Genomic DNA, 68285 nt, shown 5'->3' on the forward strand with positions numbered 1-68285 from the left:
TTCAGCTCCATGGTGCACTGTCATTCATGATGCTTTTCCCCTCAATTTTGCCAATTCTATCCAAAATCTGCTCCAGGAAGGGTGATGCTCTCATTACCAAGTCCTCAATGTTCTCCTTCCCTTGCTGCTGCTTTCCTGCAGGTCTCTTAAAACTTTTAAACGAGCTGGATTAATAAAACATGCTCCATCTCTCTCGTGCACACATTTTAAATTAATAATGGCAATGCTGCTGTCAATTCACACAGGAACAAACCAGTACAGCACAGCCAGTCCTGCTGTCCCCAGCCCTGTGTCCCTGTCCTGCGTGTCCCTGTCCCACCCGTCCCTGTCCCGTGTGTCCTCATCCCGGCTGTCCCGTCCCGTGTGTTCCTGTCTGGTGTGTCCTCGTCCTTTCCTGTCCTCATGTCCCGCCTGTGTCCCCATGTCCCTGTCCCCATGTCCCTATCCCGTCTGTCCCGTGTGTCCTCATCCCGGCTGTCCCTGTCCCGTGTGTTCCTGTCCCCGTCCCGCCTGTGTCCCCATGTCCCTGTCCCCATGTCCTCGCCTGTCCCCATGTCCCTGTCCCGCCTGTCCCATGTCCCCGATGTCCCTGTCCCCGTGTCCCTGCCTGTCCCTACCCCTCCTGTCCTCGATGTCCCTGTCCCTGTCCCCTTGTCCCTGTCCTCATGTCCCTGCCCCCATGTCCCTGTCCCGTCTGTCCCTGTCCCCATGTCCCTGTCCCCATGTCCATGTCCCTGTCCTCATGTCCCTGTCCCTGTCCCCATGTCCCTGTCCCCATGTCCTTGTCCCCATGTCCCTGTCCCTGTCCCCATGTCCCTGTCCCCATGTCCCTATCCCTCCTGTCCCCATGTCCCTGTCCCCATGTCCCTGTCCCCATGTCCCTGTCCCTCCTGTCCCCTTGTCCCTGTCCCCATGTCCCTGTCCCTGTCCCTGTCCCCATGTCCCTGTCCCCTTGTCCCTGTCCCTGTCCCCATGTCCCTGTCCTGTCCCCATGTCCCTGTCCCCATGTCCCCGTCCCCATGTCCCCGTCCCCATGTCCCTGTCCCCATGTCCCTGTCCCTGTCCCCATGTCCCTGTCCCCATGTCCCTGTCCCCATGTCCCTGTCCCTGTCCCCTTGTCCCTCCTGTCCCAGTCCGTGTCCCGGTCCCGCAGTCCCTTGGGGGGCCGGCAGGGGGCGCGCGCGGGCCGCGCAGCCGGGGGCTGCGGGAGAGGGGGGACAAGAGGGGACACCGAGGGGACACAGGGGGGACAAGGAGGGGACACCGAGGGGACACGGGACGGGACGAAATAGAAATAGAAATAGAAATAGAAATAGAAATAGAAATAGAAATAGAAATAGAAATAGAAATAGAAATAGAAATAGAAATAAGAATAGAATAGAATAGAATAGAATAGAATAGAATAGAATAGAATAGAATAGAATAGAATAGAATAGAAATATCCTAAGTGGGAGGGGAACACAAGGATCGTTCAAGTCCAACACGGATCCCCCAACAATCCCACCCTGGCAGTGCTGTCCAAAGTGTCCTGGAGCTCTGTGGGGCTGTGCCCATTCCCTGGGGAGCCTGGGCAGTGCCCAGCACCCTCTGGGGGAGGAACCTTTCCTGATATCCAGCCTGACCCTCCCTGGCACAGCCTGAGGCTGCCACTGGCTCAGTGTGACAGAAAACCCGGGGCAGGGAGCCTGGGCAGTCACACAAGCTGCACCCAACCTCTTCCTTCCTCCCCTCTGCAGCGCTGGGGCTGTGCTGGTGGCACCAGGGCACAGCCCAGCCCCTGGCCTGCATGTCCTGTGCCATGCTGTGAGGAGCACAGCTCAGAGCAGCCACTCCCAAGGCTGCTCAGGGTGTCCTGCAGCAGAGCAGGACCAGCAGGATGCTCTGGGCAGGTTTTTGGCCTTTTTCCTCATGCCTGGCTGGATGTGTGCTTGTCCCACACCTTTGGGCACTGGGAGCCCCTGCTGGTGTCACCTGTGCCTGGGAGCCACCCCTCCCACCTGAGCCTGGATCTCACCCCCATCAGCCAGCCCTGGTCTCTGCCTTCTCTGCACTGCAGGATGCATTTCACAACCTCTGCCTGCCTTTGTGTCGTTTGTGTCCCTGTTGCTGTAGATACCACCAGCTTCTGCCTCTGTGTGTTTGCTTGTTTTTCTCATCTTCCTACGGCCTTACAGACACTAAAACTGTAGAAACACATAAGTTCAGGGTTTCCAAAGGAAGCTGTGGTCTGAGACATGCAAAGAAATGTCAGTGGTAGAGAGTTACACTTGTGGTTAGTGACTGTTTATTTGTTTGCTAAGTAGAAGCAGGTGTTACAGAGGGTATCTGGGGAAAGAGGAGAAGGGTTGTGTTGCTCAGAGGTTTGAAAACTTCTCACCAGTGTTAACTGTTGTGTTCAGACACAAGGAGTAGGATGCAGGTGAGAGAGGAGAAGGATTTTGCTTCGGTCTTTCAAGCATGAAGATTAAAATCTTTCAGCTTTCCCCTTTCATTTTCATTTTGTGTGTTACAACTTGAAAACCTTATTATCAAGGACTGCACAGAGATGATAGAGAAGCAGAGGCAGGAGCCCCAAATGTGTTCACCCAAACCCCTACAAGTGTTCCAGGAGAACCATGAGAAGTTATTAAAATGCCTCAGGTGCTGCTGGGATTGAGTATAACACACATAGAAAACTTTGTGTATTTAAAGGGTTACTCTCTGCCATTCACTATGCACTATTTTAAAATTTACTGTCTGACAAGGAACTACCAGTGCACTAAAAATTCTTCTCTGGAAAGCTCATGTTTGTATGTCTTGGCTGACAGCGGTTGCTAGCATGATGCTCAGTGTTTGGTCTGTGCTGAGGCTGCCTCCTGCATCCAGGAATGTTTGTGTTCATCACTCCTGAACGCTCCTAAATCCAGCCTGGGGTGTGCTGTGCTGTGGGATCTGCCCACAGCATCCAGGGAGGGCAGACAAATCTGGTTGCATTCATGTTCAGGAGAAAATACCTTGAATTTAATTCAGCTTATTTACAAAGTTCTCTATCTCTCTCTCTTTTTTTTTTTTTTATTTTTTTAATCATGTTCACGTTTTTAACGGGTGCTTTGTGTGAGAAGTTTAATTTCCTGTGTCAGGATGTTATTTGTAATTACTGTAACCAGGATTTGGGCAGGTTTCCGTTCTTTACCTCTCCCAGGTAGGAAACTTCCTGCTCTGTGCTGGCAAATTGGCTCCCCTGCTACCTGGGCCCCAGATCAGGCTGATGGGGCACACTTCCCACTGTGCACAATTTTCAGGGCTAATTTTTCCTCTCAGCTTTACAGATCTGCTTTTGTTCTCCCTTCCTGCCCTCACATACTGTGAGCAATTAACTCCTGTAAAACATGTGAATTTTGCTTTTAAAAGTCCACACCAGAGTGCATCTATATGCATTTTAAAAATCACTCTTTTGGAAATGGAACCACTTATGCATTTTAATATTTACTGCTCCTGTTTTCTTGGTCGACAAAATAGAATTTGACATGGATACAAGGTTTATATCCAGTTCCACTTTGCACACTGAGCAGTTTGGCCTCTCTGCTGTGCTCAAGGGGCTTTTATCCAAGGAGAACTCCACAGGTAGGTCAGGCTGCAGGGTCAGTGTCTTGTCCTTGAAGACAAACACTGAGGTTGGAATTCTTGGAATTCTTGGAATTCACTCAAAGCTGTGCAAAGGAGGCTGAATAAAAACCTTTGGGATTGGGGAGAACTGGGGCTGTCTCCATGAAAACACTTCATGAACTGAAGCTTGAAGGGTTTAATTTGTGTTTAATTATTTAGGTGATCTGTTTGCTGCTGGGGATGTGGGTTCACCTGCTGGGTTTTGTGATATTTGCCAAAGCTGGGACAGGCTCTGACCTCTGTCAGTGGAGACAGCAGGAGAAGGGCAGCAAATGGGAGGAGAACCAGAGAAATTCCCTTTGTGCCTGCAGACCCTTTGTTTAATACATTTTTCCCACCTGGGTGGGGAATTGCTGAGTGCTGAGCAGGGGGAGCTGTGCAGGGCCAGTCTCTGTGGGTGCAGGTGGGAGCTCCTGTGTGGGCACAGCAAAGCCCTGGCTGGGCTGTGAGCTGCTGGTGCTGGCCAGAACAGGGTTTGTCCCGGTCCAGCAGGGTCTGTGAGCCCTGATAGCCCCAGCACAGGGCAGGGCTGTGCCTGCCCGAGGCCTGATAAGGCTGTGGCAGCTGCTCTGGGGGTGAGGATGAGGCTGACACAGGGAGTTCTTGGGGCTGTGATGGGTGCAGGGATGGGGAGCTCGGGGCTGGCAGCACGAGGGAGGGGAAGGGAGTGATTTCAGGGCAGCCTGTGGGAAGGACAGGGCTCTGCTGGGGCTCCTCTCCAAGCTGTGGCTCCCTGTTCCCAGTTCCCCAGCGCTGCAGTGCTTGGCAAAGGCTGCCTTGTCCCCCTGCACTGCTTTTGTAGGAGCAGCAGAAGCACAGCACATCCTGCATCCATAGGGATTCACCCTGTCCTGCAGCCACAGGGATTCACCCTGTCCTGCATCCACAGGGATTTATCCCATCCTGCATCCACAGGGATTTATCCTGTCCTGCATCCACAGGGATTCATCCCTGTCCTGCATCCACAGGGATTCATCCCATCCTGCATCCACAGGGATTCATCCCATCCTGCAGCCACAGGGATTTATCCTGTTCTGCATCCACAGGGATTTATCCCATCCTGCACCCACAGGGATTTATCCCATCCTGAAGCCCACAGGGATTATCCATCCTGCATCCACAGGGATTCACCCTCCTGCATCCACAGGGATTTATCCTGTCCTGCATCCCAGGGATTTATCCTGTCCTGCACCCTCAGGGATTCACCCTGTCCTGCACCCACAGGGATTTATCCTGTCCTGCATCCACAGGGGTTCACCCTGTCCTACATCCACAGGGATTTATCCCATCCTGAAGGCACAGGGGTTCATCCCATCCTGCACCCACTGGGATTCATTTCATCCTGCATCCACAGGGATTCACCCTGTCCTGCATCCACAAGGATTTATCCTGTCCTGCATCCACAGGGATTCACCCTGTCCTGCATCCACAGGGATTCACCCTGTCCTGCATCCACAAGGATTTATCCTGTCCTGCATCCACAGGGATTCACCCTGTCCTGCATCCACGGGGATTCATTTCATCCTGCACCCCCAGGACTGCATCCCATCCTGCACCCACAGGGGTTCATCCTGTCCCCCATCCACAGGGATTCACCCTGTCCTGCATCCACAGGGGTTTATCCGATCCGGTAGCCACAAGAATTCATCCCATCCTGCATCCACAGGGATTTATCCCATCCTGCATCCACAGGGGATTCACACCATCCTGCAGCCACAGGCATTTATCTCACCCTGCATCCACAGAGATTCATCCTGTCCACAGCGAGCCTGGCTCACGTGGAACAGGAGTTCCCATGTGTGTCACAGTGTGTGTGTGTGTGTGTGTCACACTGTGTGTGTGTGTCACACTGTGTGTGTGTGTCACCGTGTCCTCACTGTCCCCTCAGTGCTGCAGGTGCTGCCAGGGGCCAGCTCTGGCCGGGACAGAGCCCTGGGATGGTCACTGGCTGCAGGGTGAGAGGGACAGGAGCTGTGAGGGGGCTTGGACAGCCAGAGGGCTGGTGAGTGATAAAGGCTCCAGGAGCAGGTTTGTCCCAGTGGCAGTGTCAGAATTGCATCTTTCTGTGAATCCCCATCCATTACTGCATTATTTGATCATTAATTTCCAGTGGGTATACATTAAGTGGTATTATGTGAATATATATTAAAATATATTAATTATACCTACTGAGGGAAACCTCCCCTGCCATCAGCACAGAGGTGGGTGAGGGGGTGAGGGCACAGTGAGGGGAGCTGGGCTGTTCCCTCCATCCCAGGACAGTGGCTGGGAGGGTGCTCAGCAGGATTTAGGAGCAGGAGAATCCCCCTGAGCCATCCCCAAAACCACCCAGGTATAACTTCACAAACAGCCTTGGCTGCTCAGTGTGCAATTCAATGTGAAAAATAAAAACACCTGTCACATCACAGCAAAAAGCAAAAGCCCAGAGGTGCTTGAAATCCCTAGGTGTGATAATTTAATATGCCAAGCCCAGACTGGTGGGGTTGAAGGGAAGCAGTGGAGCAGAGTGGGAGAGCAGTGCTGAAGCAGGAGCACAGGGGGATGCTCAGCACAGGGGGATGTCAGCAGGGGATGCTCAGCACAGGGGGATGCTCAGCACCCTGCTCTGCCCTCACCTCTCTGCTCCCAGGCTCTTTGGGGCTGCTCTGGGCTGCCCATGGCCAGCACCCAGCAGTGGATGGAGCAGAAAAAAGCACTCACAACATTAATGAAAGCTCTGACAAAGGGAAGTGAGGGGAACTATTGTCTGCTTGGCTTCTCCTCAGAGTGTCTGCGTGTAATGAGACTTTTGGTTATGCTTGTGGCTTCTGTGACAAAGCTGTGATTTAAGGGCTGTCTGTTCCGAGGCAGGGCTGCTCACACGGGCCAAAGTGCTGGTGTGTAATATTTTACCACAAATTGTTGTAACTGGAGCTCGACGACTGCAGCAGGAGGAGGGGGGGGATTGCAGTTGATTTATTAGATGACTTAGTGCAATTTGCAGAGTGAGCTTTGTGCTAGTGGATTTGCAAATCCAGCAAGTAAAAGTGCATGGGAATGGGAGTGGGGAGGGGAAAGCTCCGTGGTTTGCTGCCAGGATGTGCAGAGAGTAGGGCTGGGATGTGTGGCTGCCAGCCCTGGGACCAGCAGCAGCTGGGGATGCCCTGTGTGTGTGTCCAGTGCCCATGGAACCAGGGAATGGAATCATTTAGGCTGGAAAAATGTCCAAAATCGAGTCCAACCAACCTCTGATCAAACACCACCTTACCAACCAAACCAGAGCTCTGAGTGTCAGAGTTCCTCAGGCTCCAGACAGCCCCTTCCCACCCCTGACCACCCCTTCCATGCAGAAATTCTCCCTGAATTTCCTCCTGCAGAGTCCTGCCAGGACCTCTGGACAAGCAGTGCTTGCTCCCTCAACCTCCAAACCGAGGCAGAAATTCAAGGAATGCTTTCCTAAAGCCCAGGCTTTTCCCAAACCCGACCTGTGACGCATCTTTAGGCTGAGTTTGGGGAGGAAGGAGCTGGGAGGGCAGGCTGCTGCTGGGCTTGCATCACTGTGAGAATTCAGGTCATGTTTACTACAGGCAGCTGGAACACGATGATCTCAGATGGTAACAAGTAACATCTGAGGGGACAGCACTAAAACATCCGAGCTGTTTTGTAAGCACCTACTTTGCTTTCTTTCCAAGCCCAGTTTGGCTATCTGCAAGGGCTCATTTGTCCCCTTTGAGAACCTGGTGTCATCTTGTTGAAATAAGTGGAAAAGAACAAGAGGTTCCCTTTCCTTTTAATTTCAAGTGGAAAAAATGGTTTTGTCTTTTTGCTTGGTCGGTTTGTGTGGATTTTTTTATTTTTTTTTTTTAAAGTCCCCAAACCAACAAACAAAGCCCCACAGCCCAGCTTCTTTTCTGCTTCAGCAGGGACAGATATCTTCAGTCTGAGGGTTCCTGGCCTCTTGCAAGCTGACCTTGTGTAATTTCCTCTATTTACATTTGGCCAGCACTGGCCTCATTGACTACAAGAGTTTATTCAAGCCCTTTTGAGAGGAATACCGAGGATTGCTGAGGCACGTCCTGCCCCACACTCTCCTGTTTACTGTGCTGCTAAACAGATGCACAGAGCCTACTGAATAAATGTGTCCTTTTGCCATTTTGTTCTGGCTTTAATGCCTTTGTACCGGGATAACAGAGAAGGTCACAGGCAATTAATTTAAACCAGGTGGGAAAAATGACTCTTAAAATCTCCTGTGCAGGGAGACATCTGATAGTGCTGCAGTAAAATGTGCTTTTATTTACATGAGCTGTGTGCAGGCTTTGTAATGCCTTTTTTTGGGGGTGTTTTTTTGAGGAAGCTGTTGCAAATAATGTTTGTTCACTGCTGTAAACCAGCCAGGGTGGAATTTGGAGGCAGGTTATCTTCCCTGGACTTTGGTGCTGGCGTTCGAGCTCTGCTCACCTCTGCTCCAGGACTTTTGCAAGCAGGAATGGAAACAGCTTGTACTCAATACACAAATCAGGGTGTGATGATTCCCTCAGCAAGCAGAGCATTTGCAATCCTAATGCATGCATGATTTGGGACGTGGCAGCACTGCTCCTCGCAGGGTTTGGGTTTGAGGGAGAGAAAATTGCTCTTTAGCACGACTAATCTGCTATTTAGTGACTTTTTTTTTTTTTTTAAAGTAGATTTTTCTGATACACAAGTTGCTCAGCCTGGCACAGAGAAAGTATTCAGCAATTCAGTGATGATAAAATAATTCCATGAGGAAGGCACGAGGGGAAAGGCTCCAAGTGCCACCAGCTCAGGCACCACTCAGGAGGAGAAAAGGCTCCCTGTAATCAGGGCTCCCGGGGTGAGGGTTTAGAGAGCACCCCTGAGGTCAGCACTAATCCAGGCAGCTCAGTTCAAGAGCTGGGATTGCCCAACTTGCAGGGAAAGGCACTTCAGGCTGGAGGAGTGGCATGTGACAGCTTCCCACAATAAACCCAGGGATGGAGAAGAGGGAGAGGAGAAGTTTCTTCACTGTGTTTATTATTAATTAAAAAAAAAAGAAGAAGGGGGAAAAAAGAGAGGAGAAAAAAAAACCAAAAAAAAAAGAAAAAGTTTATTGCAAATCTCAGTGTTTAAGAGTATTTCCAGAGTCCATTCAGTTACAAACAAATCAGTAAATCCTGCTTGTGCTGTGCCCTCACACACACACACTCACCACTCGCTCCCCTGCCACGCAGACAGGAACAGAAACGGACTGTGAGGTCAGTGACAAACGGAGTATTTGATCTGCACGGGAACCTTGGCTAAAAAAGAACAAAAACCCAAACTGAATACAGTAGAACCTCGCGAATCTGCAGAACAGGGAGCTTCCACACACACTCAAAACCTGGAGGCCTTATTCCACTTCCAAGCAGTTGTAATAGCAAAGTGCTGTAGTGAGGTCTCGTATCACAAAGACTTCAATAACCTTACAAGGATAGGCTACAGAACATTTACCAAAAAAACGCTTGAAGTATCATAAATTAACAATAAATTAAAAGTACATCGTAATGCAACGTGGTTATTTGTTCACTGATCACTGATTGACACAACTCGAGTTCTCTGTCAGGGATCTTCCAGTCCTGGGTGCAACGCAGCAAGGTTCTGCTGGCCGTGATAAAGTGCTGAGGCAGAGGAAGGACACGAGACCGCAGGTCCCGGGCAGTGAGGATGAATTGCTCCAGCCACTTGGTTGCAAGAGTGCCTGTTTCTTTTTTCTTTTTTTTCTTCTTTTTTTTTAAATTTTTTTCTTTTTTTTTTTTTTATTTTGGACATCTAAGACAGAAAAAAACAAATCAAGCACCTTCCCAAAAAAGAGGTTGTTCTTTTTTTTCTTTTGCAGATTGTCCCACGTTTCTATGGCTGGTAAAACACAGACAGGTCAGCGTAGCAGTTAATGGATGATGCCACTTCTACTTAAGTACACAGAAATGGTGGTTTGGGGTTTTTTTTTCCCCCCAAACCAGAACAGACTTGTTTGATTTGTCCCCCTGAGTTGCCTAGAGGCGAGAAGATGCATATAGGTGGGGTAAGCAAGCTCGTGCCACTGCGAGCAGGAATCTCTCCTGTTAAGACTGAATGAACAGCTCAAATGTTGTCTCTCATCCTTCCCTCCGTGCACAGGCTCCACTTCATTTCTCACTGAAGTCAGCAGCAAAAAAATAAAAAGCCCCTTGCTGACTTGAGGGGAGAGCTGGGGAAGGGGGTGCAGCCCAGCCCCAGCACCCTGTGGCTGGCAGGGGTGGGGAGCAGAGGGAGAGGGGAAGGTCCTGGGGGGGCCACAGGCAGCTGGGGCTGCAGCAGAGATTTCCCTGTGCACCTGAGCCAAGGTTTCGGGTACATTAAGACATCCTGGGCCAAATCCTCCCTGCGGGCTGGGCTGGTTCTGGCAGCTGTGCCAGGTCCGTGGGCACCAGCTGAGCCTTTTTCCATGGAAAGAGATGCTGGATCTGTAGTTATTTGTTTTGTTTTTTTAAATAACTGGGTTACTTAAGACTTACCTATTAAAAACAGCTACACTTTATGCTGTAAGAGTAATTTTCCCAACAATTTCACAAGCAATACAAGATAGGCATTGAAGAGATTGATGTAAAGACAGCTTTCCATTATGCAGAAGATCATTTTTCCTCTCCAGTTATTTAAGCTAACCTCCTTTAACAATCTCAGAATAAATTAATAAATACTAGTTAAATTAGAAACAGTACATCAGGTCTGACTATTGACAGAAAACAGTTCTAAGGATCCCAGTTGGGAGAAGAAAAATGATCTTATGAAACGTGTGCAGTAATAACTGGCCATAAAGACACACGGAGCCTTTGATTTCCCAGCATTTGTGACATTCAAGTTAAGATCATTAGCAATGGTTTCTAATTGTCAGCTACCTAGCCTAGCCTCCTCCTCCTCCTCCAAGCTAAAAGGTGAGTCTGTATCCCTCCAGAAGAAGATTCAGTTGGCTACTGGTGGTGTATGAAATGCTCCAGTTCGTATCATTGGGTCTGTGTGGAATTTGTGGTAGAGGGTGGGTGACAGTCAGAGGCTGAGCTGCTTCTGCTGTGGCTGTTGTCAGTATTGATGGGATCAGTTGGACCTTTACCTATGCTTGTTATCAGGAAAGCAAGTGTGCATCACATCTTCATGCTAGACAGAAGTTGTTCTTACGTGACTATCCGTATTTTCTATGGAGCTTTCCATTGTTGGTTAAAAAAGTTCTCTAATATTTTGTTTTTTAAAAATGTTGGTAGCAACTGTTCACATTTAAAATTTCACATTCCCTTTAGAATGGAGTTTTAAAACGTGGAGCAGAGCTGACATTTCCCCCAGCCTTACACTGAGTACATTAGATGGAGAAGGAACAGGGTTTTTTATACCACGCTGTCGGAGCCTTTTCCTGAATTTTCTGCTTTTCCAATATCCATGTCTATAAAGTCATCTGGCAGTTCTGGAGGTGGCCCCGCCGTGCTCTCCTCCACCTGCTGCTGCTGCTGCTGCTGCTGGTGGCACAGCCCAGTCTTGCATGGCCTCACCAGGGCCAGAAACACGGCCCCCAGGACCATGCCAGCAGCACAGGAGTAGAAGGCTGAGCTGTAGTTCTTTGTTGTATCCACTAAGACACCTAGAAAAAAACATTTACAGCAGTTAGCCACAGCCCACTCCCCCCCTGCCCTGCCCTGCCCTCCTCTAGGGTTTTAATCTGCATTTATCTGCAGCCAAACTCGGTGACAATCGGATGCCATGTTAGAAAATAAACTCATTGTATTCTGGGGTACACAGGGTCATCTTCTGACAAGGCAGAAGTCCCTGGGCACTGCAGGGATGCTGAGCCTGAGATGCAGCAGGCGTCTGTTTGTTGTGCCAGACTTCACCTTTCTGCAGTGCGTGGCACAGGCACAGCGACGGGGATTCGCCTCTGCTTGTGCCTGAAGTGATGCCAGCTTTGGGTTTCTAACAGGAGCAGGGTAGCACTGCAGCATTTCCCTTCCCTCTGAGGTTCCTCAGTGCCTCATCCGTGGGACTCTGCAGAGCTGCATTGCAGTCTTCTGGCTCTGGGAGACTCCCAGTAGTGTTTGCAGGGATTTTAGGGGAGTGCTGTGATTAGCGCTGCCAGAATCCCTTCTAGACAGGGATCAGCACCAACAGCTGCCAAACATCCCAACAAAACCAAAACCCAAGTTTGTGTTACCTGCAAGGGGTGGTCCAGCCAACCCAGCTAAGCTCTGAATGAAGACGTAGACTCCAGCTGCAGAGGACATCCTCTCGATGCCAACCACGTCGTCTTCAGCCAGGAGGGGGATATGCGTGCCCGCCACGGTGCCGAGCATGAACCCAAAATAAACGCTACATATCATCAAGCCCCAGAATCCAGAGGCAAAAGGGAAGGCAACCAACGCTACCGACAGCAGGACGACGCAGATGAGCTCGATGTAGATCTTGCGGATCGGCTTCTTGTTGAGAACCCAGCCTGCAAAAATCCTGCCGAAGACCTCGGCGATGGCCATGGCCGACAGGATGTAGGCAGAGTGGTCCTTGCCGATGCCCAGGCTGCGGCTCAGGGGGATGATGTAGAGGGAGGGAGCGAAGAAGCCCAGGGTTGCAAACAGGCCAAAGAATGCATAACAGATAAAGCTATAGTCTCTCATCACAGAGAAGTCCAGTAGTTTGGTTTTTGGTTCTGGAGGGGTGCCGTTATTTTCAACGGGATTCTGTCCGTGTTGCTTTGGTTCTTCACTTTTCGGCTCTGCTTTGGTTTTTCCAGGCACATTGCTGGGTGAGGTAGTTATATCGACTCCTGAGTCTATGGACTCTATTGAGGTGCATGTTTGCTCGTTTTCAAGCATGTACTTTGTCTCCGTGGACTCCTCTGGAGGCTGTGCTTTCACTTCTTGCTGCTCTCTGATGACGATGGGGCGCAGCAGCGATCCGCAGGCGGTGATGCCGAGCTGCAGCACCCCGACAGAAAGCATGCTGTACCTCCAGCCAATCTGCTCCTTCAGGGCCGTGATTGCTGAGGGGAGAGGGAAAGTGTAACTGGGAAAGCCTGTAGTTACACCAAGGAGTTGAATTTACAGCCAGGGAAGGGGCTGGAGATTCGCCACTGGGTGGGTTCCAGCGCCTCTCAGAGAGGCTGACCAGGGGTCCCTCCTGCCCAGGGGTCTGGTACCCACCTTCCTCCCCTCTGCTGCAGCAGACAGAAGCTAAAAGTTGTGTTTACCACCTGGCTAGCAGATGTCACCCTCTAGGTAGCCTCTTTTTGAGGTCTCAGCAAGTTTGGGGACAAAAGAGGTGTTGTTTTTAGTCAAGGAGAACAAACTGAATGCTTGAGTTTCCTTTCTGAGCTGCCCCCACCCTGAAACCAGCTAGAAGAGGAAGTCTCTTAGTTCTGCTCAAAGGTGCACGTCACTGCTTAATTACCAGCCTTCATTTGCACCCAAAGCAGCTTTGCAGTGGGTATTAGCCCAGAGCACAGCAGATCACATCAACCTCCAAGGACAGGCGGTGACAGGGCTGTGACACCCAGGGACAGGTCCCCAAAAGGCTGGAGCCCTTTGCAGCCCGTGCTGAGCAGTAACCTTTAGGAGCAGTTCTGTGCACTGTGTGTTTTAAATAGCTGGAGTTTCTCGGGCTTATTTTTAGCCTGCCAGATCTATATAGGGAGCCTGGCGAGCTGCGTATCAGCCAGGCATGTCCTGCGCTGGCACAGGGCACCGGGGCAGCTCGAGCAGTGTCACAGCCGTCCCCAGCCACTCTGCTGGGTGCCACGGGCATGTGAGCCACCACTTGTGGCCACCAGCTTGGCCTCTTGGCCTGGGGAAGGGATGGCAGCAGCGTTGTGCCTTTGTGTCCCAGCATGTGGCACTGTACCTGGTGCGAAGGAGAAGACAGCGAAACATTCCCCTGTCGATGCCACCGCTGTGACCAGCGAGCGCCTTTTGTCAAAATACTGTGATAAAATGGTGACAGTCGGCAGGAAGGAGAGGCAGTATCCCAGGCCTGTGAATAAATGCCAAAAATTGCCATAACAACAAGTAAAGGAGGGGGAAACACCGATGCAAGAACACGTTAAGTCGGCTTTCCCGGCGGTCATTACAGAATCATTTCGGCCAACTCAGCAAGTCACCCTGGAAGAAAATCATTGGGGAAACCAGAATGTTATTTTTTTGTAATTTAGAGGGGGGAAAGAAAAAAAAAAAAAAAAAAAAGGAAAGTAAAAATCCAAACCAAGAGACCCAGCCTCCCAAAGCTACTAGATAATGCCTTCTGCTCCCAAACAGCCAGCAGGGTCCACTTTGAGGACCTCACCTGCTTAAAATATTTGAGCCTTTAGCAACTCTTCCCCTAAGCAAGGCAAGCTCCTGGCCATAGACATGAACAGAGCACCCAGGCTGGAGAGGGGGGGAAAAGTAGCAGGAGAAGAAACAGAGACAGAGGGAGCATTAGAGGATTTGATCCCGGGCACAGCTTTGCTCTCCCCAGCGATCCCAGTCCGTCAGACACGACCGCTGTGAGCGCAGCGCTGAGTCCTGGGTGGTGCCCGGGCTGGGACGGGGCAGAAAGCCAAGCCTGGAGCCCATCCCTGCCGCAGGACCAGCTCAGGAGGGGCAGCAGCACCGAGCACAGCCCGTGTGTGGGGAGCCAAAGCCTGGCACTCACCGGAGACGATGCCGATGGTGACGTACATGTCCAGCACGCCGCGCGCGAAGGACGCGATGACCATGCCGGCGCTGACCAGCAGCCCCCCGGCCATCACCACCAAGCGGTGGCCGAAGCGGTTGCTGAGGACCGTCGACAGAGGAGCTGGAGAAGGGAGAGAGCCGTGGTCAACACCCACCTCAGCAGCTTCACAGCCACCACCTCCTGCAGAGAGTCTGGTCGTGCTCCTGCCCAGCTCCCCACGAGGTGCCACCTCCCTGCACAGCACAGCATCACCCTGGAGCCACCCTCGCAGCACTGCTCAGCTCATGGCATTTAGGACATGCTAAAAAAATCACCAGAACTGACTTTCAGACAAGCACTGGAAGCCTGGGACAAATCTCCAGCCATATGCTCAGATAGCAAGGCTCAAGTTATTTCTAATCCTTTTCACGGCAGAGTTTGGTTTGAAAACTCGGTTTTTGGTTTGAAAACTCTGGTTTTTTGGTTTGAAAACTCTGGTTTTTTTGGTTTGAAAACTCTGGTTTTTTTGGTTTGAAAAACTCTGGTTTTTAGCCCCTTGCTGGTGAGACCTGAACAACTGGGTCATGCTCAGTGACATGGACCATGTCTCTGCACCACCCACGGACACGAGTTGGGACTGCCAGGCTGAGACAGACATTTCTTGGCGTTTGAGGAGCAGCCTCTGAGCTTTATGGCTGTGATTTAATTTACAATGGAGCCATTAGAGGCACAAAAGTCACAGGTGCCAGGTCCTCGCATGCTGAGTCAGCAACAGCACTGCCCCTTGCACCTGCACCGAGCGCCTGCTCCTCTTACCTGTGAAGGTCTGTACAAACACACATATGGATATTATCCAGGATATCCTGCTGTTGGTTTCGTCAAAGCTTTCCATCAGGTCGTTAAAGAAGACTCCAAAGGATTTTATGATGCCGTATGTCAGGGCTTCCACAACAAAGAACGCAAAAGCGACTGTCCAGCCCCATCCTCCGTCAGGCACTTTAGTATAAACGTTTGCAGAGGTGCACGGCATCTTTACAGCTTTGACCGTCATTTTGGATCTGGGAAAAGAGGGGAGAGCGAGCCAGGCATTATTATTTGAAGCTGAATTTTGCTGGAGGAGGCACAGCCTGGGAGCTGTAGCACCCCTAAGGCACCGTGAGCCGGACCCTGTGCTGCTGAGAGGGGTTAAGTGTGAGAGTTGCTCTGATGTTTCTGCCTCTGTCCCTCCGTGGGCTCCTTCCTGAGCCCAGCACCAGAAAGTCTCAGCTCAGCACCGGGGTGAGCTGTTCCCAGCAGCCAAGCCCGGGAGCTGGGAGCTGTCATCTGCGTGTCGGTGCGTGGGGGCGGACGGATGCAGTTCGTGAAAGATCCACCGCGGAACCCAGCGCGGGCTGGGCTGCTGGAGCCGCAGGAACCCCCGGGGCACACATCCCTCCCCAGCCTGCCTGTCCCCAGAATGGCAGCTCAGGGCTCAGAACAGGGGGTGGGGACACCCCTGCTGCCCTTGGCACCCCCCAGGGCAGGGGAGGCTGGATGGGATCACCCCGTAAGGCACAGGGTGGCCTCAGCCCTGCCCCGTGTCACCCAGGGGCTCTGGGGGTGGCTTTGGTCCCACATGGAGCTTCCAGCACTGCCACCCCTGCACAGGGGACACAGTGCAGGTGTCACAGTCAGGGGGAGGACACTGTGCTGGGGTCGCTGCCACACCAGCACAGGGGGGACAATGTCAGGGTAACAGTGATGGGCTCACTGCCACACCTGTGTGGGAGTCTGCAGTGCCAGGGTCACTGTCACACCTGTGCTGGGGGACAATGACAGGGTCACTGTCACACCTGCACAGGGAGAACACTGAGCCGAGGCCACTGCGCCACCACAGCTGTGCAGGGGGACAGTGACAGGATCACCTGCACTGGGGGTCTGTCCTGGGGGGGTCTGCGGTGCCATGGTCACTGCCACACCTGTGCAGGGGGACAGTGCTGGAGTCACTGCCACACCTGCATGGGGGGACAGTGCTGGGGACACTGCCACACCTGCATGGGGGGGACAGTGCTGGGGTCACCGCCACACCTGCATGGGGGGGACAGTGCTGGGGTCACCGCCACACCTGCATGGGGGGGACAGTGCTGGGGTCACTGCCACACCGGCATGGGTGGGGGACAGTGCTGGGGTCACCACCGCGGGGTCAGCCCCGGGTGGCGCTGGGTCCCCTCCGAGCGGTGACCGCGGGTGACTGCGCCTTGTGCCGCCCCGTCCCGCCCGGACCTGCGGCTCCCCCCGCGCCGCCGTCCCCGGCAGCCACCACCGAGGCATTTCCCTCCTCCATTTTAGACTCGGCTCCTCGGCAGCACCGCGGTCCCGGCGCGGGGAGCCCCGGCCGAGCCTCCCCAGCGCGCCCGGGGAACTTCGCACGGCGGAGCAGGCGAGTGCGCGGCACCGGCCCCGCGGCTCGGCCGGGCTGCCAGCCCAGCACAGGGGTCCCCGGGCGGGGCAGGGGGGGGGTCCCCGGGCCCCGCAGCCCCTCCTGCGGTGCCGCATGGCGAGTGCGCGGCTCCCCGGGGATCCTCTCCGGCAGGGATGGAGCGAGGCGTGGGCTCCTGCATCCCTGCGGCGCTGCCGCTGCTGCAGCCGGGCAGGGCGAGGGGCACGGGCGGGACCCCCGAAGTTTGTGGGAAGTGCCTGGAGACCCCTCCCAGAGAGAGAGGGGACGGGGCTGCTGCGAATTCCTGTGTCACTGCACGGGGAGTAGGGGGGGAAAGCAGATCAGGAGGAAGCACGCTTAGGGAACAGTGAAAAAAAAAAAAAAAAAAAAAAAAAAAAAGGAAAGGAAAAACAACCCAGCGAAACGGCAAACCTGGGCGTGTGTTTTGTGCATTTAAAGATTAAAAGAAATAATGATGGCGGGGGGAAAAATTGGAAATGAAGAAGCCGGAGCGCAGGGGCCCGGCGTGGCCCCCCCTTCCCTGCATCACTTTCCCAACATTTCAGCCCTGATTCCTGCATCGCCGGGGCCGCGGGCTAAAAATACAGGGATGCAGGCGAGGGGAGGTGCGCAAGGAAAACGCTGGAAAAATGAAAAAATACTGTTAAAAAGCGCCTTAAAAGATGAGGGAAAAACACAAAAAAAAAAAAAAAAAAAGGGGAAACAAAGCCCTCCCCCACCCAGCTCCCCCGGAATCCGAGCGGGAGCCCCACTCACCCGGTGCTGCGGCGGGGTCAGGGGCTGCCCATGGCCCGCAGGGCGAGCGGGCGACCCTCGGCGAGGAGGCGGCCCCGCTGCCCGCCGGCCTCCGGCCGCTGCTGCTCCCGCTGCCCGCGGCGGCGGCTGCTGCTGCTCGGTGCTCGCTCGCAGCCCTTTTATACCGGCTGGAGCCGGTCTCCGCCGGCGGCTCCGCAGCGCCCATGTGCGCGGCGCCGGGCCCGGCTCGCCCAGCGGCGGCACCGCGTGTGCGGGAGGGGCGGTGCAGCGGCCGCAGCGGGGCGGCCCCGCGGGGTCCCGCAGCCCCCCCCGAACCGCACCTGCCCCGCACGGGGAGCTCCGGCAGGTGCTGAGCCAGCCCCGCCCGAGAGGGGTCCCGAGCATCCCCGGGATGCGGTGCCCGGGGGGATGCGGTGCGTGGAGCATCCCCCGGGATGCGGTGCCTGGAGAATCCCCCGGGATGCGGTGCCTGGAAATTCCCGGGATGCGGTGCCTGGAACACCCCCGGGGATGCGGTGCCTGGAGGGATATGGTGCCTGGAACATCCCCGGGATGCGGTGCCCAGGGGGATGCGGTGCCCGGAGCATCTCCCGGGATGCGGTGCCTGGAAAATCCCTGGGATGCGGTGCTTGGAGCATCCTCCGGGATGCGGTGCCTGGAGCATCCCCGGGATGCGGTGCTGGAGAATCCCTGGGATGCGGTGCCCGGGGGGATGCGGTGCCTGGAGCATCCCCCGGGATGCGGTGCCTGGAACATCCCCGGGATGCGGTGCCTGGAACATCCCCGGGATGCGGTGCCCAGGGGGATGCGGTGCCTGGAGCATCCCCCGGGCTGGGCTCGCAGGGGATGCAGGAGGGATGCAGGAGGGATGCAGGAAGGATTCAGGAGGGATTCAGGAGGGATGTCAGGAGCCCCCCACTCACGGGGCTCCTTCTGGGGGTGGCACAGAGTGTTTGTCCCCTCCGAGCTTTGGGTGCTGCACATGATGCGGTGTTAGGGAAAACATGTCCCTTGTTTTTTTCAGAGCAAAACCTCTCCTTTAGTTGCATTTCTAGAGAAAAAGCATCACTCTTGGTTGTATTTTTAGGGGGAACCACCTCCTTTAGTTGTATCTTTAGGGAAAACCACGTCCTTTTGTTGCAGTTTTAGGGGGAAACATCTCCCTTGGTTGCATTTTTAGGACAAGCGTTTTCCTTGCTTAAATTTTTAGGGAGAACCATCTCTCTTGGTTGTATTTTTAGGGGAAAACACCTCCCTTAGTTGCTTTTTTTTTTTTAAGGGAAAATCCTGTCCCTTAGTTGTACATTCACGGAGAACATCTCATTTAGTTGCATCTCCTTCAGTTAGATTTTTAGGGGGAACTGTCTCTGTCAGCTGCATTTTTGGGGCAGTACATTTTTGGGGAAATAATCTCCTTTAGCTGGACTTTTAGGGAAAGTCGTGCCCTTTTGTTGCATTTTTAGGCAGAAACATCTCACATAGTTGCAGTATTTTAGGGAAAAATCTGTTTTTTGGATGAATTCTAAGGGGAAAACATTTCCATTGGTTGCATTTCTAGGGGAAACCAACTCCCTTCGTTGCATTTTTCATGGAAAACATGTCCTTTATGTAGGAAGCTTAAAAATTAGGGATTTGTGAGTCAAGCAAAGCAGGAGAGACCAACTCACCACCTACAGAAACAGGGAGGGAGAAGGGGTTCAGTCATCCTAAAATCACAGAACATCCTGAGCTGGAAGGGATCATTGAGTCCAACTTTTGGCCCTGCACAGACACCCCAAAAATCCCACAGAGTCCTTGAGAGCCTTGTCCAAGCTTTCTGGGAGCTCTGGCAGCCTCAGCTCTCTGCTGCATCCTGCTCCTGTTCTGGGTGTGCTGGGCACAGATGGATACTGCCAGGGGGATTTGGAATCTTGCACCATTCTTTGTGACTTGTGGGCCAGTGAATTCTGCCTGCAGGGGAGAGCAGAGGGGTCAGGGTGGGTGGGTGGGCACACCTCTCCTCACCTGCCCTGCTGGGATCTCTGTGCTGGCCCAGGACCCCAGCACAGTGTGCTGGGTTAATGTGGAACCTGCTGGTCCCGGTTCATACCCCTGGAAAAAGCACCCGGGTTAAAATGTTCCTGCACTGCAAGGGCTGCTGGCTTTGGTTTGGCCAGAGTCCTTCCTGCTGCTTTTCCCTTTCTTTTCCCCAGTGGGGTTGCTGGTGGGACAGGTAGTTGGGGCAAAATTCTCCAGATTCCCCAAAATGAGGCAAATTGTTGCTTTTGCTCAGGAACTTTGGGAAAGCTGCTGCTGGTTTCTCTTGGCAATGCTGTCCCAACAGTGCTGCTTCCAACAAGTGCTGGTGCTCTCAGGGAAGTTTCAGCAGCTTCAGTCCCCTCCTGAAAAGCTGAAATCCTTCTGAAATCCATCAGGAATCTGGGTACTCAGCCATGGGAGTGCACCCTGTGTGTCCTTGAGAGCCTCCTGTCTCCCTGCCCCACAGGAAAACCCCTTCCTCTGAGGAAACCATGGAATGGGGGTGTCCTCTATCCATGGCCTGCCTTTCTGGGGTGCAGATAAAGGGTGACCACCCCTCTGGCCTTGCAGAGCCAATGTCCCGTTATACAAACCTTTCCTTGGGAATGGGTCACCCTCCCCGTGCTGAAATTCTCCCTGGGAGCCACAGTGCAAGTGGTTGTGGGATAACAAAAGAGGTTTGTGCCTCCAGGGGAGAAATAAGAATGCAAATATCTTTGGTATGAAAAAACCCAAAGCGATTTGCTCCTTGGTATTTCTTGTCAGGACTTTGCATCTGTCTCTGCCTCACCTTGCCATTCCTTTCCTTTGGGCTTTCCAAGAGCAATAAAGCTTTGGGGAGCCATGGGGGCTGTGGGGGGACAGGCATGGTGGCTGCAGCCTCTCCAACCCAGAAAAACCCTTTTTCCCCATGTTGTTTGCCCACTTTGGGGTGATTTCCCTGCTGCCTGGCTTGGCTGTGCCTCGCTGGGATCCTTTTCCCATCGCGTGCCTGGCAGCGCTCACACCAGGACGTGCCTCTTCATCATCCCAGCAGCTCCAGCAGCATGGCTGGTGTTTGAGGGCTCTGTAATCCACAGGGAAGCAGAGCAGTCCTGTCTGTGGGCATAAATCAGGCAGGAGCTGGAAAACAGGGCGGGCTGGGCAGAGCAGGGGAGCGCGGGCCCCTGCGCCGAGCCGCCGGATGGCTCAGGGACTTCCAGTTCATTTATTCTGCTGGGGTTTGCCCAGCCTGCTCGGCATGTGAAATGTTTTCTCTGAAAGACCCAGCAGTGAGATGGGTGAAAAACATTCTCCTGTCCCAGGAGCTGGCAGAAATCCTGGTAAATCTGCAGAAGTATGTTTTTGTCGGTGCTGCTTATTCTGTGAGGAGAACTAGTGTAAACTATTCCAGTAGAAAACCTTTTTCCTGGAATAAAGTCCTGAGTGTGTTCAGAGCATTGTCAGGATGGTTGTGCTGGGAATGGAGCTTTGCTGGTAAATGTCAGCACTGGGGAGGCCCAAAGGGGCAGACAGAGCTCCTGCCCTCTGCCCCACAGGCAGATTCCTCACCAGTACCTGCTCAAATCCAAATCTCTGTAATCTTAAATTGCAAACAAAACATGGATTTATTTTCCTGCCCCCTGAAATCCTGTCTGCCCTGCCATGCATCCCCTCCAGGCTGTGGCTGCACATTCCCCAGTGGGGTCAGCACCAAGAGCCTCCCCATGGGGATGTGTCCCCATCCCGTGTCACCCAGCAGCTGTGGGGCCAGCACAGCCTGAGCCATCACTTCTGCTTGCCTGCCTCAGTTTCCCTGACCCCAACAGGCACATGGAGCTCCTGGAGTGATCCTGGATAACAGCAGGTACCCACTCAGGTCTGAATTTCTCACCCCTTGCTGTGTCCTTTTCTCCCTGCTCCTCGTGGCCAGGATGGGGATCCTGCTGGGACTTTCACTGGGTGGGTTTGGGCTGGAGATCAGAGCAGGGACAGCCTGGGTGGGTTGTGAGCCCCAGGAGCTGGCTCCCCACAGCTGGGTGTGCTTCAAAGGACAGCAGGTTTTTCTGGGCTCCAGCCTCTGCTTTGCTCTCCAGGCAGGCGTGAAAATGCGAAAGAATGTGAAAAATGTGAAAATGATCATGCTGGCCCCAAGATTTGTAAACTTTCTGGTTAATGTGTAATAAATACATGACAGATACTGGCAGTGCTGTGAGGGTGACCCCTCTGTGGTGGCACTGCCAGCAGTGACATCCCAGAGAGGCATCTCCCCTCCTCTGCACGGGGCCAGCCCGGGGCTGCCCTGCTTGGAGAGGCTTTGGGGCTTTTCTAAACTGGTTTATCTGGTTTGGACGTCTCCAGGTTCCTGTGAACTGCTTTGCCTAGCTTGCAAAAGGCAGGTTATTTGTTTGTTCAGTCCTCCCCTGGTGCAAGGTGCGTGCTGCCTGGCCCAGGTGTGCCGTGTCCAGCTGAGCAGCGCCGGTTATCCGCAGCCCTTGGATGCTGGGAGCGATTCCTCCCAGCTAACTCATCCAGCTGGAGCCACCTGTGCAGCATTTCCTGCTTGGCACAAGGTGAGCTGCAATGTTCCTGCCACAGCCAGCCTGGGGAATCTCTCCTGAGTCATTTTTAATTTTGCAAAAATAGCTAAAAGTTGGTTGTCGGCTGCAGCAAAGCTGGAGGGAAGCAGAGGTGCTGCAAATCCTGGTGCCATGAGCAGGGACTGGGGTTTATCGTCCCACCTCCTCCAGGGGGATGTGCAGAGCCTGGACTCACCCAGGAATTCGAGCTGAAAAGGGTCAGAGAGGGCTCAGAGTGCAGAGGAGTTGGTTCCAAGGGGTGGATGTGGTCTGGATGTGGACATTGCACGGGCCATGCTCCTCCTCACCTTCAAACGTCCTCTGAGCATCAGGGATCAGGAATTTGTCTGATGCTAATGCATGAATTTCAGCCTCAGATGACTTTCCCTGTAATTTAGGGGAGGAGAGAGTGTCCTTTGAAAATGGTTTGGGTTGTTTTTGTTAGCTGTGTCATCCTGGCATCCCTCCCCGGAGCAAATGGAAGGGACAGAGGTTTGTGGCTTCGGCTGCTTTGAGGTGAGCTGGGTTTCTCTGGGTGGCTGCAGGTGCAGCTGGGGGGTCCCTGGGGCAGAGCCAGCCCCCAGGAGCAGGACTGGGTCTGGGCTGGCGCTGCTGGGAGGATGTTTGGAGAGGCTGGGATTTGGCACAGACAGCACGCTCAGCCTGGGAGGGGCTGGGAGCTGCTGGGTGCCAGAGGGCAGGATTAGGTGGTGTGTCTTCCCAGAAAGAGAGAACACCAACTGCCTGAGGAGCTGTTGGAGCTTTGTTTCTGCCCAAACCCCAGGTGATATCCTGCTCCACTGTGGAGATTCCCAGATAGGGATTGGGATGGGCTGAGCTCTCCCTGACCTCTGTGAAGTTGGTGGCTCAGTTCTGTGCTGTCCTTGGCCCAGCTGGGCTCAGCCCCTGAGCAGGATGTGTTGGACCCAAGCAGAACTGCTCCTTTCGAGTCCCCATCCATAAAGAAATCCAAGGAAATTGCAAAGGAATTTTTGTTTTGAAAGTAAAGGCAACTTAGCTGCCATCAAACATGTCCAGAGACCCAATGTCGATTGTTGGAGCTGTGGGGATGCAGGAGGGTGCAGAACAGGACCTGAGCTCATGGGCTTTGTTGGGACAGGGCTGAGCAGCCTCTCCCACAGCTGAGCCCCCTCCTGCAGCTCAGCCCCACCACCCAGCACATCCCACCCCCACGAGCTGATGTACCGAGAGCCTCCAGGCTTTATAAATTAACACTCTGGGCTATGAATTATGAATGGAGCCACATCTCTGATCACTGCAATGCTCTGCTGACAGCCCAGGAGCTGCTGATCCAAGTGACAGCCCAAAGCTTTTAAAGATGTGAACAGCAAAACCTGGAAATAATTTACTTTGCAAGCTGCAAACCGCTTGGCCTACAGATGGGGCTCATTGTATTCCCTCTCCTGCCTGCTCCTGCCCTGTTTTCTCTTTTGTTTCCCAGTATTGCCTTCTCTACTCTCCCTTTCTGTGCTAATGGATGTTGTCCTGCTTGGCTGTGTTGACCATCCCTTGGGAGCTGCATCCCTCACGCCACGTTCCTGCCCCAAGGTTGTTGGTACCAGCTGGGGACAGCTGGGGACAGCTGGGGACAGCTGGGTCCTGGCCATCCCCAACCCAGCACAGATCCCCACAGCATCCCCACAGCCAGTGCAGAGCTCCTGGTGCAGCACCCAGCGGGATTTTGGCAGATCTCTGCAGCTTCATCCCCCTTTGGCCATAACTTTGTGTTCAAGACATTGTATTTATTCCCCAGCTCCATCTGCTCCGTGGAGCTCTGCCACAGCTCCAGCCCTGCCATCGCTCTTTGGAGGGTTTGTCCTTGAACCTTTCCATCTCTGGAGGCCAAATCCTGCCCTAAGCAGCTGGATGTGCTCAATGCTGGCTGTTCCTGGGGTTTTTTGGGTTTGTATGGATTCCTGCCTCCTCACCTCTGGGAGCTCCCTCCACAGCCAGGCTCTGCTCCCTGCTCTGGCAGCAGTGGGGCAGAGGGAGCAGAAATAAATTTAGATAACGAGCTTCAGACACTTGTCAGGTGTCACAAATGAAGGCAGAGCCCTGCATGTCCCCCTGGTGGGGCTGTGCCCCCTGCAGCTCTCCAGAGAAAGCCCTTGGCAAGCAAAGGGAGTATGGCATGGCAGGAGCACAGAAACCATCCCAGCTGAGCAGTGGGTGCAGGAAAGGGACCCCTGTTATTCCCAGCCCTTTCCAGTTCAACCATTGTGAGCCAGGCAGCAGAACAACTTCAAAGTCAAAGTGTCTGGAGTGTTTTTCCTGGTGTCTGGATGTGTTTTGCCCCAGGCTGGGTGCAGGAGCACTCCCCCTGTCCTGACTGTTTTGTTTCCCTTGCACAGGGGATGCTGTGACGGGGTGAAGGATGGACTGACCGAGCCCCAGCAGTTCCTTCTCCACCCGGAGGGGCTCAGCCTGCAGGGAAGGAGCCGTTTTTGGACACAAACATCCCTGTGGCTGCGGCGAGGGGAGAGGAGCTGCGGATCGAACCCGCTCCTGGAGGAGAAAAAACCGCTTCGGTTTGGTGTCTAATTAGATATTTACCAGGAAGGAAGGAAAGATATAAATAGGGTGACAGTGACTTCAAAGGGTGTTTTTTGACTTCTAAGAATAACACCTTTGCTGGCGCGGATTTCGGGAATATCGGCTGCGCCTGGGTGTGAAAGGCGGAGGAGGTGTCGCAGCTCGGTCGGCAGCCAAGGGAGCAAACCCAGACCCCAGCCCCTGTCCAGGACCAGCTGAGGAGGGGACAGAGCCCTGGAAAGCTCAGCTGCATCCTCAGGGGCACAGCAGGGGGAGTTTGGTGCTGCAGCGATGTGTGGCACCATGGGGACCCCATCCCTGTCCCCAGGGGCTGGGCTGGTGCTCAGCCTGGTGCTGGTGGCACTCTGGGCTCCCTGTGTGCTGGGCAGGCAGCCCAACTTCATCGTCATCCTGGCTGACGATGTGGGCTGGGGGGATCTGGGGGCCAACTGGGCAGAGACGAAGGAGACCCCGCATTTGGATCAGTTGGCTGCTGAAGGAACAAGGTAAAGTCTGTCCCCTCTCCCTGCCCTCACCTGGTTACTCTGTCCTGCAGCACAGGGGAGTTCAGCCCTGTGGGGCTGGCAGGGGAAGGGGTTTCATTGGTGTGAGTTTGGGTGCATGGGGTGCAGGCCCATCCATCCCTGCTGGCACCTTCACCTCCCACTCCCCACCCTCATCCCCTGACAAAAGGGGAGCAGGGAGGGACAGGGCAGTGTGGGAGCACACTCTGGTGAGCTGAAGGATCCTTTCCTTTCGCAGGTTCGTGGATTTCCACTCGGCTGCCTCCACGTGCTCCCCATCCCGCGCCTCGCTGCTCACGGGGCGCCTGGGGCTGCGCAATGGGGTCACCCACAACTTCGCCATCAGCTCCCTCGGGGGGCTCCCCCTCAACGAGACCACCCTGGCCGAGCTCCTCAGGGAGGCTGGCTACACCACAGGGGCTGTAGGTAATGCCCACAGTGCCAGGTGAAATGCTGGAAGTGAAAGGGAAGTCTAAAGGAGATAATTCACACGTCCCTCTTGGATTTTGCAATGCCAGGCTTAAAATCTTCCTCCTCAATGGTGCTGCCGGAAATCCAGAGCTCTCCATTTAATCTCCCATTGCTTTTCCTCCCCAGGAATGTGCTGGGTGTTCCTCAGCCCGCCCTGATTGGCAGCTCTGCCATCCTATATCCCTCACCACGGGCGGTGCCACCATCCCCGTGGCTTTGGGCACCCTCCTGTCACTGTGGGTCCCCCTCTGCCAGCACAAACCCTTTGCACCTGCAGCTCCTGCTGTCGTGCACGTTGTGCTGGCAGAAAATCCCTCTGTTTCTCCATCCCCCCCCGTTTCTGCAGTTCTCCCTGTTGGGTTGGTGTGTTTGGTGGGAGCAGGTTGCTGGAGGTCAGGGGGTGAAGCTGGCTGGTGGGGAGGGGTGAGGAAGCTGTCTGCTCAGAACACCAGCACATGAAAGAGCCTTTTAAGGCTGGAAACAGGCGCTTTGCACAGGCATGAGATACCTTATGCATTTTGTCTGGGTTTTCTGCAAAAATAGACGGCATTCTGGAACTGCAGCCAGCACAAACAAGGAGCCTTTCTTGTAGCTTGATGAAAGCCCCCAGCGCTGCAGGCACCTCGTGGGTGAGGGCTGTGCTGCCCAGAGCTGTGTCACCTCTGAAATGATGTTCTGTGCCCTCCACACAGGCAAGTGGCACCTGGGACACCACGGCCACCATCACCCCATCTCCCGCGGTAAGGGCTGTGCCAGGGGGGTGGGCTGGGGGCCCTGGGACCCCACTGACCCCTCTCTTGCCTCTCAGGCTTCGACTACTACTTTGGGATTCCCTACAGCCACGACATGGGCTGCACAGACAGCCCTGGCTACAACCTGCCTCCCTGCCCGCCCTGCCCGGGGCACGGCACTGCTGCCAGGTATGGCACAGCACTGCTGCCAGGTATGGCACGGGGTTCCAGTGCTGCCAGGTATGGCACAGGGTTCCAGTGCTGCCAGGTATGGCACAGGGTTCCAATGCTGCCAGGTATGGCACGGGGGTTCCAGTGCTGCCAGGTATGGCATGGCACTGCTGCCAGGTATGGCACAGGGTTCCAGTGCTGCCAGGTATGGCACAGGGTTCCAGCGCTGCCAGGTATGGCATGGCACTGCTGCCAGGTATGGCACAGGGTTCCAGTGCTGCCAGGTATGGCATGGCACTGCTGCCAGGTATGGCACAGGGTTCCAGTGCTGCCAGGTATGGCACGGCACTGCTGCCAGGTATGGCACAGGGTTCCAGTGCTGCCAGGTATGGCACAGGGTTCCAGTGCTGCCAGGTATGGCATGGCACTGCTGCCAGGTATGGCACAGGGGTTCCAGTGCTGCCAGGTATGGCACAGGGTTCCAGTGCTGCCAGGTATGGCACGGGGGTTCCAGTGCTGCCAGGGTGAGCTGGGTGTTTGCAGCACTGTCCCCCAGCCCCGAGGGCTGCCCTTGGCCGTGTCACCTCCCCTCACTCTCTGTGCTCAGTTTTCCCTTGCGGGGTGTGCGCTGGGAGCCCCCCGTGCCATGGGGACATTGGCACTGCTCTCTTGTTCTCCCTTCCTGGGAGCCAGGAGAGCAGCCAGGCTCCATCCCTGCTCTGGTGACAAGCCTGGGGTGGCTCTTTCAGCAGGGTGGCGAGGAAGGACTGCTACACAGAGGTTGCCCTGCCTCTCTACGAGAACCTCACCATCGTCCAGCAGCCCGTGGAGCTGGGCAGCCTGGCCAGGCGCTATGCAGAGGAGGCTGCACGCTTCATCCAGAGGGCCAGGTGAGGGCCACCACTGTCCCCTGGCTGTCCCCTTAGCTAGGAGAGCTCCTGGGTCACTGCAGCACTGCTTTGCGTCGTGCTGGTGCAGTGCCAGGGGAGATGGGTGTTGCCCCATGGTTCAGATTTGGGGTGTCCGTGGCTTGACGAGGCACTGAGGCTCTCCTGATGTCCTCTAAAAGGGTCCTGTGTTTTTTAAATAATCATTTTTGAGGAACGTCAAAGCCTTTTAGTGGGGCTGTGCATCCTGCCTGGGGATGTCCAGGCTGGTGGGGATGGGAGAGAGGCAAACGCTGCTGCCATCCGTCTGTCCATCCCCACCTGTCCATCCCCACATCCCTGTCCATCCCCACATCCCTGTCCATCCCCACATCCCTGTCCATCCCCGCCTGTCCATCCCCGCCTGTCCATCCCTGTCTGCCCATCCCTGTGGATGAGGTGGCAATGGGGTGGTGGAGGTGCCTCCATGGGTGTGAAGCGCTGCCAGCGACTGAAATCAGGCGCTGAATGATGCTCAGGGTGGGACCAGAGCAGCAGCCAGAGGTGTTTGAACATGCGCCCCGTGTGAGATTGGATCGATTTTGGAGATAAAGCACTCGGAGGTTGCTGGGCTTTGGGATCTGCCTCCCCCAGCCTCTCAGCACAGGGGCAGGAGGACAAACAGGGTGTGTTTGTCCCCGAGGAGCGAAGTGGCTCCTCTGAATGACGCCCCCGAGCCCTGCTGACGGGTTGTGTAATTTTAATCCCCATTATTGGCGGATTACGAGCTGTGACTTTGCAAAATGCCTCCCTGCAGAGTGAGGAGAGGAAGCGCTGCCGGGCAGCCCTGGCTGAGCCCATCCCCTGCCCGCATCCCGGGATAACGCCCGGGGAAGGCGGCTCCGTGGGGTGAGGTTTGTGTAACAGAGGCGAATGAACCTTACCTTGGGGTAAGGCTTGTGTAACAGGGCTGGGCAGGGAGCAGCAGTGGGGAAATGGCTCTTTATTAACCTGCGTGCTGTTTTGTTTTAGTTTATCCCTTTGGGTACCGAGGGTTGGCCGTGGGGTGGTTTGGGATGCTGAGGGTACCCAGGCTGTGGGGCAGCAGCAACCCCTCCTGCTGCCAAACTCCCAGCCCTCGGGGTGCCAGGATGCTCTGTGGCTATGAAACCAAATGTGTGAGCTCCGGGTTAATAGGAAAATCCTTTAAACTCCCAGAAGTGTTCTGGGGTTATCTGCGTTCATGGAGAACAGGATTAAGCAGGTGCCTGCCTTTTCTTCCCTTCCCTTTGATGGCTTATTCCAGTTTTCCCTTGCCTGACTCATTCATTACAGGGCAACAAAAGAACACTGGATTTGCCATCTCGCTGTTATTTTAACCAGTCAAGGTTGAGCAATTTGTGACAGTGAGACGTGGCACTGCTCAAGCACAAGCGAGCGTGGGAGCAAAAGTCAGGGACTGCTGTCTTCAGTTATTGATTAAACGTTTGCTGGATCCTCAGGACAATTCCGAGGTGTCTGTGTGGCAAATGAGAGGGATGTTCAGCTCAGCATCACAGCTATGAGTCCCTCTGGGTGCTGCAGTGCTGCTCCCAGCTGGGATGTGAGCCAGGGGAAGCAGCTTTCCCTGCTCCAGGGGTCGGGTATCCCATGGAAGAGATCTCACAGCACAGTCTGAAAGGGGCACAGGAGCTCTGCTGATCCCAGTGTCCTGCAGGGTGCCAGGGGACACAGCCCAGCACCAAGGGGGCATGCAGCAGCTCTGGGCAGGATGGGCATTACTCATTTCACAGCCCAGGTGGGGGACAGGCAGAGGAAGGAAGTGCTGGAGCTCACGCTGGAGGGGCAGCGATGGGGCCGGAGCCGGGCGCGTGCGCCAGCCTGGACACGTCCCCAGGATCCGGCCCCTCCCCGCACTGACCATCACACCCTTCCCCTCCGAGCTCCCTGAGGAAGAGCAGGCCTCATGGAGCAGATAAATATAGCTGTAAACAAGCAAACAGGACGTGTCCTGTGATGATTTAGGAGCGCACGGCAGCGGGGCAGCGCTCACTGTGCCGGGCTGGGTGGCACTGCCCGGGCTGTGCCCAGGGTGCTGGGGGTGGCCTGGGGTGGCCTGGGGTGGCCTGGGGTGGCCTGTGATGGTCCATCTTCTGCCCACAGCACCAGTGAGGCCAGGCACTTGCTGGGGAGGGGGACAAAGGGCCAAAATGGGCCGCCTGAGAGAGGGGAGGGAGGTGTGTGGGTGCACCATGGGGTGTTTGGCTGCTGGAGATCCATCCCAAATGGGGGCACAGTTGGCACCAGGGGGACAATGAGGACAGGTTTAAGCAGGAGCAAGGGAGAAGCTCAGCCAAGCTTCCTCCTGTAAGGAGAGGGGTGCCTGGAGGGTTCACAGCTGGGTGATGCACGTGGGCTGTTTGTCCCCCAAGGAGCTGTGACAGAGGCAGGGCCACTGCTTTGTGTCCCCAGGTTCAGCAGTGCCACCATCCCAATGCCGTTCTGCCAGTGCCTTCCCCTGGAGGCTGAGCACTCTCTGTGTCCCCTTTGCAGTGACAGTGGACGTCCCTTCTTCCTCTACCTGGCCCTGGCCCATATGCACGTCCCACTGACCCCCCCAGTGCCCCCTGCTCCGGGCAGGGGCATCTACGGAGCCTCTCTGGGCGAGATGGATGCGCTGGTGGGACGGATCAAGGAGGTGGCTGACAGCCTCGGGAAGGGCAGCACACTGCTGTGGTTCACAGGTACAGCAGGGAAACGGGCTGGGGGTGACACTGGGGACAGCATCTGGTGGGAGGCAGGACCTGTGTTTGTCCCCTGCCCTCGGTGTCCCCTGCCCTCAGTGTCCCCTGCCCTCAATGCTCCCATTGCTCTGTGGATGGGGAGTGGTCCCAGCGTGGGGATGGGGGTCCCAGGCTGCTGTGGTCACTCAGCTGGGTGCCCACCTTGCCACCTCCCTCTGGCTGTAGGGCTGCAGTGACTAATTAAACCACAAATCCCCGTTCGTTAAGAAGCCCAAATCCGCTCTGAGCAGCCTCCCTAATGAGGATGTCTCGCTCCTGATGACAGGAACCGCTCATTAACACCCAGAGCTGGTGGCACCGTGCCCCCCCTGCCCTGCCCTGGCTGCATCCAGCCCCTCACCCTGCACTCAGCCCTGCAAATAAAACTGCTAAAAACCAAACCCATCAACCAGCTGCTCTGCTGTGGGACACATCCCAGGGGTGGCACAGAGGGACACAAGGGTCACTTGTCCTCGCCTAGCCCCCCCTGTGGAGGTGTCCCCTGCAGTCCTGGTGGCTCTCATGGGGACATTTCTTTCTCTTGCAGGTGACAATGGCCCCTGGGCACAGAAGTGTGAGCTGGCAGGACGCCTGGGGCCGTTCGTGGGTGCCTGGCAGAGGCAGCGAGGTAACCTGGCAGCGAGGGGGGTCCGGGGGGGCTGCCCCACAAACCTTCAGTGCCCACCCTGGGGACACGGGCAGCACTGCACCCCGGCCTTGCCCTGCCCTGAACACACCCCAGCGCTGTTTTCTGCTGCCAAACAGTCAAATTTCCCCAAAAACTGCTGCGGGGATGGGCTGGGGTCCTCATGGCCCCGAGCTTGGGGTGGGTGTGTTGGTTTGGAGTTGGGATGTTGCTGTCTGCCCCACCAGGGCTCACAGCCCCAGCCTGACCCCACCCGAGCAGAGCACCCACCACCCTTCCTGCACCCCAGGACCTTGATTTCCTTTCTCTCCACTGTTTTTTTTTCTTTTTAAATTTTTTTTCTTTTAATTTTTTTTTCTTTTAATTTTTTTTTTCTTTTTCTTTTTTCTTTTTTCTTTTTTCTTTTTTTCTTTTTTCTTTTTTCTTTTTTCTTTTTTCTTTTTCTTTTTATTATTTTTCTTTTTTTCTTTTTCTTTTTTTTTTCTATTTTCTTTTTCTTTTTTTTTGTTGGTTTGGTTTTTTTATGGTTTTGTTTTGTTTTGTTTTGTTTTTTTCGCTCTTTCCTCCTTTTCCGGCCAAGCCATCTGCTTGGTGGGTTTGTTTCGGCCGGGGCAGCCAGAAACATTCATGAGTCAGGCGTTTCCCACTTCTGCTTGTATTACGCGGTGTTCCCGTGCCAGGCTCGGCTCCCCGTGCCCGGGTCAGCTCCGGGGGCTCCTTCTCCTCCTGACCCCAGCCATGGGACCGCTCCCCTGGGCACACTGCTCTGCCCATCCCCAGAACCCTTCCTCCCCTGGCCCAGCATGCAATCCCAACCTGAATTTTCTAGTAAACAAACCCCGGCTTGTTGCTCTTGAGCAACCCGCGGTCCCAACCCCGAGCAGCTGGTACAGAAACTGCAGAACAGGGCGAGCAAAACACGGCCCCTGGCGAGGAGCTGGGGCTGGCAGAGAGCTCCGAGCTGGCTGCAAACACCGGGGGGACTTCGGAAATCCCTGGGCTGCTGCTGATGTTTGGAGAGCCGGGCTGGGCTGGCACTGCGGGGATGCTCAGCCCTGCCAGCCCGGGGGATCCTTCCCTGGCACGGAAAAACCCCGAGGAGCAGCAGGGCAGGGGGAGACAGACTGCCCCCCACCCTATTTCTTTCCATTTCTTTCCATTTCTTTCCATTTCTTTCCATTTCTTTCCATTTCTTTCCGTTTCTTTCCATTTCTTTCCATTTCTTTCCATTTCTTTCCATTTCTATGTTTCCATACGCTTCCTTATGTCCCTATATGTTTCTACACATTCCTATATGTCCCTATTTGTTTCTGTCTGTTCCTATATGTCCCTAGGTTTCTATATGGTTCTACATGTTCTTGTATGTTCCTGTATGTTTCTACATAATTCTATAAATTCCTGTATGTTTCTACATATTTCTATAATTCTATGTGTTTCTAACGTTTTTATATTTCTATATATTTCTACATTTTTATGTTTCTACATGTTTCTACATCTTTCTCTATGATTCTATGTGTTTCTGACATTTTTATATGTTTCTATAAATTTCTACATTTTTCTATATATTTCTACATCTTTCTGTATGTTTCTAACATGTTTCTTTATGTTTCTATATGTTTTCAGTATGTTTCTAACATGTTCCTATATGTTTCTACATTTCTACACCTTTCTGTATGTTTCTAACATGTCTCTTTACATTTCTATATGTTTTCTGTATGTGTCTAACATGTTCCTATACGTTTCTACATGTTTCTACATATTTCCATATGTTTCGAATGTTTCTTTACATTTCTATATGTTTTCTGTATGTTTCTAACATGTTTCTTTACATTTCTATATGTTTTCTATGTTTCTAACACGTTCCTATATGTTTCTACACGTTTCTGTAAATTTCTATATGTTTCTGTGTCTTTCTATATCTTTCCTGTAGCTCCACCTTTCGTTTTAGGGTCCAACCCTAAATCCCAGGGATGTTTTCCACTGATATTTCAGGTGGTCATTGGAGTTGGGAGAGAGCAGCATCATCTGTTTGTGCTGCCCCTTTCTCTGTGCTTCCCACAGCCCCAAAAACTCATCTCCCACCTTGGGGTCAAGAGTCCATCAAGGGAGGGGATACTGGGAGAGAGAGAAACATTTTGGGGATGTGATGCTGAGCATGTTTGAGGCAGGTTGGGGAAGTTCCAGAGCTGGTGTCCCTGTGCTGAGGACCTGCTGTGTGTGTGGTGGGACCAAGGTTTTCATCCCACCACGGGAATGCACAGTTCAGCTTTCCTGGAAAGCCTGGAAAGTCCCCACAGCAGCAGGGCTGCATCATCCCCACTCTGCAGAAAATTCCCTGGTTGGGTTTGGGTGTTTCAGCCCTGTTTACTTCCCAAAGTATTAACGTGACCTCATTCCCAGGCTGCTCTGACCTGACCAGCCAGGGGTGCTGGGGTGGCTTGGTCAGGAAATATCCCTCTGATGTCCTTCCAGAGACCCCTGACCATGCATGGAAAAACCCTGGAAATGCATCCAGGAAGAGGAGTTTTTAATGTATGTGCAGAGACGGGGATTGATATTAATTACTGCAATTGCTGTGATGTCTGGGGTGTCTGAGGGCAGGGCAGAAACACCAAAATTTGGGTGGGGAATGGGAGAGATTGGGGATGTGCTTGGTCCATGCCAGGGTCAGAAACCTTTTCCTTGGGCTAGTCCTTGTGGCACCTCTGTATTTGTGTCCTTGTGGCACCTGTGCCATTCATGTCCTGTGACACCTGTGCCATTTGTGTCATTGTGGCACCTGTGCCATTTGTGGCACCTGTGCCATTTGTGTCCTGTGACACCTGTGCCATTTGTGTCCCTGTGGCACCTGTGCCATTCGTGTCCCTGTGGCACCTGTGCCATTCGTGTCCCTGTGACACCTGTGCCATTTGTGGCACCTGTGCCATTCGTGTCCCTGTGGCACCTGTGCAATTTGTGTCCTGTGGTACCTGTGCCATTCATGTCCTGTGACACCTGTGCCATTTGTGTTCCTGTGACACCTGTGCCATTTGTGGCACCTGTGCCATTTGTGTTCCTGTGACACCTGTGCCATTCATGTCCCTGTGGCACCTGTGCCATTTGTACTCCTGTGGCACCTGTGCCATTCATGTCCTGTGACACCTGTACCATTTATGTCCCTGTGGCACCTGTGCCATTTGTGTCATTGTGTCACCTGTGCCATTTGTGTTCCTGTGACACTTGTGCCATTTGTGGCACCTGTGCCATTCGTGTCCCTGTGGGCACTGCAGCATTTTTGGGGCATGGATCAGCCGGTGGCACCAGGCAGTGACTCTGGAGGGGCTGGGGCCGGGCTGGGGCCGGGTGGGGGTGGCCTGGGGGTGGCCTGGGGGTGGCCAGGGGGTGGCCAGGGACTCTCTTGGCTGTGCCCCGAGGAAATGGCTCGGGGCGAGTGCCGTTGCCATGTGCACACTGAAAGGCAGCGCACAAAGGCTGCTCCTGGCAAGTTTGCTCGGTGAATCGGGTTGGGATTTTCTCTTTGCCCCATTCCCAGCCCCTTCCCCCTCCAGCTGCCTGGGGCCCTTTGGGCTGCAGCCAAGGCAGAGGCTCTCCAACACCCTTCCAGCCCTTTTGATGCTTGGTGCTCCCATTTCGGGGCTCAGCACCCCAGTTTTGGTGCCCAGGACTGCAGTGCTCAGCTCTGGGTGCTGCAGGGGCTGGGGAGCTTCCCTGTGCATCTCAAACCCAAGGCACAGCAGGCTTGCTCTGGGTGCTGACAGGGAAGGGATGGTCAGGTTAATTAGCTGGCAGGAGGGTTATTAGCAGGATGGTATTTTTAATGAGGCAGGTTTCCAGTGGGTGAGGAGGGGGGGGGGGGCTGTTGGTGCTGAGCCCTGCAGAGGACAGAAGCCCCTGGAATAAATTCCTGCATTTCCTGCCTGCTCCATTCTCTCATCAAAAGTGGATGGAAATGCAATGGCTCTGGCAGCTGCTGCATTTCTCATCACTCACTGGAGCAGAGAAACACAAACCAATGCCCAGCTGAGACCCCTTTCTTTTCCCTTTCCCATTGAAAATCTCCTGTAGTTCTTCTCCCTTCCCTGGCCCAGTGACCCCCTCCTCCTTTGGGGTAGTTTACCCCTCTGAGCAGTTCCTTTCCCAGGGAAACTCCGTGCTCAGGAGTTTTTCTAGTATCAGCAGGATGCTGAGCAATGTTCTGTTCTCCTGCAGGTGGGAGCTCAGCAAAGCAAACAACGTGGGAAGGAGGGCACAGGGTGCCAGCCCTGGTGTACTGGCCTGGCCGTGTCCCTGCTGGGAGGACAAGCCACGCTCTGCTCAGGTAAGATCCACACCTGGAAGGACTCCCCATCCCCACTCTGCCACCCAGCCATCACCTGCATTTTGGCAACAGCTCTGCCTGCTCTGGTTATTCCCTGCCTCGTGCCAGACTGAACTTTTGTCCTCTCCCAAGACTTACAGCTTCAGCTGAGAGAGCTGAAAGGGCTTTTTGTGAGGCCCAGGGCTGGCGCTCGCAGCTCCGTGTGCTCCTGGCCGCGGTGGCCAAGGGCCTCCCGATAATTAAAAGATGACGATGTTCTCTCTCCCCAGCGAGGAGCAGGCTCAGGCTTTGCGGTCTGTGGATGGCTTTATGTGGAGGAGGGTGCGGTTGTGAGGAGGGATGGTGCTGGCAGTCCCTGCAGGATGCAGCCGGGCCGGGATCCGGCGGCAGCGAGGGCAGGGGCAGCTGCCCCGAGCCTGTCCTGGCTGCACTGCCCCTCTGCCTGCAGCATTTACCCCTGCATGTGCAGCATTTACCCCTTCATGTGCAGCATTTACCCCTGCATGTGCAGCATTTACCCCTTCATGTGCAGCCTGCTCCCCTCCTTCCAGCCCTGCAGATATGGGGAACGGTCTGGGGCAGTGGGGGGAATGTCCCCGTTCATCCCTGATGGGTCCCCACAACACTGGGGGTCAGGGTGGGGTTTGGGGTTACTGAGCATTGGTTTGTCCTGTGTCTGTTCATCCCTGATGGATCCCCACAATACTTGGGATCAGGGGAAGGGTTTGGGGTCGCTGAGCATTAGTTTGTCCTATTCCTGTTCATCCCTGATGGATCCCCATGATGCTGGGAGTCAGGGTGGGGTTTGGGACTCTGAGCATTGGTTTGTCCTGTCCCTGTTCATTCCTGATGGATCCCCACAATGCTGGGAGTCAGGGTGGGGTTTTGGGGTCACTGGGCATTGGTTTGTCCTGTCCCTGTTCATCCCTGATGGATCCCCACAACACTGGGGGTCAGGGTGGGATTTTGGGGTTACTGAACATTGGTTTGTCCTTTTCCTGTTCATTTCTGATGGATCCCCACAATACTTGGGGTCAGGGGTGGGATTTTGGAGTTATGGAGCATTGGTTTGTCCTGTGTCTGTTCACCCCTGATGGATCACCACAACACTGGGGGTCAGGGGAAGGATTTGGAGTTGTTGGATGTTGGTTTGTCCTGTCCCCGTTCATCCCTGCTGGATCCTCACAATGCTGGGGGTCAGGGATGGGATTTTGGGGTTATGGAGCATTGGTTTGTCCTGTCCCTGTTCATCCCTGATGGATCCCCACAACGCTGGGGGTCAGGGTGGGATTTTGGGGTCACTGAACATTGGTTTGTCCTTTTCCTGTTCATTTCTGATGGATCCCCACAACGCTGGGGTCAGGCTGGTGGGGTTTGGGGGTTGTTGGATGTTGGGATGCCCTGTTCCCTTTTCATCCTTGAAGCACACACAGGGTGGTGGGGCTGGGGGTGTTGCTGGGTGTTGGGAAAGAATGTTCCAGCTACTGTGAGCAGGTCCTGACTGGTGGGCCCTGAGGCAGTGCTGGGTGTTTCCAAGGTCCATGAGATAAGCTGGAGAACACTCACTCATTCCACAGCCCGAGGGCAGCTCTGGCAGCTGCATTTTTGCAGGCAAGGGAAGGTTTGAGCCATAATCTGAGTCACTGGTGTCTGGTGGAGGGGATGGGGAGCACGTAGCACCCCATGGCTTCATCCCCAAATCCCTGTGCTCCGTGGGCCATGGGGCAGAGCTGCAGCAGCATGTGCAGGATCAGTGCCCAGCCCATCCCCTGTCCCTGCCTGCAAGCCCAGGAATTCTGATTATCTCCCCAAAGACCTTATCTCCTGCATCTCCCAGCTCCAGTCGGGCAGGTTGGACAGCTGGCAGTCTGGCAGAGGCAGGTGCAGCACTGTGGAAAGTGGCTCTGTGGCTGCCCAGGGTCACAGTGAGCAGAGGTGGCACTGCCATGGGGCTGTGCCCAGCTGTGCAGGGCGATGGGGGCAGCAGGAAGGGGCACCCCCTGTTTGGGGGCAGCACAGAACCAGCCTGGGAGGTGTGAGCAATGGGTCATGCTCAGGAAAGTGTCACCACCGTGGTGCCATCACTCCTTGTCCCATTGCAGCAGATCCTGGCTTCAAATTTGTCCCGTCTTCCTTTGGGCTCCCTTTAAACATTGAAAGGCAGCAGTGAGATCTCCCTGGAGACTCCTCCAGTCTGAACAATCCCATTTTTCTCAGCTTTTCCTTCTAGGAAAGGTGTTCCATCCCTCTGATCCCCCTCTGGATGAGCTCCCAAGTGCCTGCACTGCTGTCTGAAAGGATGAACAGGGAAGAACAAAGACTGCTCAACACTCAGGGGTGTTTGGGGGCAGCACAGAACCAGCCTGAGGGGCGTGAGCAGTGGGTCATGCTCAGGAAAGTGTCACCACCGTGGTGCCAGCCGTGGCCTGAGGTGGGACAGGGCATGTGGAGGGACACAGAGGGACTCACAGGACAGACAGGTGGCAACAGGGACATTGAAATCCCCCCAGCTGATGGGGAAGAAGCTGGGGAGGGAATGAAATGTGTGTGCAGGAGATCTGGGAGCACTCTCAGATCAGCCTGCTGGGATCCCCAGGAAGAGCTGGGGAAGACCTTTTCCATCTCCTCTTCCCCTGGGGTGAGGGAAACACCTGGCTGGACACAGAGGCTGCTGGAACTGCTCAGCACCTCGTGGCTCCGAGTCCTGCCTGGCCAGGGAGCGCAGGGGTGAGCGAGGGTGAGCGTGCCCAGGGGCCAGGGAGCTTGGAGCCAGCCCAGGAACGCTGAGACCTCGCCACAGACCAGCACCTGCACGCTGGGCTCTGCACAAAACTGCCTTGTCTGCTTTTCTTAATTGTGTTTAATTGTCAGAGCCACCCACTGCGCTTCTGCCCTTCCCTGCCCCAACCCGAAGTAGGGCATGGCAGAAGTAGGTCAGGAGGGTGGTGAAGGAGGAGATTGCACCATCCTGGCTGTGCTGGCAGCGTGGGGCTGGGCAGCTTGGCTGAGCTGTGGGGTGTGTGGTGTGGGGAGAGCTGCTGCAGCTGCCTGCACCCTGTCAGTGCCAGGCAGGGCAGTGCTCTGTGCCACATGGTGCAGGGATGCTCAGCACCATGGCAGGGAAGTGCCCAGAAACTTGGCAGGGCAGTGCTCAGCACCATGGCAGGGCAGTTCTCTGTGCCACATCATGCTCAGGATATCAGGATGCTCAGCACCATGGCAGGGTGGTTCTTTGTGCCACATCATGCTCAGACTGTCAAGATGCTCAGCACCGTGGCAGGGCAGTTCTTTGTGCCACATCATGCAGGGATGCTCAGATGCCCAGCACCATGGCAGGGCAGTGCCCAGCACCATGGCAGGGCAGTTCTTTGTGCCACATCATGCAGGGATGCTCAGATACTCAGCACCATGGCAGGCCAGTGCTCAGTGCCATGGCAGGGCAGTGCTCAGTGCCACATTGTGCAGGGTGTCACGATGCTCAGCACCATGGCAGGGCAGTGTCCAGCACCATGACAGGGTAGTTCTTTGTGCCACATCATGCAGGGATGCTCAGCACCATGGCAGGGCACTGCTCTGTGCCACATCGTTCTCAGGGTGTCAGGATGCTCAGCACCATGGCAGTGAATGCTTTGTGCCACATCATGCAGGGATATCAGGATGTTCAGCACCATGGCAGGGCAGTGCTCAGCACCATGGCAGGGGAGTTCTTTGTGCCACATCATGCAGGGATGCTCAGCACCATGGCAGGGCAGTGCCCAGAACCATGGCAGGGCAGTTCTCTGTGCCACATCATGTTCAGGCTGTCAGGATGCTCAGCACCACGGCAGGGCAGTGCTCTGTGTCACATTGTGCAGGGTGTCAGATGCTCAGCACCATGGCAGGGCAGTTCTTTGTGCCACATCATGCAGGGATGCTCAGCACTATGTCAGGGCAGTGCCCCCACCATGTCCTGCTGGGGGTCAGGATGCCCATTGTCCCCCAGGCAGGGAGCTGCTGTCCCTGGGCACTGCCAGGACCTTTTCCCTTGGTGTCCAGGCAGCAGCAGGATGCTGGAGTGGCTTTATGTGTTAAATCTCTCTTGGTCAGGGTAAGGTTGGCAGTGTGGCTTCCCCAGCTTGATGTGCCCACTGCTAAGACCTTTGCTTTGATGACAACTTTGACCAAAATCCTATTTTTCCTGCCTTTTTCCGTGGGTTACACCTACCCATGGCTGGGGAAAATCTCCAACCACCTCTGCCCTCAATCCTGTTGTTCTCCCAGCCCTGTGTTGATTCCCAGAGGTCCCATCCACAGGGACACCCATGGCACCAGGGGCAGGCTGCCAGGTGAGCTGCTGCTCTGGGGGCTCTGCTGTGCCCCCAGCAAGGTTCCTGCAGGGATTGCAGAGGACAGCCAGGGTTTTTTTGGGCGCCTCCTGGCTGGCCTGGCCGTGGGGCTGTCTCAGTGAGCGCTGCTGCGAGCAGCAGTGTTTGTTCTTATTTGTTCTCTCTGTCTCTTAGCAGCTGAATTAAAGCTCGTTCAATGGGAGACCCGGGGGCTGTTAAGCTCAGGGCTCTTTCCTCTCTCTGCTCACGCAGGGACAGGCTCGTGGTGGTGGCAGAACCATGGTGACAAGGTGACAGTGGCAGGACCCACGGCAGCACCCTGGTGACCCCAATTCCTGGTGCTTTTTCCTCCTGTATCAGTTGCCAGGCCCTCTGAACTGCTGGCGTGGGGTTTTTGTGGCCAGAGGGTGTGGGTTGAGTGCTTGCAGCAGTGCCAGCTGTCAGCTCCTGTGCCACACTTGGTCCCCAGGGCAGTGCTGTGGTGTGTCACTGTCCCCTGGGCAGTGTAGGTGGCTCCTTTCAGAGGTGTGGGCTCACTTTGTGGCTGCATCTGTGAGGGAGGGATGCTGTTGGTGGCACGAGGGGATCAGGCATTTGTGCCCCACAGGATGTGGAGGGTGAGGGAGCTGTGAGCAGGACGTTCTCATCCCCCTGGAGCTGAGTCTGGACCCCTCTTGGACACAGGGAGGAGTGGGGCTGGGGGATCCCCATCCCATCTGCAGCTCCTTCACACCACAGGGATGTGCCAGGTGGGGACAGCCAGGGTCCCAGGGCACAGGCAGCAGCTGGGGGAGCAGGGACTGTCCCTCTGTGCATCCCCAGGGACCAGAGGGACTTTGGGTCCCCTGTCCCACCCCCGTGTCCCTCTGTCCCAGGAAGGACCGAGCTGAGTCCTGGGCACTCTGTTGTGGCTGAGGCCATGCTCAGGCTGGGCTGGCACTGCCAAGGCTGACAGGGCTCTGCTGTCCCATCCTGGCAGCTCGTGCTGTGCCCTGCAGCAGCCACTCTGCATTCCCTGGGGTTGATGGCACTGACCTGGAAACCCCTGGGCTGGCACTTTCTGTAGATGCCCACTGTCCTGCTGCCTTCCTGGTGTCCAGGGGCTTCAGGAGGGGCTGCCCTGCTCCCCCCATGGCCCTGCCCCAGGGAGAGACACATCCAGGCTGAGTCTGAGCCCCTCTTGCCAAGCCAGAGCTCAGTTCAGCCTTTTCAGTGTTGGGAGCTCTCCTGTGATGGATGTGGGGTGTGGGTGATCCCTGCAGGGATCCTCACTTTTCTCTGATGAGTGTCCCCTCTTTCCCCAGCACCCTGGACATCTTCCCCACGCTGGTGGCCCTGGCTGGGGCAGCTCTGCCCCCGAACAGACGCTTGGATGGCTTGGATGTGTCCCCAGTTCTGTTTGGCTGGTCGGATGTGGGGCACAAGGTAAGGCAGAGCCACCCCCTCCTGCCTGAGCTAAACAGGGAGCTGGGGGTGGAAAAGGCTCAAATTGGGGATGTGCAGATCCAGGGGAGTGTCAGCCTGGAGGAGGAGGACAGCTGGAGATGTCCAGGTACTCTGTTTGGGATATCAGGGTAAAAGGGCTCTGGGTTAATGAGGATTGTTCTGTGCTTTGTTGACAGATGTGGGATTAGAGGTGGAAATTCCTGTGCCTGCAGCTTGGCACCTTCCTGTGTGCCTCAGGGGGTGTCTGAGATCCCAGCCTGGGCAGCCTGCAGTGCCCAGCACAGCAGCTTTCTGATCCCAGAAGGGATCAGTGTGGGGAAGGGGAGCTCCAAATAAATGGTTCTACCATTTATTTATCACAGCAGACCAAGACACAACAAACCCCTCCTTCCCCCTGCTCCAGGGTGACAACATTCCATCAGGACAGCCCACCCCACACCCCACAGCTCTGGCCAAGCTGGCAGCTCCTTTCACCCCAAAAAACAAAGTTTGCAGGACAAGCAGAGTGCCCACATTTGTCTTGGAGTTGCACGAGATTTTTGCGGAACCAACAAAAACAAAAAACAAAGAAACCCAAAAAAACCCCCCCCCAAAAAAACAAAAAAAAAAAAAAAGGAGAAGTGGCTTTAATAGCAGTCCCAAGGATAAATCCTGATTTTGCTTTTAAAGTACACCCTCCTGCAAGCACCACGAGCCAGCTCCCAGCGGGATCCTGGATTTGCTTTCGGTGTCCATCAGGGGTTTGGAATTTGCTTTGTATTTATGGAACCCTCTGCTGAACTGGGAGACAGAGCAGGGAAGGGGATGGGATGTGGCCAGCTCTGCTCTGCTCCTCAGGATTAACCCTGCTCTGCACAGGCTGTGCTGGGAGCAGGGCACGGGGCTGCTGGCAGCAGTGGGGTTTGGGGAATGAGGGTTTGATGGGAATGAGGGTTTGCTGGGAATGTTGTTTTTTGGGAATGAGGGTTTGCTGGGAATGTTGTTTTTTTGGGAATGATGGTTTGCTGGGAATGATGGTTTGTTGGGATCAATGGCTCTTTAGGAATGAGGGTTTGCTGGGAATGATGGTTTGCTGGGAATTATGGTTTTTTTGGGAATGAGGGTTTGATGGGAATGAGGGTTTGCTGAGATCAATGGTTCTTTGGGAATGGTGGTTTGGTGGGAATGATGGTTTGCTGGGATCAATGATTTTTTTGGGAATGATTTTTTTGGGGGAATGATGATTTTCAGGCAGCAATGGTTTGCTGGGAGCAGTTTTTTGGGAATGATGTGTTTTTTGGGAATGATGGTTTGCTGGGATCAATGTTTTTTTGGGAATGATGTGTTTTTGGGAATTATGGTTTGCTGAGATCAATGTTTTTTTGGGAATGAGGGTTTGCTGGGAATGATGGTTTGCTGACAGCAATGGTTTGCTGGAATCAATGTTTTTTTGGGAATTGTGGTCTGCTGGGAATGATTTTTTTTGGGAATTATGTGGTTTTGGGAATGATGGTTTGCTGGGATCAATGGTTTTTTCGGGGATGAGGGTTTGTTGGGAATGAGGGTTTGTTGGGAATGATTTTTTTTTTGAAATTATTTTTTTTTTTTAGGAATGATGGTTTGCAGTTAGCAATGGTTTGCAGGGATCAGTGGTTTGCTGAGAATGATGGATTTTGGGAATGATGGTTTACTGGGATCAATGCTTTGCTAGGAATGATTTTTTTTGGGAATGATGATTTGCAGGTAGCAATGGTTTGCTGGGAGCAGTGGTTTTTTTTGGAATGATGGTTTGCTGGAATCAATGTTTTTTTGGGAATGGTGGTTTTCTGGGATCAATAGTTTGCTGGAAGCAATGGTTTGCTGGGAATGTTGGTTTTTGAGGAATGATGTTTTTTTGGGAATGATTTTTTTTTTTGGAATGATGGTTTGCTGGGATCAGTGGTTTGCTGGGAATGTTTTTTGGGAATGATTTTTTTTTGGGAATGATGTTTTTTTTTGAGGAATGATGGTTTGCAGGCAGCAATGGTTTGCTGGGAGTGTTGATTTGCTGGGGACCAGGGTGCACCATTCCTGTGTGGAATTCCCCCATGGGGTGGGATCTCACTGCCATGGGTGGGGTGACCTCAGAGGGGACCCACAGCCCCTGGGGTGATGGGGACAGCCCTGTCCCCCCTCCCTCCCCTCCTGGCTCCTGCCAGTGGCCAACAGTGACCCCTGGGCAGGGTTTCCCTTGACACAAATCCTCCTGAAAGCAGCTCCTTCAGTCTCTCCAATGCCCAATTTCCACACTTTCCTAATTGGGGTGGCTGGAGCTCCCAGTGAGGCTGCCTGGGTGACACTGTCCCACTGTCCCCTTGGCACTGGCACACACAGAAACGGGGCTGGGGTGACACCAAGGTCCTGCTCAGAGCAAGGGCTGTTGGCAGCAAAAACAAACCACATCCTCCAAGGAGCACCCAGGGTACCAGAGCAGTAAATCCCTCTGTGCATCAGCTGCATGTGAATAGCCCAGAGCACCAAGGTCAAGCTATGAATTCTCAGGGGAGAAAAGGCTTTTTCCTCCCCCTTCTCTATTTTTTATTTATTAAAATAATAGCCATGGATTAATGGAAGAGTTCCAGATCTGGGAATGTTTCTTGAATCAAAACAAGCTCCTTAATTATACACTGAATTATAACAGATTTTCTAAGTGTGGGGTTTTGAGAGGTTTAGGAACGTGGTTGTTGGTAGGAAGGGATGTTTGAGTGCCCTTGGCAGCATCCCAGCTGGGCTGTTAAAGGTGTAGGCAAAGCTTTAAGGCTGGAGACAGATGAATTGGTTCAGTTCCTGGTCCCTTGGCTTCACAGGGCCTTGAATATTTGCTGATTCCTGCTTTGGAGCTCTTTTACCTGCCCGAGGAGTGCCAGCAGAAGGGGACTCTGCAGCAGAGCTTCCTCCTTGCACAAGCTCACACTGCACCACCTCTTCCACTTTACACCCTTCTTATTTTTCCCCAGAAACATAAAGATCCAACCAAATTCCAAAAGGTGACTTTTTTTTAACAAATAATTTACTTTACATTGGAGAGCAATAAAAGAAAGTGAGAACATTTGGAAATCACCCCTAGCCTGAATCCTGGAATTTCTTGGATGAGGATCCAAGCAGCCCCATGAGATAATGGCTCCATCCAGGCCAGGCAGCATGGGATGGACACCTTAGGGTGCCTGAGATCCCTGGAATGCTCTCAGTGAGGGTTGGACACCTCTGGGATGCTCCTGAGGTGCAGGGCTCTGTGCCGGGCACCTGCTCAGGCACTGCTGCTCTCATCAGCTGTGAGTGCTGTTACTAAACTTGGCTCTGCAGCTGCCTACAACTCCAGCAGATGTTTCTAATTTTTAGCACAGTGGAAATTTCTTGAATCACTTTTAAACTCAAATCCCAGGGAGGAAACCTCAAGTGACTCATCCCTCAGTGAAGGCATTGGCTCCGCGGCAGATGTTATCGGAGAGAGGAGCTGCTGGAGCGTCCAGCTCACTTGTCTCCTCACTGCCCAGTGCCAGAGCAGCCCTCCTGTGTGGATCAAGTGTCCTAAATACCAAAAGGGAGAGATTGGACCCACCCTCCCCTGCTTGCCTCGCTGCTCACCCCGTTCCCTGGCTGTTGTCAGGGCAGGGAGCCCTGGCGCAGCGGGGTGAGTCAGACGGACGGGAGGGATGTGGGAGTGATGTTCCAGCACCTCACCTTCCCCTGTGCCTCGCATGAGCTCAGCCCCAGCTCGTGGCTGGCTGCTGCCTCCAGCCTGGGGCTCAGCTCCCTTGGATGTCCCCAGTGCTGGCTGAGCTCTGAGCACCCAGGGAGGTGTTGGGTGACACAGAGCACCTGAGAACAGCCTGGCTCCCAAAAATTACACAGGCGTTTAGTGAGAGGACAAGGGGGAATGGTTTTAGAGAAAAAGATGGGAGATTTAGATTGGGTGTTAGGAAGAAATTTGTAATTTAAAGGTGGGGAGGGCCTGGCACAGGTTATCCCAAGAAGCTGTGGCTGTCCCATCCCTGGAAGTGTCCAAGGATAGTTTGGATGGAGTTTGGAGCAACCTGGGACAGTGGCAAGTGTCCCTGTCCATGGATGGTCTTTGAGGTGCTTTCCAACCCAAACCATTCCATGATTTTGTGACAATCTGCCCTGCTCTGCTGAAAGCCCCAGAGCCTCTGTGATCCCTTTCTTGCCATAGAACTGGGAGGTAAATTTGGTGTTTCCTGGGGCCCTTTTGTCATCACCCCACCCTTGAGCTCTGCTGGTTGCTCTGAGTCCAGGGCCTCAGTGAAGTCTGTGAACGTGTTCAGGGATGGATGTGGCTCATGTGGATTTCATGGAGCAGGTTTTCCCTGCCATGGGCTGACAGGAATGATTCTGTTCCTGCAGGTTCTGCTCCACCCCAACAGCGGCGCGGCCGGGAAGGTTGGTGAGCTCGAGGCGCTGCGGCTGGCTCAGTACAAAGCGTTTTACACCACAGGTACTGCCCCTAGCAGGGCTTGTAAAGTCCAGGAATAGATCCTGGAAGTCTTAAATCCCTGCAGATGCAGGTGAAAACCAACTCAGGTTAATTCAACCAAGAGCAGACCCCAGGATGAGCTGAGCTGTGTGTGCAGGATGGTGCTGCAGCCTGGGGTTGGTCTCAGAAACAATGAGAGCTGGGATGGGGTGGGAATGGCCCCTCCTGGGTGGGTGAGGAATACAGAGCTGACCCCTGGACCTCTGTGACTCCAGGGTTTTTCTCCCATTTCCTCCCCAGGAGGGGCCCTGGCCTGTGATGGCAGCACGGGGCCGGCAGAGCGGCACCACCCACCCCTCATCTTCAACCTGGACCGGGACATCCAGGAGCAGCAGCCTCTGGATGTGGCATCCAGGGAGTACCAGGCAGTGCTGCCTGCCATCAGCAGGGCTTATGCCCAAGCTCTGCAGGACATTGCAGCAGACAATGTCTCAGTTGCAGATTATTCCCAGGATCCAGCTGCAATTCCTTGCTGCAACGTGCAGCACGTGGGCTGCCGCTGCCACGGGGCCACACAGGAGCCCCACGTGGAAAAGAGAACACCATGGCTTTGTCTTTAAGCAAATAATTGCTCAGGCTGCTCCTTTCCCAAGTGTGGTGTCTGTGAACTGCAGGCTGGAGGGATGGAGGCTGTGGTTCCCTTTGCTGGGAAGAGGGAGGTGAGCTGGGTGTGGGTCTGGGGGAGCACAGAGGGTTCCCTTTGGAGCCTGGGCAGATGGAAAGCTTTTTGTAGGGATATTTATCTGGGAAAGAGACAGCTCTTGGATTAAAACTACCTTCTGTGAGAGCTGACTTTGAGAGAGGATTCCTCTGGGAAATTTACTTGGTTTTCCTCTAAAAACAAACCTTACAGAAGCAGCTGGTGGGAGCATAGGGAAGGGGAGGATGGGGCTCACACCCCTCCTGCTGCAGAGACCCTGCAAGTCTGGTGGCTGCAGAGAGAGAATTCCTGGCTGGCACGAGGGGAGTGCTCTGGGAACGGAGCACCTGCCCTGCCTGCTGAGGTTCAGCACAGGGGTCATGGCAAGGCCCAGCTGTCTGTGGAAGGAAGGAAGGGGGTCCTGGGCTGTCCCTGAGGGCAGGGAGAGCACTGGGGCTGCTCCCCATCAGCTCTGGGGGGTTTTGGGAGCTCAGGGAGAGGTCCCTGCCCTGGCACAGATGGAGTGAAACAGCTCCTGTGGGGCCATTTCTGGGCAGTGCAAAGGCCTGGGGAGCTGCAAAGGCAGAAATGAAGGTGCAGCTGAAACCTGAGAAACCACTGGGATTTCTCAGCAGCTGAGTGAGGGTGTTCTGAAACCATTCTGGATTCTGATTTACACACCTAGATCTTTCTTTGGCCATAAGAGGACAAGTCTGGACTCACCCAGGTGTGCTGCCCTCCCCCCAGCCCCCAAAACCCTCCCCACTCCCCAAATTTAATCCAGACTGACACCTTTGGGGCCCCAAAAAGAACAGCAGGAGTTGCCAGGGACAGACTGTGACTTTATTCTGTCTTTCAACATAGCAAATGGCATCTTCTCTACTATCACTGCAAAAATACTTTGCCTGGGTTAAAATAGTCTGTATATACTGTACAAAGACATAAGTTTAATATCTCTTCCTATAAGTACATTTATACACATAAAACAGCATAAATTAGAAAAGGGACAAATGGGTATATAAAATTCTGGTTACATACAAATCTGATTAAATTAGCATTTACACTGTGGTTCTAACATAGAGTTTGTTAAATAGAGCCATGTGCATACAGTACATTGACACCCCACCCAGACACAAATTAAAACAGGAGCTAACAGGGCCAGGTGTAAAAAACCGTGGCCTGCCTTAATTTATATTTTTTTTTCTCATCTGAGGGGACTCACAGATCTGTTCTTCGAAACTCCTGGCTTTTCCAGAGCACCTCCCAGCAGCTGTGTGTTTTGCTTCTCCTCACGACCTCTTCGCCTTGCCCGGCTGACCTCCACGGCACAAGATAATCTACCAAAATCAAAACACAGGGGCCTTACTTTTCCCAGCACCAGGGAGTGCTTCCAGTCGGGAGGAGCAGGGGGAGGGATGTTTTACTTTCCATTCAAAGGCACATTGCTCAGAGGTTTATTTATTTGCTCTCCCCCCCTCCCCAAATTTGCAGTCCTGGGAACAGGAACCATCTGGCTGGGTGATAAGCCTGGCTCTGCTCTGCTCTGCTCTGCTCAGCCACACTTTGGGGAGTGCAGCTCCTGAGGGTGAAGTGCACTGGCCTCACTGAGTGCTCCCAAACAGCTCAGCTCTGGTGGGGCTGGGGGGAAAGGTTTGTGCTGGGCATCCCTGTGTCACTCCAGGGTCTCTGGATGGATCCCAGAGTTATCTCCAATGTGTTAGACAGGATTAGGGAAGGGAAAGCCCAGCCTAAACACCAGCAAAGCCTCAGAGTGAGAGAGTAAAGCAGGAGCAGAGAAGAACAGGCAGCAGCAGGACCCTGATTCACCTCCCATCAGCTACTCCTGCACAGAGACCTGGCTGAAATGAGCCCCTGCTCCTGGGTGAGGCTTGGGCAGCCCAGACCTGACCTGGAAGGGATGTGAAGCCCACAGCTCCTGCTGCAGAGGGTCTGTGCCAGCTCCTCCTCCAGGTCAGTCTCCCTGAGCTGCAGGACCATCACTGGCCAGGTTTCCAGGCACAAACATTGACACTGCATGGCACAATTCCCAATGGACCTCACATAATGTACTGATAAGCTGGGCTTAATCCTGCAAGCTCCAGCTGCCCAAAATGCCAATAAGAGCTACAAGGGCAGGAGCCAGGTTCTGCCAAACTCCCTCATCTCCTATGAAACACAATTACAAGCAGAGTCTCACTGGAACATCTGTGGCCTTTCTTCTGCTACCAGCCAGCTCTTAAAATATAATCATTTAAAATAATTAAGTGTCCATATCCATGCAACAGAATGAGGGAAACACCATCCAGCAAACAGCCAGGAGCCAATAATGGCTCCACAGAGCCAGAGATGCATCTGCAACCTGGTTTCTTGTGTCAAGATCTGTGGTCTGGAGCAGCACAGGGGTGTGTGGACCCCACGATAGGGCACTGATTTCTGTCCTGTTGCAGATTTTTTCCCTCCTGCAATCAGCAGCCTCCTTTGGCAGCACAAGAAACTGCCCAAACTGTTTTGGGCAGCCAAAAACCAATGGGACAGAGATGGTTTTTAAGTGATGGAGTTACCAGCGAGGGGAAGCTGCCTTTGAAGAGCTGATTGGTCTCACTAGACTGAATGAAATAGCTCTCCTGATAAAACCTCACCTCTGGGCCCTGCAGCCAAATGCAGGATGGATCACCTATGCCTGGGAAGCACTGACCAATCTGCTGGAAGAAATCATCCTTCCTACTGAATGCCAGAAGTTTTGGGAAGATCCCCTGCTTGCACTCCCAGCTGCACACAGGCTGTGCTCCTTGCAGAATCCTGCAGGGTTTCTTTTGCCAAATCTCACAGCACTACCCCAAAACTGCAGTGCCCTGCCTGGCCCAAAACTCACTCCAGGAGCTCCCAGCACCGCTGGAAACCTCACTCCCTGCTACTCCCACAGGACAGGGGTGGCTGCTCAGGCAGGTGACCAGAAAACAGCCCAAACTGCCACGATTTAGCAGCCAGAGCTGGGTTTGCTCGTCCCACCCTATAAAATCTTGTGATCCTGCAGGATGAGAGCTCTGCAGCCTCCTCCCTGCACACCCAGCACAGCACCCATGGCTTCAGCCCCCTGTCCCCCTCAGTAACACCTGAGTCCTTCCTGCCCCAGACCAGCAGTGATTTGGGAGTGCTTAATCCACCCTATCCATGCAGGAATTGCCACTGAACTGGTTTAACCTCCTTCTGCAATCCTGGCACCAGCAGCAGCAACATCCACGTTCCCTCTTGTGAGGCCACTTTTTATGAGTCCTCCTTGGGCTCCTCATCTCCTCTCTGATCTGTCCCTCCTTCCACTTAATGAACAGGCAGTGTTTGACAGGTTTTATGTCAGGCTGAAGCTGGTTTTCCTCAGTCTTTAACAGCTGAGCCTCTGAAGTCTTGCTTGAGGTCAAGGGAAGACAAGAGGTTTCAAAATGGGGAGAAACTGTGGGGTTTGAGCACTGCTGTTTCTCCAGAACCATGTCTGAGTTCAAAGCCAAACCGTGGGCTGCGGGTGAATATTCCATTTTGTCACAAGTTTTGAGGTTTTTAAAAGTCTTTTTGTTGCACACTGGAAAACAAACAAAACCCTTCCCATGTTTCCGCAAAGCTGAACGCTGTCAAAACATTTTTGTTGGATAAGGTCAGGTTTTCTCTCCCTCCTTCTCTGCACAGGAGTGACCGATGCCTGAAAGCCCCTTCACTGAGACTGCAGATCTCAAGTGCTGAGAAAACAGCCAAGTTCAGTGAAATCCAGAGCATCCAAACATCCTGAGTGCTCCCACTGAGAGGGGCAAACCCAAACCCAAGAGCAGAGCCTTTATCTGGAAGCTCCATTTGCTCCCTGCTATCAGGGAGTATTTTTGGAAAGCACCTTCCCTTCCCACACCACCTCCTCCCTAACAATACACATGTCACTGCTCTGTCAGGTTAATGACAGGATTTGGAGGGATCAAAGTTCATTCCATAGAGCACCTGCTGTGGTACAGCAGGGGTTTGGGGCTGCTTTCATCCAGCACAGCCCCAGCAGGAAGCCTCATTCAGGAGCAGCGTGATTCCTGCCTGCTGGCATTTGCTTGTCCCCAAACCATGAGTTCAAGAGCAGGTTTAGCAGAAGGAAACAAAGGATTTCTCTCTGTCCCTGCTGCTCCTTCCAGGGGCCTGGGCCATCACCTTCTCTGTGGGTACACAGAGGAGACATTTTAAATCTCCTCCTTGAGTAACGGAGTCGGACAACTGGGAAATTCCTGCATCCCAGGGAATGCTGCAGGTAAGGAAAGAAATCATCTGAGGGCTGTGTGAGCTGAGCTGGGTTTAGGTGGTGCTGGCTCAAAGCCTCCTTTTATCTAAGCAACACTTTGCCTCAGCTCAGAGGAAGGTGCCTCACAGAGGTCAGTTCAGCACATGGAACGAATCCTGGGATAAGGTTTGTACTTCCTCCTTTTCAGGCAAAACTCCAGCAGCAGGATATGTAAAAATGAAGTAAGGAATTCCTAAAGCCTGCCAAGACTGCAACCTGAAATCCATTACAATATTCTGCTGCATTACTGCTATGAAGACACCACTGATTACAACCAGATCATAGCACAGACCAACATTAGGGGTTAGATACTTAATTAATGAGTGTGGAATAGCAAAAGGAGCCAGAAAGACACTGCCAGGCTGAAGTTAGATTGAAAAATCCACTAGCTCCTTCCAATGGTAACTGAGAAAGTGCCACATAAAAATCATGAAATGGTTTAAAACTCTGTTATTCCTTTCATCTTTGTACTTGGAAAAGGAGTTTCCTTCTCAGTTACCTTGGAAATGAAGAGACTGCTGAGGTTCAGGTATGTTCCAGTTGCATTCCATGAACTAACACAACTGACTGAAAATGCAACAGAGTATGAAGTTTTTATTTCTAAATTGTTCCAATTAAAACTGTTCCTCGTAATATTAGAAATCTGCTCAAGGCACAAAGGTTAGGTCTGGATCTGAACACCATTCAGCAAGTTTGTTCAGATCTATCTCTGCTTAGGTTTGACCATTTTTGCCCCATCCCCAGCTGTGTCATTTTCCTGCCACTGTCCCTAGAACCCATCAGTTATTTTGGGCTTCCCAGTGAGCTGGGACAAGGAGGGGGCAATGGAATCTCTTCTGGGAGAGGGGACTACTTCCTTCTCAGCATGAGGGCTGCACTGCAGGTTTAGGGGTCCCGAATGCTCACAGGAGGGAACTCATTCTCATCGTCCAGACACACTGGTCCAGTCGCAAACTCGTGCTCTGGGATCACCTCCCCTCGCAGGGCTCCGCCGTCCTCCGAGTAACCTGGCCAGGGAAAAGCACCAGAACACCAAGGGTTACTGCAGCAGGGATGGGAGCAGGCTGCACACAACAGCAGGCACTGTCACCACCTTTTCAGCACTGAGCTGCTTCCTCTGGCTTCATGGACTGAGGAAGAGGAAGGTGGCTCCATGGGCACTATGGATTATGGATGAACTACAGCTCCCATGGCAGCAGCTTTCCTCCTCCTGCCATGAACCTGAGCACCAATTTCAGAGTAAGATCTGCATTTGTTTGTGGATCTTACACTTGGGAATATAATGATAATCACCCAGTCTTTTCCTGCAGCAGTTTAGTGCAAGGTGTACCAGCTTCAGAGACTCTGAGGCAATCTCACCACAAAAACAGTGAGCCCTGACTTTTACACTCGTGGTTACAACTCCTGAAAACCACCTGGCAGCGGCTGCTGTCTGCCAAAAAGTGGTTCCTGCTCTGCCTTGGGCCTGTCTGGGGCACAGCTTGGCACAGCAGAAAACTCATGCCTTGTTTTTGTGGCTTGGGATGAACCAGGTAAGCTCCAAAGTCCTGCTGTCCCAGTGTGCAGTGCAGATATGGGGATCCTGGATGAACCCTTGGAATGTGGGACACTGTCCCACTTTGCCCCAGGTGGTTTTGTGGCTTCTGCCCAAGGAAGGGCAGATGTGGTGCTTACCTGGCATGGTTGAAGTTGAAGGCACTGTACTTTGTCTGGCTACAGTTGCTGCATAAGATTGAGGTACTGGAGGCTGAAGGTTGTTTTCTTTGTTCTCCTCCATCTTTCCTGAGCCAAGCAGACTGATTGTACAGATCAAGAGAGGGGACAAGAGTTAGTTTTGATCCCAGCTGTTCCTCCCCAGCTCCTGCTAAGACAAGCCCACGCATCCACATCTCCTCGAAGCACATCACCCATCCCCATCGCTGCATGCAGCAGCCCCAGCAGTGCTGTGGACAGGGGAGCATTGTGCTCCACAAGGAAAGCAGGGGGTGAAGAAGGAGATAGGGAAAGCACCACTTCGGCTGGAGGACAATGCTGGCATGGGAACAGAAGGGAACAGATTGACCACAAAAGCTTTAGGTTACAAAGACAAACAGTGTTTCTAATCACAGAGGGGGCTCCGAAGGGCTTCCAACAGGAGCAGACTAGATGGGAAAAGCAGCCCTGGCTAGTTTAGGACGGAGTTTGAGCAGAGATATCGTATGATGTAATGTAACTCATGACCCAAGGGCCCTTTTCAGCCCTCTGATGCTCAGAGGAGCCCACATGACAAGGCTGGGGGCTGCGGGCGGCGCGCGCTGGACAGCGCAGCTTTGAAGTGCCTTTGTTTTGTGGCTTTCCCAAAAGCTGCTGGCACTTTCCTGGCTGGCAGCCACCTCCCGGCCTGGAGCACATGTTACATCTCACCCCACCCCAAAGGCTTCACATCTGGAGCCAAGCAGCCCAGATGTGTGGGGGGGGTGGAGGGGGGGTTCTGTGCTTAATGGGATTTGCATATGGAGTGAGCAGCGGCGGGGGAGGCTCTGTTCTCACAGAATCCCAGAATGATTTCGGCTGGAAAAGACCTCTGAGATCATCGAGCACAACGTTTGACTGATCACCACCAGCTTGTCACCCAGACCAGAGCACTGAGGGTCACTCACAGTCATTCCCTGAACAACTCCAAGAATGGTGACCCCACCACCTCCCTGGGCAGCCCCTTCCAATGCTCAACAAGGCCTTCCATGAAGGAATTCCTCTGCTTTGGCCCTGGGCTTTTGTTTACAGAAGCTCACAGAGTCCCTCCACACTATCCCACCTCCAGCCAGCTCTCCAGCACCCACTCCAATCTGGAGAAGGTGCTCTGCTCTCCTGCCACCACAGTGGTCAGAGCTCTGCTGCTGGTCCATCTCCTAAAGCACAGCTGCCCAGTCTAAGCTGGGATGTCCCACAGCTGCCCAGTCTAAGCTGGGATGTCCCTGGAAGCCCTGTGTCCCTGCCTGATGTGCTTCCCAGCCACATCTATCATATCAGGTAGCTCCAATCACAAACTCAGTTCTAACTTTCTTGTTCCTACAGCTCCATTTTGTGCTGCCAGGTGAGATTTCCCTTCATTTTCTCAAAGATCAGCCTCTGTATGAGGTGTGGGTGGAGGCAGAGTTACCTGTGATTTTTAATTAAGACACACTCCCCTCCATCCTGCGGGTCCAGGTTATAGATGTAGAGATGTCCATCCGATGTCGTCACCAACAGCCGAGGCAGCTTCTGAATCCTGCTGGGAAAAGCATCCTGAGGCCAAAACACTCCCACACACAGACACAGCAGCACCCACACCACGTGCTCTGCAGGCAGGAGGACGAGATAAGGCTGGCCTGGCCCGGGGGCAGAGGTCAGCAGGGTCAGTACGTACGTGGAGAGAGCACAGATGTTCCTCTGGCCGGAGATGTTCAGCCGCACGGTGGCAAAGGCTCGGTCCTGGCTCATCATGCCTGACACCTGGGCAGGGAGGTAGTTGGTAGCAGCCTGGAACATCTTTCCCATGTAACCACTCCAGGTTGGAGGCTCCTCTGGCCGGCTGAGGGGGTCACAAAGCAGAGTCAGAGGGGTTACCATGATCAGCGTGACAGAAATCAGAGCAGACCTGATCCCACATGGGTGAAGGGTTTTTGGAGCACCTGTACATTGTGTACCAGCCTGGCTGGAGAAGGCAGGGGACACTAATAAAGCCAGAGAGACCTGGAGAGCCTGACAGCAGGGGTGCAGTGGCTTTTTCAAGGAGAGGGCCCTCAGGACACAAAGACACTTTGCAGCTGGTATTGCTCATGGAGAGTACGTGGTGAGGACCTGGTCTGCAAACACAGACCTCTGAAGCAGAGACAGCGCTGGGGCAGGCAGGTTCAGCCAGGCTAACCCCTCACCTGTCTGTGAGATGCTCCAGTTTGAAGATGTGCACGGTCTCTGTGTTGCTGGAAGCACAGAGGAACTGGGAATCCATGCTGAACACCAGGGAGCTGATGTTCACATACCTAGAGCCAAACAAGGACAGGACTGGTCACTCCACAGCAATCATTCAAGGGGAGCTGCTGGGTTTGGCTCACACAGGAGTGGACGGACAGGAAGGAGATCCATCCACAGTGAGGATCACCCTGCACAGCTGCTGCTGAGCCTGTGGGCTCACTGATGAGCAATTCCCTAATCCCTTTGCTCAGCAGGGCTGGGAGTAGCCTCGAGCTAGTGACAACCAGCCAGAGAGGTGGAAATGTCCTTGCTGACAGAGCTGCCTGTGGAGGGAACATCTGTGCCAGCCTCACTGCAGCTTCTGGTGCTGCAGAGACCAGGAAGGATATCCAAAGTGCTGAACAGTGGGATACAAACAGCATCTCCTGCAAGAATGAGGTCTCTGACAATTTTGGGGACTTCATTATTTCAAGTAAGAAAAAAGAAAGGACAGAGTAAATGGAGTGACTCCACGTCTGTTCCTTCCCTGTTCTGTGACACACTGAAGGGAATCAATGAGCTGGGCACAGCCTGGCACAGTGACATTTTGAGCTGATACATTTGCTCTTGTTTTCCTTCTGCAAAAGATGCCAAAGCCACCAGGATCTGACGTTGCCCTGCGTCCCTGTGTTTACATTTCAGCTCTGGGAGCCCTGTGTGTCACTGCCAGAAGAATGAACTGACCTTTTCATCCCTCGCCGGAATTCATAGAGTTTTTGCCCCCCAGGAATGGAAAATACACGAATGACAGTGCCCTGCAAAAAATGCAAATGGAAATATCACGTAGGAGCAGGCCAAGGAGCCCGAGCCCTTTCCCTGACACACCCAGGAGACTCAGGATGTGCAAGGACTCCTCCTGTTTGCCAGCTGGGCTCAATCTGATCCCAGTACACTGACCAGTCAGTGGCCCTTCTGTGCTGGCTGTGTTTAAGAAGGGCAGCTCAGGGGTGCTGATGCAGCCCTGGGCAGAGGGAAGGTATTTTCAGCCACACTCACTCACTTTTTCAGAAGCACTGGCCAACTTGGAGCCGGTGGAGTTGAAGGCGAGAGCAGCCAGAGGCCCATCGTGGGCAGGAATGGTGCAGGCTGTTTTCTGTAGGGCACAAGGGAACATGAGTGCAAAGGGACACACTGCTTCTTGGACTGTGGGACAAAGGGACACACTGCTCCCTGGACTGTGGGGACAAAGGGACACGCTGCACTGTGTGAGGGCAGGGCGTGCCTGCCTCGCACCCTATCCACACCTGCTGATAAGGATTCACAGGATCACCACGTGCTGATGCTATCCCTTAACATCCTCAGCAGTTTATCTCTGCCCTGCCTTGAGCTCATTCCCCACCTATTAGGGCCACAGTGATTACAGAAAGCTCACCTCAGGGGCAGAGAACCTCAGCTCCTCCCTGCCTCTCCAGGGTTCAGGATTGTGTCTGGCCCTTCTCTGTCAGGATGAGAGCTGGCTTCCCTGCAATTCTGTGTGCTGCACAGCAAGTCCTGCTGCAGCGACACCACCCTGGTACCTGCAGGGAGCCCCAGCCCTCGCAGCACCTCTTACAGCAGCAGCATTTTCCCTGTGCTCTGCTCCTCCCCTGCTGCAGATCCTCAGCTCTCGCTGCACGTACGGAGCCACCAGCCTTATGTAACCCAAAGCCCTGGCATAAACAGCAGATAATCGTGGCCCTGCATCCAGCCAGGGACAGATTTCCTAAGGGGACTTTGGACACTTTGCCCTCTCTGTGACTTTGGGTCCGGCATCCCTTCCAGCCCACGGTGTGGCAGAGCGGCTGCTCCAGGAGCAGCTCCAGCCCCTCTGACCCACGCTGCTCACATCATTCCCATGGGACACGCTGCTGACGCTCCCACTGCAACCCCAGCGTCAGCCTGGCAGTGGCCCTGGGGCTGCAGGGCAGTGGGTCACGTTTCCCTGAATATCCTGTGCTGGGACATGCACGTCCTGATCTCAGAGCTGTCTGCTCCAAGCACGGGGGATACGTGGAGATGTGCCTCCCAGGCAATTCCCTCGCACTGCAGCTCGGTGGAGTGGATTTATTCATCCTTCCCAAGGGCCCCGTTGGCTTTGCTGTGGCTCTGTTTGTTTTCAGCCCCTGCCGGTATCCAAAGGCTGAGCTTCGCACTTACCAAAGTATTTCCGTCGTAAAGCGCGATCTCTCCGCTGGTCGCGCTGCCGGGATAAGCCAAGTAGGAGTTGGCGTGGTTGATGGAGAGAGCACACAGACCTGGCAGGGGGACAGGGACACGGCTGAGGCTGTGAGTGAGGGGGGGACAGCACGGGGCAGGCAGGGGTTCAGGCTCTGGCTCATCCTGGGACTGCTGGAACACCTCGGCCGTGGGGACATCTGCTGGTGCGGGACAGAACGGCGGCTCTGCCCTGCCACCCTCCGCTCCCCCGGCACAAGGAACCCTGGGTTTCCCCCAGCACAAGGAACCCTGGGCTTCCCCCTCAATTATCTCCCTGGAGAAGGCAGCAATAGGTGCACGAAACAGCAAAGGAAACGTGGCCCCGAGGGCTGACTGCTCTCCTGTCCAGCCACATCTGGACACATCCAGATGTGCACAGGGTGTAGGTGCCGGGTTGGAAGCTCAGAGCAGCCCAGCGTGGGTGCAGCCTGGCTGAAGGCAGTGCCACTTCCTTCTGCTCTGAATGGAAAAGGGAAGCACAGAAAGACAAAGGAAATGCGCCAGCTGTGCGGGGAGTTTCCGGCTGACAAGCAAATAGAACACAGTGAAATGTTAAGCACGGAGGGAATTCTTCCCCGTAAGAGCCACATGGTTTCGTGCCAAAGGTTCCCAAACGCTCCTTTCAAGCAGGCAGGAATTACAGGATGAGACAGGGATGGATGGATACGTGTGTGGGTACATCCACCCGCCTGTCCCCCAGGTGACCTCGGGAAGGAGCATCCCTTCCTGCCGCTGCTGGCTGAGGATGCAGCCCGGTGAATCCTGTCACACACACAACGTGCCTGGCTCGCTTCCTGCCCCACATCCGTGCGCTCCGAACGCGCCTCGAGCCTCCAGCACGGCCTGAGCTTCCTGACCCCCGGCGGGGGTCCCAGCGAGCATGGGGAGGAGGAAACCGCGGGGTTAAAGGCAGTGGGGACACGGCAGGACAGCCACACAGCGCACGTAGGGCTCGGACGTGCCGTGCTGTGCTGTGCCGTGCCGTGCCGTGCGAGCCCCGTGTCAGGACACGGCCCTGGCCCCCGCCCAGCAGCAGCAGGGAAGCATCGGCCGGAGCTCTCGTTTTAGGTCATTGTTTGTAACCAAACAAAGCGAGCGCAGCGGAGCCAGGAGCTGCAGGATCAGCCAGAGGCCCCAGGGATCCGTGGCCATCCATCCAGAGGGGAGCACACCGTGCCAGGCGTGGCGCACGGGACAGGCACGAGGAGCACGAGGAGCACGGCAATTAAAAATCAATTAAACAGGGAGGGCGGGAGGAAGGCAAAGATAGCTCAGAGAATGGTGTGTGATGAGCATCCTGCCTTCTCTGGATGGTGATCCCCCGGCCCAGGCAGCACGGGGGGATCAGCAGAGCCCTTTCAGAGGGGATCAGGGAAGGCTGGAGCTGAACAAAGCGAGCTCTGAGCCCGGGGTGAGTCACCCGCTCCCTCCGCTCCTCTGGCCGGGAGAGGCGGCCGGGAAGCCAGGCCAGGGGAAAACACAGATGTGAGTGTACTGGGCTGACCTCAGGGACACACGAAAAACAAGGATCACAGCCCCACAGGCAGCCTTTGAAGATGCTGCTGTGCCCTCAGCAGCCCCCCAGCCATGGTGAGGCTGGTGCTGGCAGTGGTGCTCAGGAGGAGGCAGCTGGCACTGCCCAGGTGGCACCTCTGGAGTGCCACGTCACAGGTGGCTTCCTCAGGCAGCATGGAAAAATGCTACTGTGTACAGGAAGCCCAGCCTTGACCTCAGGCCAGCAGGTCCAGGCACATCCAGGGCTTGAGGGGAACCCCATGAGGTGGTTTCCAAAGCTGCAGTCATTCCCAGGATGTGCCCCCACAGCACACACATCACCCCAAGCACCGTGACCTCCTTGGTTCAAATCCTGCCCGACGTGAATCACATGAAAAACAACTGTCTTGGACACCGTGGGCATTTTCCTCTCCTACGTGGAGGAGGCTGGATCCAGGAGCCAGGTGCTGGCCAGGAACAGCCAGAGCTCTCCCTGTGACTGGCCAGTGTGGCTACAGCAAGTCCTGGTCCTGCCTATGCCCAGGGCACACACTTTAGGGGGGTGGCACATTTTCCCTGTGCTCCAGTGAGGCTGGACTGCCCTGACCTACTGGACACACTGTCCTTGGGGTCAAATTTGGGACTAAAGCAGATGGCCCAGGGACAACAGGGGCACTGCACTTGTCACTCAGCTCATTTCAATGACAGCTGCTACAGTAAAAGGGGTTTAAAACACTAAGTCCATATGAAGCCTGTGATCTGCAGCATGCCAGTCCTGCCCTGGCTGATTGCTGCTGCTCTTAAACCATGACCTGATCCTCCAACCCCTCTGCAGAACAGCTCCAGGCCTGGGTATCCCTGCCCATCCTGCTGCCGGGTCCTCTCAGGAAGGTTTTAAACTTTAATTATATTTACAGCATTTAGCATGTTTAATCCACACAGAGAGCCCATCTGGTGAGACCTGAAGTAGGTCAGGGGAGCTGCTGGAAGAGCATCCCTTGAAAGCCCCGAGGCCAAGCGTGAGCACATCAGCAGCTTCCCAAGCACCCAGCCATGAAAGGATGCTGTGCTGAGCAGGACAGCACAGCACGCAGGCACCCAGCCAAGCTTCCCTCTCTGCTGCTAAATATAGCTCCTCTCCCAGCAGCAGGAAAGCCAGATTCACCCTGTGCCACACACACAGGATCTGTGCTGCAGCCACCTGCCCTGCCCCTGCCTGCATGGAACAATATCAGGCGGCAGCTTCCTGGCAGGGGCTGGTGCTGTGTGCTCTGTCCCAGTGATCACTTGGGAGCTGACCCCAAGGGGAAGGCAGACCCTTCTGCCCATCTCTGCTCTCCTTTGGTGCCTCTGCTCTGCACAGAGCAGGATTTTGCTCAGGTCACAGCACCAGGCCTGACAGAGCTCAAGGAGAGTTTGGACAATACTCTGGGCACAGGGTGGGATTGCTGGGATGGTGCTGTGCAGGACAAGGAGCTGGATTCAGTGATTCAGCCTGTGGCCTGTGTATCCTAATCCAGCCCTGAGAAGTCAGAAATGCATGGAGCAGTCAGGCAGGCTTGGGAGAATCACAGGATAAGCTGAGTTGGAAGGCTGGTTTAAATTCTAACACAAAGCTGGGGCTCTACAGAGCTCACACAGTTCTCCCACACTCACCTGTTGTGTTGGGAGGTGTATCCATAATAGTCTTCAAAAGCTTCATGTCCTTGATGTTATGGATGTAAATGGACTCTTCCAGGCAGACCACCAGCCTCTGCAAGGACACAGGGCACATGCACAGAACCCCACAGCAGTGCCTCTGGCTGCTGCTCCCACACTTCCCAAACCCAAACCTTTGCTGTCTCACAGACTCATCAGGAATTTCCCACACCCTGCTCCTCCATCCCCTCTCACATTTGGGTTTGTACAACTCTTGTTTTGAGGGTTTTTGCATCTGCTCTTGCTTTAGAGAGAAGACAAAACATCATGACTTCTCTGCTCCTCTACATCTTCCACATGCCCAGGAACAGGAGGACCCCACCACAGGCCTTGACTGCCATCTATCACTACCCCAGCTTTTCTTTGCAGTTCAAAACAACTTTTGGATCACAAAGACCTGGCAGCAGAGAGGCTGCAATGCAGTGTGCCTCCAGATGGGAATACAGGCCCTTTGCCCTGACCTCTTCCTGATCTGGGACACAACAGGGGGTGCTGGGTCTGCCACTGCTGCTGAACTTAATGCCTCTGCCCAGCACATTCATGTTTCTTTTCCCATTTGGTCTCTGCTTTATGTGCCCTGCAGAACTGCATAAACACAGAGCTGAGACATTTGTTCAGGGACATCCCTTGGCTGAGGGGCTGGGAATTCCCAGCTCAGGTGCTTGTACCTGTTCTGCTGACCCTGTCAGGAACATCTACCCAGCCACAGGGAGGCAAGGCAGAGAGGGAAGCCTGATGCTGTAACCTCAGCCCTGGGCCACCATCTCTGTGGCCACTCAGCTTTGTGTCTCACATCCCTTCATGTCACCACGAGGCTTTTTTTGGGACCAGGCTTTGGGTCTGGCTGAAGGGCTGAGCCCTGTAAGTCCAGCAAGTGCACAGCTTCACCTCCCTTAGTGCCAAGAGTCCAGAAGAACTAAAAACATCCCAATAAAAGCCCAAGCCCAGACCCCATCCATCCTGAAGTTGGAGCACCCGAATCCATGTCCAGGAAGCCTCCACCTCTTCAGAAATGAGGCCACTTATTTAGTATCTAAATGTGGAGCTTAGTCACTAACTTGAAACACCCACATTAAAAAATCTCTGCCTTGCTCCACCATTACTCTCAGATCAAACTCTTTCCCACTTCTATTCCTGCTAACCACAGCATCTGGGGCTGTGTCAGAGCCATTTTGCATTTCCAGGAAGACTTTGCCTTTTCTACAGTAAGAGCCATCCACTTGCAAGCAGAGAAATATTTATACAGCTGATTTGGGCAAAGCCACCATGTGCTTTCCCAGAACGGGCTGCTCTTGATGTCCAGGTGAAGGGAGGTTTCCAGATGATGGCAGAGATGCTGGCACCCACAGGGACAAAATCCAGGAAAGTTTGGGAGGTGAAGAAGCAGAAGAGGTCAGGACAAGCTCAGCAGGAGTGGAGAGGGCTGGTTCACCCCTCCTGGCCTCCATGCAGCCCTGTGGCCATGTGAGGGTCAGTGGGATGGGGTTTATCCTCACTGTGCACACAGACAGAGCCTCAGAGAAGGTGCTGTGAATGCTACACTGCTAATTGCCCAAAATGCTGCTGCTCACCAGCTCCTTCTGGAGTTTGAATGGATCAGGTCAGATAACTGAGCTGTGTTTGAGGGCTGAAATGGGTTTGGACACAGTCAGACGAACATCTCAGACCTCTCCAGAGAGCTCAGCAGGGTTTCAGCAGTGAGTGGAAACCCAGGAGCTTCCCAGCAGTCCCAGAGCACAGCCTGACTCCTCACTTTGGGACAAATCAGGATTTATCTTCACACACTTGAGAGTTATCAGGGAACTTGGAACTAAGAATTCCCACAATAACAACTGAGGGGTTTGCTTGTTTGCACAATGAGGACTTTTTCACAGAGAGATCAGATTGAAACATGCACCTTTTCTTTGAGACCTGTTCCTGGTTAATTTGTCACCACTTTCCTGAGTTAATGCCTTGTCTGGGATTTGTCCTTCTGTGAACTTCCAACAGAGTGCAGCTTTCCTACAGAAGCTCAGGCAAGAATTCAAATGTCACATGCAGAATCTGATGGCCACCAGTTTAAATCCTGATTGTAGACTGAAATAATGATTTCTCTTCTAGCTACTCAAATTGGGAAGGTTTGGATGGGACTTGAGGAAAAAGTTCTTTGTGAAAAGGGTTATTAAGCATTGAACAGACTGTTCATGGCAGTGGTGGGGTCACTATCCCTGGAAGGATTTTTAAAAAGTGTGGATGTGGCACTTTGGAGCAGGGTTTAGTGGTGGCTTTGGCAGTGCTGGGGAATGGTTGGACTTGATGCTCTTATTGGTCTTTTCCAACCTAAATGACTTCATGATTCTGTGTTTCTAAACATCTGTAGCATCTTCAAATCCCTCCAGGTGTGCCTGTGGCACAGCCAGAGGATGAGCTCAGCCCAGGATTTGATCCCCAGCTCAGAAAGCAGCCAAAAAATGTGGATGCAAGGCTGGGACTGTGCATCACCTTCAGGCAGCTCCAGAGCAGCACATGGGGAGCAGCCTGAACTTACTTTATTCACACCCATCTCCTACAGCTGCTCAGCAGAACCTCCCAGTTTATTTTTACACACACATCTATCTGCAATTCAAAGGAAGTCTCTCTTTTGCCAGTTTCACTGTAAGCTTAAGTGAAAAAAATCAATTTAGGACAGATTTAATTGTAGTACAATTGTCCTGGTCAAAGACAGCTTTACTGGAAGCTCAGCCCAGAGAGCCTCACTGCAGGTCTCACTGTTGCTAACTGAGGAGAGGCTGATTATATACAATTACCCAGACTGCTTATTTCTTCATTGTAAAATGTCCTCTGCTTCTTAGGGCATATACTTGGAAAATAATTATGGACAAAAAGATGACTTAAACTCCTCCAAAAGAGCTCAGTGCTGCATGAGGTTGTGTCACACTCTTAAACACTCATTGTAAGTGGCCTGAGTGGGTTTTGTACCTTTAAAACCAAAACAAGGCTGCTAGCAGTACTTGGAAAGCAGCTTTTTGCCTTATTCACAGAGTTCAAGTTACTCCTGGGTTTTTGTACCCAGCTTTGAAGGTCTCATTTGCAACCAAGATGGCAGAGGTGGGTCTGAACTCAGGATGTGGAATCCAAGGGAGGGAGGAACATGAAAAGGTGTTTTTTTGGCAGAGCTGTGTCCTGAACAGGCAAGGAGGGAGATGACAAAAAGCTTTTGTGTAACTGCCACCAAAACAAGGCTTTGGCTTCGTTTTCCTGCAGGAACCATGGTCCAGGTGATACCACAGCCTTGCAGCTCCTGCCACAGGCCTCTCATGTGGGGCTGGGAGGAGAGCACAGGCACCCACCCCTCCAATCCCACTCCCAGCCTCCCTGCAAACCTCCCCTTTGCAGTCAAAAGCAGCAAAGAGGCAGAGTGGGATAACCGGGGATAACCCCTCTCACCTGCCGGTTCAGCCGGATGGACAGGATTTTAGTGGCATAGCTGTAGTTGCAGATCTCTGTCCCTTTCTTGAAGTGGTAGACATTCATTTGCTGTGGCCTGGCATGGCTGACCACAACCACAAGGCTGCTGGAGAACAGACGCTCCACGATGTAAACATCTGGGATTTCATCTGGGCACACAAGGAGAGCAAGGCAGAGCCTTCAGCTCGGGCTGGCTGCAGCAGCAAGACTCAGCTCAAAGGGGAGTGGGGTGGGAGGCTCTGAGCTAAGGTGTCCAACATCATTTTGTGAAATTTTTCTCATGCCTGGCACAAAGCAATTAGGTCAGAGCAGGAAGGGATTGAAGAACCTTTCCCCTGAAGGCAGAAATGGAGCCAGTTCTCTTAGTGCTGCTGTGGCTCTCTCTCCAGGGCAGGGCCCAGCAGAAGTTAATCCTCAGCCCTCCAGCTGCACCAGCTCATTGGAAAAGGGATATAAAGGGAGGAGCTCCTCACTTTGGTCAGGGAGTTTCCTGGGGAATGTGAGGGGTTTATTGAGGGAAGGCAGGAGCTGATTGTGGTTTGGTGTTTCTTCTGTGTGGTGTCTGGTTTCTCCCAGCCTCCCTGGGGATGCAAACAGTGGCTGCTGTGTTTTGCAGTGCCTGTGTTTGGGATGATTCCTGCTCTGTGGAGAAGGCACCAGGGCAATGGTTCTGGACTGTGTGGGACTGGTTGTGCCTCAGCCCATCACCCTGAGTGTCACCAAGCAGGGACCTGTTTCCCTCTGCCTGACTTTGGGAAAGGAGCCTGGACCCTGCTCCAGATGAGGCAGCTGTGTCTGACTGCTGAGGCTCCTTCTGCAGCCACTGGAGAACACATCCAGCTGGGAAGTGTTATCTTCAGCTGAAGCACTTCTGGCCTGCAGCAGCCTGGAGTCCCTGCTCCATGAGGCCAGGCTTGTTTTGGGCTGCTCAGTGTGTGCTGCATGCTGCTGTGAGCACAGCTAAGAGCTGCAGCCTGCTGGGAATGACCTTCTTTACATGGAAAACCTGTTAAAAACATCTTGCTTGTAAATACCACACTGGATTAAAAGCCTGGGAGTTATCCAGCAGCTGTGCTGGAAGCCTGAGGGCTGCTGCCCATGTACCTGAAACATTCCAGTGGGAAACTGCCTCTGAATGCTGGGCTGCAGCACAAACTGCTGCTGTCAGGGTGGCAGCAGTGCAAGAGAAGCTGGGCTCTAACAAAGGTGAAGGACTCCCACAAATTTAAGGTACTGCTGGTCAATATTCCTCCCCAGGGTAAAAGGAGACTTACTGCTTTCATGGACCTGGTCCAGTTGCTCCACAGAACTTAAGGAGAAAAGTCTGTATCCAGTTGTGGTTCCAATTGCCAGGGAGCTGCAAAGACAAAGCAAAAACCTGCTGGGTCAGAGCTGAAGCCCTCCAGGTGACAAGAGTCCCTGCAGGGATGGTGTACTGGTTTTGACTGGGATGGGGATTTTTTGCCACATTAGGTTTATGGGGCTGTGTTGGGCTTTGTGCTGAACACAGGGTTGATAACCTGGGGATGTTTTTGTTATTGCTGAGCTCTGCTTGCACAGTCAAGGCTTTTTCTGCTCCTCACCCCTCCAGTGAGGCGGCTGGGGGGGCACAAGGAGCTGGGAAGGGACACAGCCAGGACAGCTGACCCCAGCTGACCCCAGGGACATCCCAGGCCCTGCAGTGTCAGGCTCAGGGGATGAAGAGGGAGGAAGGGGAGGACATTTGGAGTGATGGCCTTTGTCCTGCCTGCTGTCCCAGGGATGGCTGAGCCCCTGCCTGCCATGGGAAGTGGGGAATGAATTCCTTGTTCTGCTTTGCTTGCATGTGTGGCTTTTGCTTTAATTATTAAACAGCCTCTATCTCAGCCTGTACACTTTCTCACTTTTACCATTTTGGTTCTCTTTCCACCTGACTGAGTGAGGAGCTGGCTGGGGTTAAACCCTGACATAGAGGAAACGAGTAGTTCCTGGCACAGCGGTGTGTGAAGGCAGAACTTCAGTGTCCAACCTAAATAACACAGAGTAACAAACTCAGGAATTCACTTTTCCATCTCAGGCTGTTGCAGCCTACAGAAGACAAGGGAGCAAACTCATCCTCTCCTCTGTTCCTGTGGCTGCTGGAGGAGCCAACAGGTCCAGCTGTGCCTGGGAGAGGCAGGCAGGACACAGAGGGGCTGTTTCCTCAGTGATCCACCTGTCTGACAGTGACTTATCCGGGCTTTGCTCTCACTGTTAAGAGCAGTGAGCAGTCAAGCACTGTCTCTGCCCAGTTCCAGATGCAGCAAGCAGCAAGATCTAGGTCTTAAATTAGCAGCCAGCCACAACAGCAAGGCACAGGTTTGTGCTGGTGGCAGCGAGCAGCAGGTTCACGTCAGCAGCACATCCACATCCCTCAAAGCGCCCTTTGTTCGGGCACACCAATGCAAAGGAAAGGGCACTTCCAGGTGTGACTGAGCTGATAGCTCCGATTCTTATCTCGATCCCGATCCTGGGCTGCCACATCCGTGTGTGGCTCTGCTTGGGGGGGGTTTTGTTGTCCCGCTTGGGACCGGTAAAAGCACAGGTTACGGAGGGAGCGAGGCTGGAGGAACGCGGCTGTCATCCCGAGCTGGCACAGCCTCCAGGAGGGTTCTGGTGGCCCTGGGCAACGCCGGCACCTCCCAAGCGGGCACACAGCGCTGGCACACAAAGCGCTGCGGGAACGCTCTGCCCCAGCACGGCCGAGCGCCTCCCGAGCTGCGGGGGAGGGAATCGCGGCCACCGCTCCCAATTCTGCCCCTGCCGGGCCTGGCCGGGTGTCACCGGCAGCGGGCGGAGCAGCCCGAGCACGGCCCGGCTGTGTGAAGGGCGCTCCACCGGGGCCAGCCCTGCGGGAGCTGCGGCGCCCCGGGGGCGCTGGGACCCGCCCCGCTCCGGGCCGCGGGGCCGGACCAACCCCGCCCGGCGCGGCCCGGCCGCCGTCACCCCCCGCCCCGCGGCGGCCGCCCCGCTTACGTGCAGTCCTGGTTGTAGGAGAAGCAGCTGAGCGCCGCGGGCGCCCCCGGGGCCTCGGCCGCGGCCTCCATGGAGCGGGCGCGGCGCCTCGGCCGCTGCGGCCCCCGCGCCCGCCCCGGCCCCGCTCCGCCGCCGCACGGGCGGTGCCGCCGCCCATTGGCTGTCTCGCCGCTGATGGACGCGCGGAGTGACCTATCGGGTGAGGAGCAGGCGGGGCGGGCCCGCCCCCCGAGCGGCGGAACCGTCTCCCATTGGCTGGCGGCGCGGAACAGCTGCGCGTGGCCACGTGGTGATGTTGTGGTTGCATCAGACGGGCGCGGGCAGATGTTGGGAGCGCGGCTGGGGCAGCGCGGTGGGAGCGGTGCTGCGAGGGGGACACGGCGACATCGGGCTGCTGGAGGGGCCGGCGGTGGCCGTGGGGACGGTGTGAGCGAGGGGATGGGGCGGGGAAAGGTGGTGCTGACACCGCTGACCGGAAAAGAGTCAGTCCGCCTCTCCACTTCCTTGGCCAAACAGTGCTTTGGAGAGTTGTTTTTACCCCCTTATAGCACTGACATCCTAAACCTGACGGTATTTGTGCATCATTCCTGTGCTTAACGCCACTGCTGCTGCCATGGGGGGGTCAAATCTACTGGGGAAAACACAAAGGAAAACAACCCCCCGAGCCAGGCTCTAAATGACAGATATTCCAGGAGTGCAATGACAGAAAGGCCGGGGCAGAGCCTGCAAACCCCTTAATTAGATGAGTAATCCTCATGTGAGTGCTGAAGTCATTGGCCCCAGATCACTTGATGTGCACCACAGGACTTCTGGAAAAAGAGCCACATGCAATACCATCTCTGTGAGGCAGATTCCATGTGGACACATATATCTGCCTGGATTAATCCCCCTCGGCACATGGGGGCCTTGGAGTGCCCGAAATATTCCCCTGTGAGGGATTTTGAAGCCTGCAGCAGTGAAGATGATTGATTTTGGGGAGGAAGTAGGAAAAGACACATCTTCAAAACATCATTTTGGAGGGAGGTGGATGGTGGATCATCCCTAGGACTCAAAGCATATGAGTGACACTGCAGGGGAATAATTAATGATTATAAATATATCATGTTTGGGGGAAAAAACATCTTCTTTTCCAAGGGGCCTAGTGGGAAGTTCTAATAAAACCCAAATGTGAAATAGAAAAGCTGTTTTTGAATGTCCTGAAACTGTCCCTGTGGATCAGCATAGTTTGATTTTGAAACAGGAATGTCAGACAGGAAGTGGAGTTGTGGAGCAGGAAAAAATTTAAAAACAAAACAAAGTCCTCCAACAAACAAAGCCAGTGCCTTGTGTTTCAAAAAAGCAGTTCCTGAGCAACAGCAACAGCTGGATGTTTGCTGCTTGGGTAATCACCATGGTTTTAAAATGAAACCTTGATAAAGCACCCGAGACTTGGGTAACACAATTATTTTTGCAGCTTGACTGATGCAAGCATGTTGGTCAATCCTGCTTTGAGCTCACTGCCTGCAGTGGCTGTTTGATCAGCAGAGGTGGGGGAAACAGGGAGTTCTTGTCCTCTGCTACCCCAGGCTGGGTACAGCCATGTCACCACCATGGATGTAAGGGCAGGGCAGGCTGCTCCTTGGGCTGGAAAAGCTGCTGTGTGTTGGTGAAGCCCTTGGGAATGTCAGGATCTGTGCTCAGTTGGGTGCTGGGGGTGAAAGAGGAGCTGGGGTGCTCTGTGTGGAAACTGAGTCTTTCTGGTAAAGAGATGAGGTGTCTCTGGTGTCTCAAAGAAATAGCTGAAGTGATTTTTCAGGAATCCAGCTTTGGAGGGAGGAGGTAATTAGGGTAGTAGTTAAATCCCAGGATGTTTCTTGGGATCTGAGTGTATGTCACACCTGGAGAAAATAGTCTGGCAAGGCCAGCAGAGAGCTCTGCCAGACACCAGAAGGACAGTCCTTGTGCTGATGCATGTGTTTGCTGGGAAGAATATATCAGGAATTGGCCTCCCTTTCCTGACAATCCTGTGACTGCAGTGACTATTGACAGTAACAACCTCAACTCAGTCATTAACTCTAAACCCAGTCCAGAGTGTGACCATTTGATCTGAAATGTTTTCCATGCAGAAAACATGGTGTGAG

The 68285-nt window shown here is 54.0% G+C and overlaps 3 protein-coding genes across 4 annotated transcripts; 1 reads left to right on the top strand and 2 right to left on the bottom strand.

The window, feature by feature from the left end:
* Positions 1-8708: 8708 nt before the first annotated feature.
* On the bottom strand, positions 8709-17634 carry SLC16A6 (solute carrier family 16 member 6). The gene is made up of 6 exons (XM_033076796.1): positions 17501-17634; positions 15121-15362; positions 14302-14445; positions 13513-13641; positions 11834-12655; positions 8709-11266 (listed from the first exon to the last, which is right to left on the bottom strand). Exons 2-6 carry the CDS (start codon positions 15353-15355, stop codon positions 11016-11018), a joined length of 1581 nt encoding a protein of 526 aa, XP_032932687.1. The 5' UTR covers positions 15356-15362; positions 17501-17634; the 3' UTR covers positions 8709-11015.
* A 6283-nt stretch (positions 17635-23917) lies between these two features.
* ARSG (arylsulfatase G) lies at positions 23918-46206 on the top strand. 2 transcript variants are annotated; one of them, XM_033076795.2, is made up of 11 exons: positions 23918-25136; positions 25393-25580; positions 26318-26365; positions 26434-26545; positions 27280-27417; positions 29947-30137; positions 30724-30804; positions 35032-35140; positions 40770-40890; positions 45292-45382; positions 45662-46206. In XM_033076795.2, the coding sequence occupies exons 1-11, from the start codon at positions 24922-24924 to the stop codon at positions 45979-45981; spliced, it is 1614 nt and encodes a 537-aa protein (XP_032932686.1). In that variant the 5' UTR covers positions 23918-24921; the 3' UTR covers positions 45982-46206. The 2 variants fall into 2 exon arrangements, with proteins under 2 accessions (XP_032932686.1, XP_032932684.1); XM_033076793.2 differs by having other exon boundaries at positions 23919-25136; positions 27277-27417.
* Positions 46207-46882: 676 nt separating this feature from the next.
* Positions 46883-66294, bottom strand: WIPI1 (WD repeat domain, phosphoinositide interacting 1). Its single transcript, XM_033076409.1, has 13 exons — positions 66166-66294; positions 64446-64528; positions 63151-63320; positions 59683-59779; positions 56473-56570; positions 55337-55429; positions 55021-55091; positions 54258-54365; positions 53750-53914; positions 53504-53611; positions 52039-52160; positions 51271-51371; positions 46883-47398 (listed from the first exon to the last, which is right to left on the bottom strand). The coding sequence occupies exons 1-13, from the start codon at positions 66234-66236 to the stop codon at positions 47351-47353; spliced, it is 1335 nt and encodes a 444-aa protein (XP_032932300.1). The 5' UTR covers positions 66237-66294; the 3' UTR covers positions 46883-47350.
* Between the last annotated feature and the right edge of the window lie 1991 nt (positions 66295-68285).

Source organism: Catharus ustulatus, chromosome 20 (assembly GCF_009819885.2).
Source record: "Catharus ustulatus isolate bCatUst1 chromosome 20, bCatUst1.pri.v2, whole genome shotgun sequence".
In the NCBI taxonomy this organism is placed as follows: Eukaryota; Metazoa; Chordata; class Aves; order Passeriformes; family Turdidae; genus Catharus; species Catharus ustulatus.

What these genes read in the sequence shown, in the direction of transcription:
- WIPI1 (XM_033076409.1), bottom strand. Translation starts at nt 66,236, where the DNA reads ATGGAGGCCGCGGCCGAGGCCCCGGGGGCGCCCGCGGCGCTCAGCTGC. An exon ending in TACACCTCCCAACACAACAG is followed by an intron (nt 56,571 to 59,682) that starts GTGAGTGTGGGA and finishes TCCCCCTGCCAG; the next exon opens with GTCTGTGTGCTCTCTCCATC. An exon ending in TTCAACTTCAACCATGCCAG is followed by an intron (nt 51,372 to 52,038) that starts GTAAGCACCACA and finishes TTCCCTGGCCAG; the next exon opens with GTTACTCGGAGGACGGCGGA.
- ARSG (XM_033076793.2), top strand. Translation starts at nt 24,922, where the DNA reads ATGTGTGGCACCATGGGGACCCCATCCCTGTCCCCAGGGGCTGGGCTG. An exon ending in TGCCTGGCAGAGGCAGCGAG is followed by an intron (nt 30,805 to 35,031) that starts GTAACCTGGCAG and finishes GTTCTCCTGCAG; the next exon opens with GTGGGAGCTCAGCAAAGCAA. An exon ending in GGTCGGATGTGGGGCACAAG is followed by an intron (nt 40,891 to 45,291) that starts GTAAGGCAGAGC and finishes CTGTTCCTGCAG; the next exon opens with GTTCTGCTCCACCCCAACAG.
- SLC16A6 (XM_033076796.1), bottom strand. Translation starts at nt 15,355, where the DNA reads ATGACGGTCAAAGCTGTAAAGATGCCGTGCACCTCTGCAAACGTTTAT. An exon ending in GTTTGTACAGACCTTCACAG is followed by an intron (nt 14,446 to 15,120) that starts GTAAGAGGAGCA and finishes TCCCTTCTCCAG; the next exon opens with CTCCTCTGTCGACGGTCCTC. An exon ending in GGCTGGACCACCCCTTGCAG is followed by an intron (nt 11,267 to 11,833) that starts GTAACACAAACT and finishes GTTTTTTTCTAG; the next exon opens with GTGTCTTAGTGGATACAACA.